Consider the following 72,089-nt stretch of genomic DNA (forward strand, 5'->3'; position numbering starts at 1 on the left):
TTTTATTTTCAAACCTTGGATATGAATTAGAAAAGGCAACCTCCATTTTCTTCTTATATGAATTGTGATTGTATAGAGGAGATAACTTTAATAAGCCATTTGACTTGCACAAAAATAATAACAAGGCAATATTTTTCTTTTGAACTAGATTAACCCTTTGATTTGATTTATGGCTCTATTGATTTGACTTTGCCTCCTTTTATTTAGCTTTTTTCTCCTTTTCTCTTGATGATTAAACAACAATAAAAACACCTTTTTTTTTATTATTTTTTGGCTTTATCCGAATTGTGCAATTTGCCGCCGACGGTGTCTTCATTTGAGACTTGTTTGAAGAATTGTGTGGTCTAAGTTGAGTATTAGACTAAACATTGATCTGCACTCAAGACTTAATAAGTGGATTATTCAAATAAAGAATGACTTGGCCTACTCAATAAAACATACTTTAAACTATTTTGGACTTTTAACCTAACCAAATATGTTTGTTAAATTATTATTTCCTAAACTTAATAGTATTATATAAAAAATTATAAATATTACTATTTTTCAATGTTTGGTCATTACCATAACAATAAATAAATTAATTTACAAATAAATTATATAAAATATCTTAAAATAGTACTTTCAAATCTTATGTGACTTAAAATTTTTAGGATAAAATATATTTTTTATCTTTAATGTTTGCAATATTTTTAAAAATATCCTTAACGTTTAGTTGTATTTCATTTTATCCATAACATTTTTTATTTGTGTCAAAATTACTCTTATACGTTAACTCTATATAAAATGTTAGGATAAAATTAAAATCTTTTAGGATAATTATTTTAACATAAATAAAAAACGTTAAAGACAAAAATGAATAAATTAAAAACATTAGTGACAAAATTAAATGAAATTAAACGTTAGAATATTTTTAAAAAAATAATAAACATTAAAGACAAAAAAGTATATTTTACCTAAATTTTTAGTAGTTAAATTAGAACAAAATTTTTTAGTATTTTTTTCTAATATAAATAACAAATTATCTATAAAGAAGTACTCTTTCATTTTATTCTTTAAAAAACTAATAAAACATAAAATAACATTAAAAGAACTAATTATATTGTAGATTATGAGCTTGTTTGGGTGAGCTTTTAAGAAAAGATCTTTTTTTGAGTTATCTTTTTTTAAAAGATCTTATAGAGAAGTAAAAGTAATTTTATGTTTGGATATCTCATGTAAAAATGTCTTTTTATCTATCAATTATGTTTGGGTATAAACAATATAAAAGTACTTTTTTGTTTATTTATTACATGAAAAACATCTTTTTTTAAGGAAAAAAGATCTTTTAAAAAAAGATGTAAATTACAGCTTCTCAAAAAAGATCTTTTTTTTTATTTTACTAGTGCTTTTATTTTTACTACTAATTTGCCAAATACGTTAAAAAAATCTTTTTTCATTAAAAAAAAAGATCTTTTTTTAACAAAATAATAACACCCAAACATGCACTATATTAATAAGTCCTTTTCAAATTAGCTCAATATAGTCCATCATGTTAAATTTGAAAATTAAGTATTGAGTGAATTATATTATAATGATTATGATGATGAGCCTTTTCAATTAATCCAATAAGAATTGAGCGAATAAAATGAGTTGAAGACAACACACTTGAATTGGTTACATAAGACTTTATCCAAATGAACTAATCACGTCATATGAAGTATTGTTATTATTAAATATTTTATAAAATATTTGAAGGTCATAGTCTCCCATTGTCCAACAGTACAAACATAAGAGGAATAACTTTTGTTTTTTGATCGCCTCCAACCACTTGTTTATTAGATGGTAGCTAATCCGAGGTATGTTGTTGCTTTTTTTGCTAACCTATCTAGTGATATTGATGAGTTCGGTCTTTTTCACAATTTCGAGTTTTTAAGATATCTATGCAACATATCACAATTTGCAGGTGGTCAAAGTCACATTACAAAAAGGCCTGCCACATCGCCATTAACCGGTGTCAGAAAGCACAGGCTAATAGTGAGCTTGGTTAAGGCGAGGCTAAGGCTAAAACTCACCTTAAATTAGCCCCTTGAATCAATGACTTGAGATTAAATTTTTCACTATCTTGTTTTGGGTCAGAGCTCCAGGCTCCTTTTTTTTGTTTGGTGATAGATATGCAGAATCAGCTAGGGATACCCACTGACCAAATATAGTAAGGATATGTAAATTCAGGCAAAAACTGGTAACGACTAAGGATACACAAACTCAGTATTGGACTATTTATCTAGTTTAGACCACCCACACTTCAGTCTCATTTCATTATGATATAGCACTTATTACTAACGTAAGTTTGGCACAGATAGATAAGGATTTGTGTCCTTTAACCATCACTCCCGGATTCGTACTCACTGAAAAATAGGAATGGAACTTGTTTATTTGGAAGGATCACCCACTTTACCTCTGCAGTTCCGGCACGATGAATTCCTGGTGCAAACAAAAAAAAATGATATGGTACTTATTTTACTTTTGTGACCAAGCAAATCCATGAAATTCCGCAAAATGTGTGACAGGTGTCTAAGGTTAGTGCCATCATCTTGTCACATGATTTGAGTTACAAAATGACAATTTTGCCACACCTTTTTGCTTCCTTTCAGTTTGGACTCCAGGGTCCGTAGGCTGTAGCAGCAAGAGGACCCCAAAAACCTTGGGTTTTGTAAGGAATTTTGTTCACTCTCACTTGTCTACCACTACTGGTATTGGATTGCAGCTAATTCAAATTCAGATTTCACACATTATTGTTGTCATTAGGGTTCTTTCTTTTCATGTAGAATTAGAATTACAAGTACAACCTTGTAAAAGAGAGAGAGAAGTAGCCAGGTAACTGCAGAGGTTTCTAGATTTCAAAGAAGGTAGGTCAACTGCAACGTTGACATTTTCTCAAGCATGTTTCGTTCCATGCTGTTGCCACAGTCATAGGACCCCATAGAAAAAATAGAGTCAAGTTGATTTCTTTTTCTCTCTCTCTATCTTTTGCTTTGTTTTTGGTCCTTTCCTCTTTACTTTTCCTTGTTAGTATGCCTAAAGCTTGCTTTTCTTTCACAATTGGTGACTTGGGCTTTGTCCCAAAACAAGAAAAGATGATAAATTTGTTCAAATTTTGAAATTGCAAGCTCAAAATTTTAGTTTAGAACTTTGTATTATTCTCAGTTCTGTAATGCCATTACCATATTCTAAAATGTATAGGCTTCACTCTCAAATCCACCAGAGCAATGGTGCTCCTATTCTTTCTCCATATTCTCCTTCTTCTTCTTCTTTTTCTTCTTATAGTTCTTCTAATTCAGCTTCTTCATCCTCAGATTCTTCATCTGGGAATAGTAGAATAAGCCCTGCAATTATTTTCATCATAGTAATTTTATCTGTTGTGTTCTTCATCTTGGGCACCCTCCACCTGCTTGTTAGATTTCTCATGAGACAAAGATCTTCTTCTTCCTCATCAATTTCTCAATCCAATAGGTATCCTGAAATGTCTGAATCTGATGCATACCAGAGACAGTTGCAGCAACTATTCCACCTCCATGACTCAGGTTTAGATCAGGCTTTCATTGATGCACTCCCTGTGTTTCTCTACAAGGAGATAATTGGCTTGAAGGAGCCATTTGATTGTGCTGTTTGCCTTTGTGAGTTCTTGGAACAAGACAAGTTGAGGTTGCTGCCAAATTGCAACCATGCTTTTCACATTGACTGCATTGACACATGGTTGCTTTCAAATTCAACTTGTCCCCTTTGTAGAGGGACACTTTATGCACCAGGGTTTTCATTTGAGACCCCATTTTTTGACTTTGAAGGTCCATGTTATGAGGACGAAGATGGTGTTTCAGTTTCAGGATTTGGTGTCAGTGGTGCTGGTTCTTCTAACAAGCCTGCTGAGAATCACATAAGGAATGGGAAGAGGGTTTTTTCTGTGAGGCTTGGAAAATTCAGAAGCTCAAATAATAATGGAGTAGATGGTGTTGAAAAATGTGAAGGAGAGAGTAGTAATAGTAGTATTAGTTTTAGTAATAGTCATGGTAATTTAGATGCAAGGAGATGCTACTCAATGGGGTCTTACCAATATGTTGTTGCTGATTCTGATTTGAGGGTGGCTTTGTGTCCAAGCATCAGTGGCAGTATGAGACAATTGATTAAGGGAAGAATAGCTACAACAAATGGGAACAATTTTTCTTCAACTGATGTTGATGTTGTTGAGGGAAAAAAGATCAGCAATGCAAGAAAAGGTGAGAGCTTTTCTGTTTCCAAGATATGGCAATGGTCTAGGAAGGATAACAGTAAGTTAAGAAGTTCATCAGAGGCTCGAATTCCATAATAATTCTATTTGTCACTGCAATTTTATTGCCATGGATGAACAACAATGTCAGAGGTACATGAACTGTTCAGTTTTTGAATTTTGTATTCCAAGTTTCTAACCAATTTCATCTTCTTAGTGGTTCTTTGTTGAGATCCTTGTTCGTCTCATGCTTTGATTTAACCATTTTGTTTTTCTTTTTGTTGTAAATCATCCCATAAAAGCACTTTAGCAATCAGTGTTCTTTTAATTGAAATGATTCTCGACTCTTGAATCTTGGATTGTTGGATGAAAATTAGTCCTTTAATTCAAAAATCTATTGAAGGGGTTACATGTTTTAGGCCTTAAGAATATTATTACAATTAATTATAGTGGTTGCAGTTTTGTTTCTAGCACAGTTCTTGGAAAGCTATATCTAGCAGAGATTTTTTGGAAAAAGAAAAGAATTAAAAAAACCGGGAAGTTTCAGAACATTTTTCTTTAGTTGTGGGACCCTAATTACATGTGATTCTTTTATCTAAGTGACAAAAGTGGTCTTTATTATTAGCAATTTCTTGCAACAAGTGAGATGAGATAAAAGTGAGGTCAAATTAGGGTTGCTTTTTGGATGCCCTTGCTTTTGAAAAAAAAAAAAGGTTGTTACTTGCATTAAATAATTAGATAATTTAATTAAATATATTAAATTATCTAATAATTTAAAGAGTTATGTTACTTATATACTAAAATTAATTATTAGTATAAAATATAAGTTAAAATATAAATATATATTGAAAATAAATTAAATTACACATTTATTTATATACAAATATATTAGTGACTGATTTTAATGAGTGATTTTAGTGTATAAATAGTATTTTTATAATTTAAAATATCTTTTCATAAATACACTTTTTATGGAAGTAGCCACCTAATAACAATTGGTTCATCCCACTGCCATTCGCACCGCTACCTGGTTCTTTTTTGCTATTTTGTATGGACCGGTTCAGTTCAGATTGAACCTTGCAAGTTGTAACTCTATCCGAGTCAGCCGAACCATCCCTAAACCATTTTTCTTAGGTTGGGTGGATCACCAGTTGCGGACTTGTAGTGGTGATGCTAATAAAGTAATAATAGATAGAATATAGTGAGAATAATAGCAATCAAACATTCAAATATCATATGTGGTGGGCCCGCACTAAATAGAAAAAAAATTTACATGCGGTGTTGGGCAAGGCAGGCCGTTTCTGGTACAGGTTTGTTACTCTGTTTGATATGGATAGAAATAGGTCTTGAAGCGTGGTGGTGGTGGAAGTGGGAGATGTGATCGATTCACAAACTAGCAAATATGTCTTCTCTGATAGGTAAAGTAAGTTTGATGGACTTCGTTTGATGGATTTTTTTTCATTCATTTGATGATTGTGTTTTTGAATTACAGATGAGTTGAAGGAGCAGCTTTTGGAGGTGGAGAATGGCGAAGGACACTCGAAAATGGAGGTACGCGATCTTCGGAGAGTGTCGGATGCAGGGATCCCAATACTGAAGGGCATCAGTCTGGAAATCCCAAAGGGTGTCATAGTGGGAGTCATAGGCCCCAGTGGCAGCGGAAAGTCAACGCTCCTCAGGGCACTCAACCGCCTCTGGGAGCCTCCCTCCGCCTCCGTCTTCCTCGACTCCCGGGACATCTGCCAGCTCGACGTGCTCTCCCTCCGCCGCAAAGTCGGCATGCTGTTCCAGCTGCCCGCCCTTTTCGAAGGCACTGTAGCCGACAACGTGAGGTACGGCCCCAACCTCAGCGGGAAGAAGCTTTCAGATGTTGAGGTATGTAAGCTGTTGATGCTGGCGGACCTGGACGCTTCCTTCCTTCAGAAGTCGGCGGCGGAGTTGTCAGTGGGTCAAGCACAGAGGGTTGCGCTGGCCAGAACTCTTGCTAATTCCCCTGAGGTTTTGCTGCTTGATGAGCCAACGAGTGCTTTAGATCCTATTTCCACGGAGAATATAGAGGCTGCACTGTTGAAGCTCAACAAGAATAGTGGCATGACCATGATTATGGTGTCTCACAGCATCAAACAAATCCAGAGAATTGCTGACGTCGTCTGCCTCCTCGTTGATGGTGAGATTGTTGAGATTCTCAACCCTAACCAACTCTCCCAAGCCAACCATCCCATGGCTCAGAGGTTTCTTCAACTCACCACTTAAAATCATGTTTAATATCAAATTTTCTATCCATTCATAATAAAGTACTCATCGGTGTTCATCTTTCTAATTATTTTCCTGCAAGGTCCCTCTGATTTAGGCCACGTTGTTTGAATCCTATATCTAATTATCTAAATGAATTGTATTACTGAAACCATTGGCATTTAGATATTTATTATTTGCATTTCTTGTAACAATTTGACCGAGTAAGGTAACTCAGGGTTGCTTTTTGGATACTTTGGTTTGGTTTTCTACAGAAGCTTGTTTTTTTTTTTTTTTTTTTTCTTTCATCTTTTTGGATTAAAAAGAAGAAAAGAAACAAGGAAAAGATTCGATTCCTTCTTGTGTCTCAGCCAAGCTTGTGTATAACACTACTTTAAGTACAAAGTATGGAATTCTGATATTGTTTCAATTTCAATTAATTATTTATTTTGATTAAATTTGTGAGTGACAAGTTTTTATGGTATCATAGTTGGTAGCTAGACAAGCATAATGTGGTTTCTCTATTGTTATAAGATGAATTGTCTTATAATTGAAAGGAGATAGAAATAGAAATAAATAAATAAATAAATAAAGTATAAAGATGAAGTTAGTGAAATGAATTGGTTTATGAGGGAAAAAAAAAGATATACATTATAAATATTGAAATTTGAGTAAAATCACGTGTGACATATTATGTATTCCATTTTTTTAAATAAATAAAAAAAATTATTTATATTTACATGTATTTTTAAAATTATTTATATTTTTATATTATTTTGTTATCACCGCAAACAAAATAAATATATTCATATTTTGTTTATAATGTAAAGAAATAATATTTACTTAGCCGTCAAATCTACCTAATCAAATTCACTTCAAGACAATTTTCTTTAACTTCCATTAAATTAAGGTTGCGTTTGTTTCTAACAACATGATAAGATAAGATAGAATAAGACATAAAGGACAGAGACATAAAATTTTATGATTTTGTATCATATTTTGTTATAAACTAGAACAAATTATGAAAATTTAATTTATTCTCATTTTTTTATTCAAAAAATTTGAGACAAAAAATATTATTATAAAAAATTAACAAGAATAATGAAAGAAAAAATGAAAAATAAATTGTGTTTCTTGTTAGTGTTTCCATGTCCTTCCTGTCATGATGGACACAAAATACACTAATTCAGTGTTCTTGGACACATTGTTTCTGTCTATGTCTCCTCTTTCAAATACAATTTTGTGTCTATGTGTCTCTGTCTCAGTGTCCTGTCTCTGTAAACAAACGCAGCCTAAATGTGTTGTGACCATCAACCCTTGTTAATCACTTATTAGGTTTTTTTACTTAAATAAATTAAATAGGATCCAAAATTACTTAAATCTCCAAAAGCAATTTTTGAAACGTGGATATTCTAATCCTAATGATATATAAATCGTGCTAGAGGAATGTGGTTTATATAATATGTTAGCCACTACATCCGAGATGATTTATGCATGAATGACTTTTGAGGAATAACACATAAATCGTCCTAAGGTGGCCAACTTTACCAATTGTATGTGAATCGTCCCAGGCTAAGAGAATTTACGTGGTTTCAGACAAAAACACAAGACCCTGTAAAGATTTATACGATGTGAATTTTGCATGAGAAATGAGTACTCAATTAAGCTCCTGTCTGTCTCAAAGTGGGGTTTATAACGCTGAAACTCCGAATAGTTTTGGCATCGCACTATCCTTTGAATCTGAGGATTGTCACTGTCATTTGGAATTAGAATCCGGAAAATACTATGAATTTTTTGGCCTTTTTACTTTGGATTAATCCTTGAACACAACATTTTTCTTTCATTTTCTATTATTTGATACTTTGTACCTTGAGCCTAACCATGACTTTAAATGTTTTGTCTCAAACTTTACTTGACACAAAAACACCACAAGCACTTGACTGTGCAACTCTCTTTTAGTTTAGATTCTTCATTCAGTTACTCCCAGACAGTGGTGCTCAAAGCCTTTGGCATACTCTGTTAAATGCACTTGATCTCGACTCTTAGTGCTCTGTCTCAAGGGTTACTTGACACATTTACACCACAAGCATATGACTAGGAAAATAACTCTTTGAGATTTTAATCATATTTGACCTTCCTAGCCATTGATGCTCAAAACCTTGGATCTTGCTTTTCTTTATTTTCTTTTTACTGTTTCTTTTGCTTCAAAGATTAAGCTTTTGTTTAAGGGAAAAAGACAAATAGGTCCCTGACTTTTCAAATTTTTGACAAATATATCCTTGACAAAATTTAAATACAAAAAGGTCCCTGACTTTAACAAACGGAGGATAATTTAGTCCTTCCGTCTATTTGCCTCTCATACACCAAACGGAGCTGGCTGAGGTGGCTGAAACGGTGTCCAGGTGTCCGTTACGGTGCCACGCTAGAAAGGGAATAAAGTTCGAAGGATAAATAAGTCCTTGACGTCATTTTGCAAATAAAGTTCGAAGGACAAATAGGTCCTTGAGAATTTAGTTCAAAATACACGCATAATTTTATAAACTAAATTCTCATAATAGAAGCATAGTGAACTAAATTCTCAAGGACTTATTTGTCCTTCGAACTTTATTTGCAAAATGACGTCAATGACTTATTTGTCCTTCGAACTTTATTCCCCTTCCAGCGTGGCACCGTAACGGACACCTGGACACCGTTTCAGCCACCTCAGCCAGCTCCGTTTGGTGTATGAGAGGCAAATAGACGGAAGGACTAAATTGTCCTCCGTTTGTTAAAGTCAGGGACTTTTTTGTATTTAAATTTTGTCAGGGATGTATTTGTCAAAAATTTGAAAAATCAGGGACCTATATGTCTTTTTCCCTTTGTTTAATTCAGAGAATTCATAGTAGTTCTCTAAATTCCTATTCCTTATGCACCAATATCCTTTGATTCAAATTCAACTATGCACTGTTCATATCATACATTCAGAATCACAAATATTACCACCACAATTAAGTAAATAAGACTACTCTTAAATATAAACTCAATTTCTCATGCAATACATCACTTCTTTTCTTTTCTTTTTAGATTCAAGTTCAGTGAGTGGTACATGAGATAAATTTTTTTAAACTAAAAGCAAATAATAGAGTGAAACTAAATCTAAGAACTGAAAGTACTAAAGATCATGCAGGCAATCAAAATAACAGAAAATAGAAGACAACAAAATAAGAACAGAAGGAAAAATAGAATGAAAAGAACTCAACCACCTTAGTTATGCTGGTGGCCATCTCATTCCTCTGGCTATGCTCCTTCATGAAGAACATTCATCTCCCCATGGTGCACATATGATAAGGTAAACAGAGAGCACACTCTACAACACCAAATTTAAAAGTTTGCTTGTCTCCAAGTAAAGAAAAACTCCAGGGTGTCAAAATTTATGTTTTATTTGCTTCTCTTCCTGTTCTAATCATTCTGCATGACTAAAACACATGTAAAACAAGAAAAATTCTAAAAAAGTTGAGATAAAGTAATTTAAAACTAGAACTAAAATAACTATAATACTAAAATTAAAATGACTATAAAATTAAAATCAAAGTGACTGCAAAATCAAGGATACTAGTAGTTGGGTTGCCTCCCAACAAGCGCTTCTTTAACATCACTAGCTTGACGGTTGATTGTTGCTTTTTCTTCCTCTTCTTTCAGTTAGTTAAGAGAAATGACTTTAGTGGACATGAGAAAAAAAATGATACCCAAAAAAATAACTCCCATACAACTCTCTGATTCATTAGTACTAAGAAAAGCATATTCAAGTGTTGGAGGAGAAGATTTTAATTCAAATGTGGGCGGTGCATTCAGATTTTTCTTCTCAGGAGCTTGCATGGATAGAATTAAAGAGACTTGTATGGCTTCTTCCGAAATTATTGGAATGTGCAAGCATGGATTGTGCATGGCTTCCTCCTTTGTTTGTGTATCTTCCTCCTTTTTTGTGCATCTTTCTGATTTGTTTTTGCATCTTTCTCTTCTTCCATGTGTTAGGGTGGAGAGTTCTCTAATTCATTGGAGTATGAACTCCTTTGATTGATTTCCTCACTTTCTTCTATAGGATCTTGCATTGTATCTTTTGGGAAGAAATTTGCTTGTTCCTCTTCCTGGGGCTTGATAATCAACTCCACATATTTCTCTATATTTTTGAAACTTATCCTTATGTCATGTATGCATTCTTTCATGACAAGTTCAAGAGCTGATGACTCTTGATATGAATAAAAAGAAGATGATGGTTCTTTATATGAGTAGAAAGATGATGGTTCTTGATATGGATAGAGAGGTGGTGGTTCTTGGTATGAATATGGAGATGGTGATTCTTGATAGATGAAACATGGAACACTGAAGTTTCTTTGGTCTTGATTTTTCCAACCAAAATTCAGGTAGTTCTTCCATCCACAATAATATGAATAACTCATTGGGTGTGAGTAGTAACTCATGTGATCTCTCTCCATTATTTTTTCTTAGCACAAAACACTAAACAGAATTAAACGCACCATGTAGTAAATAGAAAAACAAAGAGAAAAGAACAAAAATAATTTTATTTTCATTTTAAAAAAAAATATTATATATATATATATATATATATTCAAAAGAAATAAAACAAAGACAAATAAAATAAAAAAATAAAAATAAAATGATGATTTTATAATTTTTTGTAACCTTGAAGATGATTTTAATAACAAAAAAAGGTTATGGACGAATTTGATTTTCACCCAAAATCTTAGGGATGAAAAAAAATACTTAACCCTAATTTTTATTATTCTGACAATTTAATAATTTCAATTATTTAAATTTCAATTCTCAAAAATTGGGTTAGAAATTAATTATAACTTAATAATCGATTATATATATACATATATATATATATATAATATAATATAAAAGTACGCAAATAATAATATCTAATGTATAATTTATTTATTTTTTTGAAATGATTAATGTATAATTTATTGTGGATTGATTTATTATCCAACTTTTTTTATAAACATTGTAGTATGTGAAAATAGTGATTTTTTATTATTATTTGAAAAATTATTCATAAACTTAATTAATAATCTTTATTATTATTTTTATACCAAAAAAATAATATTTAAACTATTTATATATTTTTCTAATACAAATAAATAAATAGGTATTTATACTATTATACTTATTGTCTTAGATAATATTTAAATTTATTAAATTTATCTATATTAAGAGGAGAAAAATTATGTAATAAATCATATGTTATAAAAATTAGTTGATTTATACATAAATTAACTTTATTAAAAATAAAAAAATAATTTATCATATATAATAATCCTTGATATATGTAATATCATGTATATATTAGAATGATCTATTTTAATTATGTGAATTATTATTATTATTATTGTTGTTGTTGTTGTTCACATTTTCATTACATTAGTAAACAATATTTAAGATTAAAAAATAAAAAATATAATTATATATTTTTTAGTTTGATTAAAAAATCTCTTGTAAGTATATCCAACTTTTATATATACTAAATGTATTAATATTTAATAATATAATATTTGTTACAACAATGACTAAAAATATTAACTCAAGTGAGTAAGATTAACTTAGGTCCATTACTCGAATTCAAAATTCGAATTAGGTTCCTTATCTTAGGATTCAATATAAATGAAATTTATGCGTTTCATCTCAAATTGGCTCAAATTGAATTTCTGTTGTTAGTTAGAGATAGTAATGTATATTCATGTGAGTGCGGCGAATTTTCTTTTCCATCCTTTATTCCTGTGTTAAAAAAAATCCTCTACCCTTCTCTATCCTTATTGCAAGTCCCTATTTAATTATCTTCTTAGGAAATGCATATACCATAGTTATCTATAGATATTCTTTGATTTTTTTTTAAATTAACAAAAATCATCATAATATAATAATTATAAAATAATCAATTCAATATAATTCAACACAATTCATAATATATTTATTATGAAAAATAATATTTTAAAATTAAAGACATGAGGAATATTAATAGCAAATGAGAACTTAAAATTATATGTAGGCAAATTAAAATAATGTATTTAATGTGATTTGTAAGAAAAAATTATCTTATTCAAGTATAATACACGTTTTATTATTTTGTACATAACAATATTAGTGTTAATTTATATATTATTATTATTATTATTGAATATTAAAAATAAACAGTATTTGTATTATTAGTATTTTTCTGACCTTCCTCAACTCTATATTTGTGATTAGGTCTAAAAGCTCTTTCACCTCATTAGAAACAAATATAATCTAATAAATTTCTATCTGATAGTGTTATACATTGAGATCATTATAGGAGAATTAATTTTAGCGAGTTAATGGTACAGTGTATAATCATCACAGGAGTGTTTTTACATAAAATTATCAATGAATTATGTATGACTTCTGATGAAAATAATATATTCAACATGAATGTTGTTTATTAGGTAAAAGATAACAAATTGACAAAGAAAATTTATTACAATGGGTATATTTATTTTAACAAATATTCTTCTATCAAATATTATAAAAAATACATTGGTTACCCTAATTTCTACAGATCTAACTTCCATTGGCAGTAGGATGCTTAAATTGAGTCATTTCTAGGCTATGGTATTCGTCAAATAAATAATCAATGAAATATTTATCTATACCTTCTCAATTTGAGTACATTTATACATAAAAGAAATTATATATAAAGAAAATAAGAGAAAAAAAAAGTTAAAATAACAAGAACAATAAAAATGATGATTCTTAGAGCAGCTCCAATGAGATCAAATTTTAGGTATCAACAAGTGTAATTACCCGTGCCATGCACGTTATAAGATTGAATTATAATTTTAAATTATTTTTTAAAATTAATTTAAATTATAATAATTTGATTAATAAAAAATTAATATGTTATGGATTGTTTGTTTTTTTTTTAAATTTAGTATTAATTGGATTAACTCTAAAATAGTCATTAATCGATTTTAATAATCTACTTTCTTCAATAAATCAGACATATATATTGAATGTGATCATAAATAATATAGTAATAGTTAAATCTACCCACAAATATATTGGCTATTATCACACTCTAAAACAAATTAAATATAAAAGCTATTAGCACGCACTTATAAATCTATAAAATCGCACTATCTTTAATTCGTGCAAGGGTTTATTTATCAAATAAACTTAAAATATAAACAAAAAATATTTATAAAATGGACCTAGCATCACTTGAAAGAATCATGGAAAATAATCAACTTACCTTATCATCTATAAGAACCATTTCTATGTAAGTCGTGTTGTTCTTGTCAAATTTGGATGAGACTTTTCATAACCTTATAATTCTTGCCTTTATTTTTCAAACTTTTTCATTACATAATCTATCATAGCTAATACTGTTGATAGAATCATAGTTAGTATCTTTTAGGTATGAAAAATAATAAACAGAAGAAGTTCCATGTCTGAGATACGAATTTTCTAGATGATAAATAATTATAACAATTTACTATTAATCCTTATATATATATACACACACTAATTATACACGGTAATAGTTAACAAATATTTTCAATGGAGACACTTACTCAATATATATGTTATCGACATTAATTATATGCCAATATTTTTAAGAAAGAGCTAAAAGAGGAGATATATAAATATATATAATATTATTGCTATATAGAAAGCATACATAAATTGCTACATTTTTTTATTATGTTATACAACTTAAAATTATACTATCATGTTATTATTAATCCTAGATACTTGCTATAATTATATCAAATTTAATTATGAATCTAAATAAATAAAATAGATAACATTCAATATTATTTTTTTCTTTTTTACATTCAATATTATTGTAAATATAAAAAGTAAAATAATTAATAAAAAAATATGAGCAGAAAATAAAACATATTAATTAAAATTCAATTTGTTATCTAATTAATCTTGTGTCCATACGATATAACTTTACAAAAATGTTATGAATCATAACCTTTTTTATTCTACAAAAAAGAAAAACACTATATGTAGTCTTTAGTAGTACAAAAAATAATTATAAAAATTAATTATTGATATTGATATTAATCATAATTGATTATTAATACTATAATTTTTTAAAATATATTTTACCTTTTTAAAATATAATGCATGTACCGTGTAGACTTTATTATTATCCACTAATTGATATCAAATTAAATGGGTCACTATTAATGTGTGCATCAATTATCTCCTAATAAAATTATTGCACTTGGATGAGAATTAGAACTATATCAATTGATATAATTAGAATGATTAAAAATATCGATGATTTATAAGTAGTTTAATAACGCATTAAATATTAATTTGATATAATTATAATAAAGATATTTTCTTAAATTAATATAATCATGCATTATTTATGAGCTAATTGTAATATAATTAAAATAAATTTATTTGAGAAAAAAAATTCATGTATAATTTTCAGAAATTATAATAATTTTTTTATTTATATATACATATATATTAATTTTGTTAAATAATTCTATATATATATATATATAATTATATACATATACATAAATAAAAAAATATATGAATTATATTTTGTTAAACTCCATATTACCAGCTATTAAAAATATTTAAATCACATGTATTAATTTTTTTGTTATAATTATTTCGTTTTATATATATGATTATTTTTTATTCTACAATCGTGCAATAATATTTTTTATAATATTATTGCTATATATGAAGCAGCTTTATATTACTATAATTATATCAAATTTAATTATGATGGTAAATAAATAAAATAGGAAACAATCAAAACTAATTTTTTTTATAGTCAAAATTTACTGTAAATATAAAAAATAAAATCATTAATGATTAAAAATTTGAGTAGAAATAAAAATCTATAAGCTAAATTCAATTTGTTAACTAATTAATTTTATGTTCATATAATATTATTATTGTTATATATTGATTAAAACTGCGAATACATACTAATAAAATTATTACATACAAATGAGAATTAGAACTATATCAATTATATTAATTATATAAATTCGAAATTATTATTATTATTATTATTATTATTATTATTATTATTATTATTATTGAGAAATGATGATAATTCACGTGATAATGAATATTACCTATAAAACATCTAAAATTAAATAATATTCAAGTATAATTATGTGACAATTATAATTAAAAAATTACTGTATATGAAGTCACGTGAATTATTATTATAATTGATATAATAATTGCTATAATTGCTACATATTCTCAATCTTATTGGTTGTATCAATTTAACTATATCAATTATATTCAAATTAGTAGTCAATTATTTTTATAAATTTTTTTACTATAATTAGATTATACTTATGAGATTATCTTGTATTAATTGTTATAATTAATTTAATAAAGATATTTATTAAGTATATATGTTATCTATATTAATTATATGCCAATATTTGTAAGAATGAGTTTAAAAAAGTGATATATAATATATATAATATTATTGTTATATAAAAAATAGATTTAAATAATATATTAAATATTAATTTAATATAATTATAATAAAAATATTTTTCTAAAATAATATAGCCATACATTATTCATGAGCTAATTATAATGCAATTAATTAAATGTATAATATTATTTTATATTATTTATTTACCGTCATGATTTGATTTGATTATTTTCTAGTTTATTTATTTACATAAATGATTAAAATATATAACATAACTATCGTAATTATTATAATTTTATGATATAATTATAATTAACATATTTTATTGTAATTAAATATTGATTTGATATAATTATAATGAAAAAAGTTTCCTAAAATAATATAATCATACATTATTTATGAGCTAATTATAATACAATTAAAGATATTATTATATCATAATGTCTACTTACTATATTAATATAATATTAAAAGATACATGTTTCATTATTTTTATAAATAAAATCGATTTTTATTGGCAACTAAATTGTATTTAGGTCAACGAAAACTATATGTTTAGGTAAAGATTTTTTGTCAAATATAATGAAAATACAAATAAAGAAATAAAGGATAAAAATAAACTTAAATAATATATCTGGCACCACTTCATTTTATTAATTATTAAATTATTTAAAAATTAAAATAGTACATCCAAGAAAAATACTCATAATATATAAATTGAGACAATAATTTAAAATTTTCTAATTATAATTTAATCAAATACTAATATTAAAACCAAATTACTTAAACAATATTGAATCTATTATAGTTCTTAGTCACGTATAATATAGAGTCATTCTCGTAACGATAACCAACTGAAATAACATCGTAAATATCAATATTTAGAATTCGTGCAAATTCAAACCATCCTCTTGTTAAATAAGCTTCATCATCCGCTATTCATGCAATGCGGCAAGGTATAGAATTGCCACATCGAGAAACCAAACTAACCCTTATTCCTCTCAATGGCATTGCATGCATGCAAAAGAAAGCCGGTAATTTCTGAAAAAAATCACAATATGTTATAAAATTATTCTAATAATAAACAACTTAAAATAAGAAAATTTAAATATATTACCAATCGTTGAAATTGCATATCCGAGTTTGTCACGAATTTAGCATAATTGAACTTAAACCGAGAGAATTCAATCTCATTATGTGCTCCACTTTGAAGATTTTCGGGCAGACGTAAAAAGTATGGAGGGGATGGAACTTGAACTTGCCTTATAAAATTCCGTGGATGCAATTCCTCAATCAAAAATTGAGCTCCTCCCAAGAAAGCTAACTTTAACCACATTCCATTAGGTTGGTCATCATAGGTGAGTAGATCCAACCATCTTTCGGTAAAGTAGAGATTATTGTCCCTTCTTTGAACGCTTACATCCATGTAGTTTGAACCTGAATCAGTGAAGACAACTCGATGAGGTATTTCATGGATGTGATGCATTGTAAACGATTGTGGTAAAAGACAATCGAACTGGAACATTAGACGATAAGAATAACTAAAAGTAACAACAATTAATAAATTATTAAAAGAATAATATAATAGAATGAGTATATGAAAAATATTATAAAAAATTATAAATTGTACCTTAAAAGGATCAACTTCAATAAAAAACGAAGAATACATTCTTATTCTATGAAGTAGTAAAAAAAAATACTAAATATAAAATTATGAGCTGACTCTCAAATTTAGATTCATGTACCACAGAAAAACGCTATTTATAGACCTTAGTAAAACAAAAATAAATATGTAAATTACTTATTATTAAGGCAATTTTTTATTATATACTGTAATTACGCATTATAATTAATAAGTAGTTTAATAGTGCATTAAATATTGATTTGATATAATTATAATGAAGATATGTTCCTAAATTAGTATAATTATATATTATTCATTAAATATTAATTATAATATAATAATATAATTATAATAAAGGTATTTTTTATAAAATAATTTAGAATAGATGAAAAATTTCATTTGTTTTGGAGGGAAAATGGACTCACGAGAGATTGACACGTCACCCTTATTAGCTGGGGGAAAACCCAATTTTAGTATATTTAGTAGATTTTGATCTTACAGTAAATGATTTAACATAATTTTTTAAATTATTTATAAAATTCTAATTTTTCTATAATCTAAATATGGTAATTTAGGGGTGTTCATGGATCGGATCTGATCCGCATATTCGCGGTGTTTATCCGAATTCGACCCGGAAAATGCGGATATGGATCCGATCCGCAAGACTATTGGATCGGATTGCAGATTTTGTATAGATATTCGCATATCCGATTTACATATTTGCGTATCCGCAAAAATAAAGAAATAAATAAATAAATATTCTTTTTATGTTTTATTTCAACTAATAATTATCATATATGTTGTATTATTTTAATTTATTATTTAAGAAAAGTATGTTTACTAATATTTTAAGAGTAAACATATTTAAAAGAATAGAAAAATAAATTTTATTGATATTTTTAATAAAAATAAGCTTTTAAAAATATTTTTGTGTTTTGCGGATATATCCGATCTGATCCGCACATGAATCGGATCCGAACTTAAAAACTGCGAATATTGGATCCGATCCGATGATTTTAGTGCAGATCGAATAGAAATTTTGGCCATAACCGATGCGCGTTCACCGCTATATGGTATATAATTATTAACTTTGTAATTTTATATTTTTATTTTATTTAAATTTTCACAATTTAATTAAATTTATTTAAAATAATAAAAAATAATTTAAAATTTAGATTGAAATAAAACCAAGCATTGGAGTGACAAATTTTACATTAAGTTTCAAATCAAATCTTATGATATATAATCCACAAATAAAATAAAATTAATATCAAGCATTAGAGATGTTCTTATAAACTTGTTTGACCATCTATATATAAAAAATCATTAGATCATGATTATCTAATAAAATTAATTTGTATTTATTATATTTAATTTGAATAAGTAAAAAATCATCTTATTTTAGTTTGGTCCTTAATATAATGAATTTGACTGAATAGATATGATTTGATCTAATTTGATATGATCATTAATTGAAAATATCTCAATTGCCTATTTTATTCATAAATTATTAGTTTAATGACTAATAAATTAATCAAATTAATTAATTAATACACATAATTATTATAATTAATTTGGTTTAATAAATTAAAAGAAATAAATTAAAAAATACTACGAGAATATAAAAAATACTACCAAAATAAATTAATATAAATTATAATAAATTGTGTGATATTTAAATATCTAATTAAATTAATTAGTTGATATAATTAATTTATCGTAATAAATTATATTTAATGAATTAAAAAAATAAATTGAAAAATATTTTCAAAAGTATGTCACATCAATTTTATCATTAAGTATAAAAATTCAATTTTTATATAATAAAATAGATAAAAAAATAGAATAAATAGATAAATTTATTAATTACTTACTGTATCTTTAATTAAAAATTAAAATATTTTATTAACTCAAATATTTTTATCGCAATAAAGACCTAATTAAAAGAATTAAAATGATTCAAGAAGATAATTAAAAAAAAAGGTATAATAAAGTCTCGTTGTAAATTTGGTAAACATAAATAAAAACCCTAAACTAGTCAACAAAAAAAAAAACCCTAAACCTCACTAACAAGGGTTCTGACTGCAGGTATTGAAAAATAAATAAATGAAAAAATTAAATATAAAATAAAAAATAAAAAATAAAATCCATAAACCCCAACACACACCCTATGCTATGCTCTCTAATCCAGCTCCGCCGCTACGCTACTAGCTCCTCTTCCCCACTCTCTCCCCTCCACAATCTCGGTTACTTCTTTTACTCCACCGTAACCGCCATGGTGCCCCACCCCAAGGACGATGAGTACCTGAACGCCGCCATTCCGAAGCGTATCAAGATGTTCGAGTCCATCCAGGCCGAGCAGAAAACCCAGCGCCTCTCACTGTCGCCGGATCCAATCAAGGTCACACTTCCCGATGGCACGGTCAAGGACGCCGCCAAGTGGCAAACGACACCGTTCGATGTGGCGAAAGAGATTTCCAAGAACCTCGCCAACAACGCACTCATCGCGAGGGTCAATGGTGTGCTATGGGACATGGCCAGGCCTCTCGAGCAGGATTGCGAACTCAGGATCTACAAGTTCGAAGATGACGAAGGCCGCGATACGTTCTGGCATTCTAGCGCTCACATTCTTGGCCAGGTAGTTTTCTTCAATTCGGAACGTTTTTCGATTTTATTTCTTTATTATTCTGTTTGATTTTGGAGTTGATGGTGAAAATGACGGTGGTTTTCTCTTTGCAGTCGCTTGAGTTGGAGTACGGATGCAAGCTCTGCATTGGGCCTTGTACTACAAGAGGAGAGGTGAATTGTTTCTTTCTACTTGGATTTAACTTGGTTTAGGATTCGAAATATGTAGTTTTCTCGAGAGAAATTTCATTATTGCCAATCATGCTGTTTGTGTTGTTACACTGAGTAATGATATAGCATCGTCAAAAAACTCGGAAACATGTTCCTGCATACTAAATAGAGTAAAAAAGGTAGATACTTCCAATGCCTTGAAATCTTAAACAGCAATCATCTTCAACTTGCTCTATTTAGTAAGTAGATGCATACTTAGGAGGATAGATCATTTCTCTGGTTTTATTATTTTGTTGCAAGATAAATAGTATGGATGAGAATGTGGATGTTGTTGTAGGGTTTCTATTATGATGCGTTTTATGGTGACTTGGGATTGAATGATGATCATTTCAAGCAAATTGAGGCCGGGGCGTTGAAGGCAGCTGGGGTATTTCTCATCCTTCTTTTCTCTGTGTGTTTATGTGTGCATATTTATAGAGTTGTTTCTTGTTACTGTGTGTGTTTGTAACCAATAGCCAATAGTTGTTAGATTGTTATCTATTAGCTTGACAATTTTTGTAATAATGTACTGAATGGTATCTCAAAATTTCTGTGGCTTTGAGAATATTTGTACTTTGCCAGTCTGGTATTCACAAAAGATTTTAGATTTCAACCCTGTGAATGAGAATTCTTCATCTGGTTGTTAGTTGGCTATTCCTTTTTATGCTAAATTGCTAATGCAAAGTTTTTGGATTTTTTTGAGTGTTATTGCTCAGTATGATAAGTTTGTAGTTCCCTTAATATACATGATGGTTGATGAGCATTATGCTTACAGGAGAAACAACCTTTTGAGCGCATTGAAGTAACACGTGATCAAGCACTTGAGATGTTTTCAGATAATATGTTCAAGGCAAGCATAGTATCTTTTGCACCACATTACCATATTGATCTGAACAACACATTGCTTATTTTGTTTCTTCTGTAGCCTATGATATCACAATCTGTTGCTTATGCTATGTTCTTGCTATTGTCATCAGGTTGAAATTATCAATGATTTGCCTGCTGATAAAACTATCACAGTATATAGATGTGGTCCACTAGTAGATCTGTGTCGTGGACCACATATACCCAATACTTCATTTGTTAAGGCAATTGCCTGTTTGAAGGTATTTATTTAAATTTTGTTTATGGATATGTGTTTGACAAAGTTTGATTTATTTGGAGACATGTGTTTAATCACAAGTAGTTTTGTTATTGGTGGTTTTGCAATTCTAGGCTTCTTCAGCATATTGGAGGGGGAACAAAGATCGGGAGACTTTACAAAGAGTTTATGGCATATCTTATCCTGATCAGAAGAGTTTAAAGGTGATCTTCATTTCTTTACTAATTTCTTTGGAATAGAATATCCAGCTGTAAACTAAGCTGTGGCAGTTGAATGATCAGTTTCCATACCTTGTGAAATATTACTGAATAACCAACTAATAGCTGCTAATGGCCTGGTATTCTAGATGCTCATTTGATGTTTGAAATTATGTGTACTGCTACAGAAATAGTAAAATATTGCCTGCCAGTAATCCGACGAATAAAAAAGAATATAGATTATCTATTACCAATCTTGATGTTATGATTTTATATCTTGAAATTATAATTCTGTTCCAGGAATATTTGCTTAGGCTGGAGGAGGCTAAAAAGTATGATCACAGGATTTTGGGAGTGAAACAGGAGCTTATTTTTCATCATGAATGGAGGTATAAAAGGGTGTACTTACTGTCTTTTTGCAGCTCTTAGTAAGCTTCGTTTTCTGATGCATCACAATTCATCTTTTTTTATGCCAGCCCAGGAAGCTGGTTTTTCCTTCCACATGGTGCACTGGTATACAAAAAATTGATAGGTTTCATAGAGAGTCAATACAGAGTCAGGGGCTATCAAGAGGTTAAACATTGGCGTAAAGTTTCTTGATATGGAGAAAAGTGATTTTTTATTCAAACACTTAATACTTTCAATCATCAGGTCATATCTCCGAATGTATTTAACATGGATCTCTGGAAGCAATCTGGTCATGCTGACAATTATAGAGAGAACATGTTTATCTTGGAGGTATATTTTTATGTGTGCAAGACTGTGTGTTGGAGGACTGGTCTGTCTGCCTATGATATATATTTTTTTTTTGCTTTGATGTATCTGGTTACTCATTTCTCAGCTGCTTATTTTATTTTACTTTTTAAATTATTGTTGATCTGTAGGTATGAAACTAATAAATGAGTTTACATAGTATCTTTTTAGTATTATTGGTATTCACAGTACCTTCTGTGCTTTGAATCATGCATGTATTTTTGAAAGCAATCAAGCTATCTATCCAAACTATATCATGTTTGATCTGTTCTAGATTGAAAAGCACGAATTTGGGCTGAAACCAATGAATTGCCCAGGGCACTGCTTGGTCTTCAAGCATAGAGTTCGCTCGTACAGGGGTAAGTAACAATTATTTTGACATTTATGTCCTTAGGTAGCATCTCCTATATATGCTTACTTGGTGTGGCTAGGGTATTCAAGATTTTAACATTGAATTTAGGATAATAAAGAAAGTATGTTTTTGTGGTCTGATATATAATAGACAAATTGGTACATGGTTGAGTCTACAATGTTCAAAGTGGACATAATGAAGAACTAAGTTAAAATCTTATATGTGTAATTTCATCTCACAATTATTTAATGGTTCTGCAGAACTTCCCCTTCGCATGGCTGATTTTGGGGTCTTGCATAGAAATGAGGCTAGTGGTGCTTTGAGTGGATTGACGCGTGTTAGGAGATTTCAGCAGGTATCTTCTTCCCCTAGCTGCTAAAACCAAACAGAGACATTAAATGCAAAGTTGATACAAGGGATTTAACTCACTCTTTTAAAACATTGCTTTATTTATTTTTGTATTTCAAACTTAGTTATTTCCAAATAAAGTTTAGTTGCTGCCTTTCTTTTCTTTCTATTCCAAATAATGTCGAGGTAGGCATAGATTCTTGTGATTCACAGAAGATCCTTTCAATTTATAGGCATATGCACTGCAAATTCCAAGTATGGAAATTCCTTACAAGAGATTTGAAGTACATGTTTGAGTTGCAATTTTTATTTTTGTTTTTTATTTTATATTTTAATTTACATTTAGTGAGAAGCATAGTAAGGTCCCTTGAAATGGAGACATTAGCTTTCTGAAACAAACCAGTTATTAGGGGTTTTGAAATTCCCTTCAGACACTTGGACTCATATTAATGTTCATATAGTCATAGTTGTAAAAACATCATAAAAATTTGTTGCAGCAAGGCAGCTGATGGTTTTTGTTCATTTTTCCAATTATGAAATAATTGCAGCTCTAGTAACATTGCAAATTAGTTATCTAGATCAAATACAGTGTTTTTAGTTCTGATTTCTGCTCTGTTTGAGGTCCTATGTTGTTAACAGCATTTCCTTAAAATATTGCACAGGATGATGCACATATTTTTTGCAGGGAGTCTCAGGTGAGTTGATCTTCAAATTTGTGAACAAGAAAATTTTTCTCTTTCGAGTTGAGGGTGGAATTATTAATATGATTCAATTTACAGATAAAGGATGAAGTTAGAGAAGCCTTGAAGTTCATCGATTATGTCTATGAAATATTTGGTTTCACATACGATCTCAAGCTTTCAACGGTGTGCTCTTTATTGTTCTTAATGTGCTTACATGCCTCTTTTGATGTTTTCAAAAAACCTATTTAGGCTGTTGATAGTATCTTATCTGCATTTTCCTATACACCAGTAGGTTTGGTTTATAGAACTCCATTAATTCTGGCAAGATAAAATTGTAATTTTAAATTTTAATGGTGATTCTTCTTCTTTCGTTCTTTCTTGTTGATAAGTTTTATGTAATCAATATTAAAAATATACAAAATCTCAGATGAACGACCTCCATATTTCCTGATAGTGTTAAAGCTTCATTGGAAACATCATTAGGTTCAAACCCCATGTATTTTTCTACCTTGATGGCATGTTTTCTACCTGCCAAAGATGCTTTATCTATGTTGCACTTTTCCGGTCAATAGTTGGGTTTCTGGATGTGATTCCAAATTTCCAATTGAATGTTATATGGGATTTTATAAAACCAATGAAGTTGGCAATTTGCTAGTAACTTTATGTTGGGCTTCATGATTAAATTCCTTGCAGCACTGGTTCTTATGTGAATTCCTTTTACAAACTTTGTTTTCCTTTCTTAGTTTTCTTGTTCTCATCCAAGCAAAGAAGTTTTGTTAATCTGTACTGTTGTTGTTCTTTCTGCACATGGTAACACCTATCTTATTATTTGTCTGTTTATCATCCTCTGCGTGTGTTGAAAACTTGAGTAGAGGCCAGAGAAATCCATAGGAGAAACAGCAACATGGGAGAAAGCTGAAAGTGCCCTTAAGGAAGCTCTGGATGAATTTGGGAAGCCTTGGCAGGTAATTATATCATCATTTTTATGATTTCAAGAAGTCTTTAATTTCTATTATTAAGTTCATAATGTTGCTTTGATCATATTGGCTATAATTCTGATTACAATTGATTCAGAATGGGCAATCAGCAGTCCCTATTGTATAAAAGTTGATGAATATGATTGTGATTACATGTTTACCTGCTACATTTTATTTTTCTTGACTATAGAATGTGTCATTCACTTGTAAACTGTGATCTTTGTGCTTATTTCTCAATAATTCCTTGCAGCTGAATGAAGGGGATGGTGCATTCTATGGACCAAAGATTGATATCGATGTATCTGATGCATTGAATAGGAAATTTCAGTGCGCAACTTTGCAGGTTTATACCGTAACTTGATTTACATTCTCACCTGAGTAAGCTTTGGATAACTTAACTGGTAGTTTGCTGTGTTTGCTTGCAGCTTGATTTCCAACTACCTGATCGTTTTAAGTTGGAATACTCGGCTGAGGATGAAGCCAAGATTGAGAGGCCTGTCATGATACACAGGGCCATTCTAGGATCTGTTGAGCGCATGTTTGCCATACTTTTAGAGCACTACAAGGGTAAATGGCCCTTCTGGCTAAGTCCTCGTCAAGCAATTGTTTGCCCTGTGTCGGAGAAATCACAAGCTTATGCAGAGAAGGTACATTACTTCTAGGTTCTATTTGTTGTAAATTTATCACATAAAATGAGTAGGGTGATGTGTACTGGATGTATCATGGGATAACACTATTGGGAATTATAATTCTGTGGCATCCTATGTTAGTAATATATAAAGCTATTACAACATTGATGATCTTCATGTTTTCTTAAATACTGCGAGTTTCTCTGCATATGGTTAAAATTGAATCAATTAGTTAGCTTTGCATTATTCTTTTCTTACTTTTTATTGGGACACTTGTAATTTATGGCTTGTAAAATAAGTTGTTAATTTATTAGATAACATTTTCTCGTGCTGCAATTTGATAGGTGAAAGATGAAATCTACAGCAAAGGGTTTCATGTTGATGCTGATTTATCAGATAGGAAGATTCAAAAGAAGGTGACGAAATCATCCTGAATTGATACTTTGGCTATAGTTCAATGTTTCATTCATTTGATATGACAATAATGCTAACATTGTTTTGATCTACTGCGCGATGAAATGTTTACAGCCAAGTTTTATTGTGTTCAACATGAATTCCTTTTATAAAAATTATTGTGTACAACATATTGAGAAACCAAGTTTTCAATTCTTAGTACTTGGTATTAATTTTTCCCCATTGACCTGAAAGCTTAGCCAAATAAATCTATATGTAAGCTGGGTGTATTTAATGTTATTGGTATCTTTGTGTGGTATGTTTACACTTCTTTAATCTTGCAAATACATCTATATGTTCTGAATTTTTAATCGGAGGCCAATCGTATTAAATGAAAAGTAAACTTTTACTTCTATTTAATTTGTTCTGACTTTGTTATGACTAATCTCTTAGCCAAATAAATGTCTTAATTGAAAGTTATGCCAAGCTGCAGGTGCGAGAGGCTCAGCTAGCACAGTACAACTACATCTTGGTTGTTGGAGAGCAGGAAGCAGAAACTGGACAGGTGCTTCTTATTTACGCTTTGTGATAAATAAATTGCTAGTCTAATTCAAGTTTTACTCTTAGCCAATCTTCTAGCTACGTTCCCAGAACCCGACTAAGGTGTCTTCATATGCATTTCATTGTGTTTTTACCCAATGCTGTTGTTGAGCCTAATTTTAGCTGAAGTCTTTACTTACAAATTGGCTAATTGTAGCGAGACAATGATCAAAATATAGATCCTCCTATTAATGCTTCTAATTGCGAGAAATTATTGCATGCTCCCTGAGAACATATATTTTGTGCTTCAGGAACATGCACCACTAATTTTAGATTTATATATACAACTTTTAAAATATTATAAATTGAAATTAGTGATTATGCATGTTCTTGGAGGTGAATTAATGTGTCCCGGTAGTATGTTATCCAAAGAAAATGTTCAATCTTGTATAAAAGGGATAAAAGGGTCCCTAACCATTCATTGCATGGACACATATTTTTTAACCAAAATTAAATACTTATATATAGTTTTTTTGTTTTTGGAACACAGGGTACTTCTATTAGTCAATAGAACACTTATGTCACTCTTTTTTCAGTGGTCAAAGCCCTATAAGTACTTAATTTTGCTTAGAAATTTATGTCTTCACAAAAACATGGTCAGGGATTAATATCTTTAGAATATACAGACCATTTAATAGTTTCCTTGATTAGCATTAGGGAGGAAGGTAAGGAAGGGATGCTTTAGGACGTGCCAGATAACGGTCGAGCCTGAATGGTTAGACGTTTAGTTTGGCCAATTGTTGGATACTTAAGTCATGCAAAAGTACATGACATGCTTGTGCTAGACTTCAATTTTGTTGGATTACTCTTTCAGTTAAGGGTTTTCTATCAAAAAGCAATTTTCCTTAGGGTAGGTTTGCAGGGCGGTAAAAATGGGGTGAAAAATTTCGTGTATGAACTCGCTTAAATTCGATCCCTGAACTTTCTTACTATATTTTTTTCTCCCAAACCTTACCTTATTTCTTTCAATTTTTTTTTGGTTTATATAAAATAGGCTCCTGATTGTGTGTTGCTATCTTTCCTTCAATCTATTAACTTCCTTGTGGAAAACCTAAATCCTTACTTTTCCAGGTGAGCGTGCGGGTAAGAGATAAGGCGGACCTTACCACTATGAGTATCGAGGGCCTGCTCGAACGGTTCAGTGAAGATGCAAAAAATTTCCGTTAAAACTTTTGTGAAAGCTGTTGATGAAATTTCCTAATTGTTATCACCACTAACATCGTGAATTTTGTTTATACCTGTAACGCGCTGATAGATCCTTGTATTGACTGCTATAGAGTCTAGACTACATGCCAGACCTGATTTGGTATTTGGTTTTGGGGGAACAATCATTTTTATTATTTTATTTTATTTTTTTCTCGTTTAAATTTTTTTCATCGTAAACTGATTTTTAAGTCAATACAATAGTATAATCTGATCACGCATATGTTATTGGGAATGGATCCTCTTAATTGTTAACAAAAATTAAGAAAGTAAAGTATGATTTTTAATTTTTAATTGTTTTTTGTATGGTTTTTTTTTTTTGTCTCACTTATAAAATTAATGTTATTTTTTTGGTTATTAAAAAAAATTAAGAGGATCATTTTCATACGTTATCCACTTCGTGCTTGATGGATCAGCATTCAAATCTATATAGGTTACTTATACCTAGGTATATATTTTCTGTTTATTGGTTTGCAAAGTTTTGAAACTATCTAATATTTAATTCGAGTTTATTATATTTTTAACTTTTTTTATAGTTAATAGTTGGTCTATTTTTTTGTTTTTTTAAGGGTTTATCTAGGAATATGTTAAGATTATAAATTGAAAAAGTTTTTATTAAAATTATAAAAAAAATTATTTTTTTAATAAATATGTTTTGTATCTATCTTGTGTTCTAAAGGGCACATGTTAGTTAAATTTTTTTTAAAAATTTTATTCCTCTATGGATTATCCCAATTCCCAACCCTAAAAATCTGTACCACCACTTCTGTCCATCCTCTTCTTGTCAAAAACCAACCACCATCATTCTCATCCACTGCCACCATCCTTTCCATCTCCATAACCACCCTAAACCCTTGACGCCAACTACTGGTCACAACTCTTCCCCCGGAACACTACCACCTGTTGCACCCATCGCCCACTGCACCACCTCACCTACCACCGCTAATGCTCCCAGATTTGGCAGCGGTTCCATTGTTGTTGCCAAGCCCATATAGATGGAGAGAAAGACAATAGGTGGAAGGAAGAAAATCAAGGAGAGAGGAAAGGGACAACAATGGTGAGAGGTGGAAAGACAAAAGTGAGGGAAATTAATTACTATTCATATTTTAAAGATGGCTAATTCTATGGTGTCTATAATTTAGTGCCTAAATTTTGCTTAACTTTTTTTTAAATAAGTTTTGAATTTTTAAAAATTATTTATTTTTATATTTTTTAAATTAAATATTGATTTTTATTTTTTTTAATAAATAAACACCACATTTTAGGTACTATAGCATTCGCATTCAAAGATATGCATTCCAAATTTCCAATGAGGATAATGTTAGTTTTGGTCCCCAATCTCATACGAGAAAGTCAATCTCATTAGTGTGCATTTAATGTCATATTAACAAGTTAACATGGTAAGATAAGCAATTCTATATATAAATGGCCTTTTATTATTGTTTACTCGGAATGATCGATTTCAAGAACTTTTTTCCCGTATTTTAAATATTTTTCTGCATTACTTGTATTTAATTCTCTAATACCTAGCAGGAGTAATATTTAATGGATCGAGTACCCAATATAGAGGTCATGATTAATGAGAGTAAACATGGAGATAATTAGAGTTTATTGAGATAATTTTGATCAGGATAAAGATATTTCAATATTATTTTTTCGAAATTTCTATTTTCCAAAATGATCATTTCCTAGTTGAAAAATGTCTAAAAATGACGTTTTAAGATTATATTAATAACATCAATGTGGGTTGGTCTGAGTAGTAAGTGGCTCACTATGGCTTAAACATTCTCATGTGAGTTGAAAACTTATGAATATAGTTATTCCTGTTGAGAGATTTTCTCTTGGGACTCATGTACTATATAGTATCCCAAATTCTGTTAGGTGTAGATGACAAGAAGCTACCAGTAAAATCTAACATTATTAGAAACTTAAAACTTTTGTTATATATATCTTCGGTGTAGGTACTAAAATCAAAATTTAGAACATGCATGCGATGTTCCAAAGATGTTCCAACGATAATGATATTAAATCTCTTATTTAGCATTTTCATGTCACACACTCATAATTAGTTACTTTAAAACTGATGGAATAAATATTTTTCAAGCTTCAAACTTTAACCTACTATATGAAAAGTGGTTTCTGGATTTTGCACATTATTTTTCACATGGATTAAATGGATATCACTAAACTAAGAATTAAAAATATGTTACTTCAACTTACACGTTTTAAAGTTCATAAATTTTGTTATATTGCTTGAGAAGGAAAAATTCAATCTCGTTTGGTACTCTCATGTTTGAAAGGTGATATAGGAAACTTAATAGTGCAAATTCATACACATTATGTGTGGCTTGACATTATTTAGCACAAAATCTCATATCAAAATTTTAAAACAATAATATTTGGGAGGCAAAAAAGAATGAATCAAAACAGTTCAAATTTATTATATTTAGTATTTATTAATTATCATTATAATTAATTATTAAATAAAATAAATTTAGACTGTTTTTTTGTCTTTTTAGTATTATAATTTTTAAAATAAGTTTAATTTTCTGCCTTTGTCATGCAAAGTTTGAAGAAAAATAATGAATGGAAGCTAAAAATCCGGCCCGGTAATTATCGAATTTAAAATTAATTGAAGTGACTAATTATATAGGTATGTATACATGTAATGTTTTAGTAATACGAAAATTTAAAAAACGAGGGGGAAAAAAAATACACGCATGCTGCTATTTTCGATGAGAGTTCTTATATTATATTATATTATATTATAATATAATGACTATGTGTGAATACATCTTTGATAAAAAGGTGTAAAAATGAATAAACTTCAGAATAAAACTATATATAGACACACACACATTTGCCCTCATTAAAATTAAAATTAATTTTTTAGAAAAAGGCCACATAAATATTTAGAGTACAATGATGAATCCAACATTGACAGTTTTGGGTAAAATCTGTACGAATTACAGCAACACAAGTGAACCCAATTTTACTCTCTTAATTTGGACAAAACGTTGAATGCATGCAGCTCCTGTCGTGCCTGCACACTGCTGCTATTGTAATCCATTTGTAAATATATTATTGCTCCTTCAAGTAATTTTTATTTTTCATTTTCATTGTTATTTTTTTAAAATATTTATTTTTAAACTAATATAAAATTTATTTGGATATAATTTTTACATCCAAATTCCAAATACATGAATTTAGAATATTAAAAAAAATGATAATCACAGATAAAAAAATGATTGAAAGCATATTTAGTGTGTAATAATAAAACGGCAAATAAAATTAGCTAGCTACTACGTACATCCCTTGTCCTCGCCAACCACATTATTTTCAGCCCACTGTAACATTTTCACCTGTACAACAATAGCATAAATAGTTTTCACTATATAGTGTATATATATACACACAGTACCAAAAAAAGTGTTACATGTACTATATTTTAATTTTTAATATTAAAAATAATTCATAAAAAAGTGAAAAAATTAAAAATTTAATATTATATACACAAAATTATGTAAATATTATTTTTTATATGAGTAATGTCAGAAATTACAATTTTCAATTAACATTAGTTAACTTTGGCAAATTATTTTGTATATCTTAATTTTTAGATTCTAAATTATAAATTCTTAAATCTAAATTTTAATTTTTAAAAAATATTTAAAATAAAAGAATTATTAATATTAACTAATTAAAAATTAATTTTTATATTTTTATGTATATATTTGATAGGCATGCATCAATAATATTTGAAAAACAATAAAAAATCAGTCTAAAAAATTTAAATTTGTTTTATTTAATATTTATTAATTATTGTTAGAATAATTATATAATTTTAAATATAATAAATATATAATTATAGATATTATATATATATAAAATTATAAATATCATATTTTTTTTTTTAAGTTAGGAATGAGATTCAAATCCAAAACCTCTAGAAGAATATAAAAAAACTATATTATTTGAATTATAATTTATTGGCTATGAATATTATTATGTTATATATGATAATTTTTGTCTTTTTAATATTACCTGCAGTGCATATATGAGTACATATATGTATAGTACTGATACATGATACAGCTATGCAATAGTTTTACAAGAGAATCTTTCTTCCTCCTTCATCCTCTCTTAGTTAGCTACCGTTATATATATATATGATATATCCCTAAATCAACATATGCTAAATCCTCAGCCATATACATTGATATATAACTACAATAACTAATAAAGGAGTTAGAGCATGCATGTTATCTTCCTGTTTTGATGGACTTAAATTAATTAATTAAGCACGTTGACATATATATCATATATATAATTAATTAGTCACCTTGTTGTGACGCTTAATTACATCCTTTTAGGCGTTGATCTCTCAAGGCACATTAATTAATTGGTTGCAAGATTCGGTGTGTGACTAAATGCTATTATCCCTCGCACACACGCACAGATATACTGACATCATAATGAGAGCAGGTTCAGAATGAAGTGCACACGCATGCATGAAAAATGAAATGAAATGAGAGTTTCTTCTTAGTACTTCAATCATATACATATTAATGTAGAAGCATCTAGAACACTCAGTAATCTAATAATCATTATTTATTATTATTATTATTACCATCATCATCAACAATAACAAAACCTAGTAACACTTGAGCTAATTAAAAACTCATCATCATATATCATACTCTCACTACATTATATTTTAGGTTAGGACTAGTATTTTTCATATTCCACTAGCTAATAACACTCATCACCATATATATTATATCAGAATGCATTATTATTATTATTATTGGCTCCACTACTAGTTACATTATTATTATTATTATTATTATTATTATTATTATTGTTATTATTATGATGATGGAAATGGTGTTGTTGTTGATGATGATGATGATAGGCTTGATGCATGGAACTGCTACTCTCACCAACATCAAGCTCAGGCCTATAAACTTCATCATTATCAAGCTCCTCTTTTGCTACAACTTTCTGAATCCCCATCAACTCCAACGCCCTTTGTTCTTGTTGTGATTGTGGGGGAACCACTGAAGGAAGCTTAGAGAGAAGTGCCTCAAGGCTACTCATTGATGGGGTAATCTTCAATGCCATGGTGCTGTTGCCATTGTTGAAATGATGATCATAGAAGAGTTCAGCTGTTGTTGGTGGTGTTGGTGGAGGGATAACTGTTCCTTGGAAATGATGATGCCAATGATGATGATGATGATTAACATGTTCTGGGATGTTACCATATCCTACTACTCCTTCAACTTTGTAAGGGTATGCAGAAGATGAAGGGTGTGGTAGAAGAACTCCTGGTATGCTTTCTATGTAGCTGAATTTCTTCCTCAGTAGAACCACATAGCTCAAGTCCTCAATCACCTTAATTCATTAATCATTAATTAACTACAATTACACACTCTTAATTATTTCAAATCATATTTATAGAGTAGAGACACAACCTTGTGAACTGCTCCCAATTGAACAACACCTTCTCTTACAGCAATCAGAGCTATGGTCTGCATCAACAAACAATGAAGATCCTATGATGTAGACACATGATGAATATCAATGTTTATTATTTTCTTATCATAATCATCATATATAATACTAAGCTACCTTTATTCCAGATTGGAACTGTGCTTCCCAAGTCCTAGGATGCTGTAATTAACAATATAATCAAGCATGAAATCATGAATTAAGGGTAAGATTATTGATGAATTAATAATTAATGAGTAGTAGTATTAACTGAATCAGCTGAATTATGCCACGCTGACAAGAAGTTGATTTCTTGTTCATTAGGCTCTTTGTATATCCATTTGTGACTGTGATCTGCAGCAACTTTCCCTATCAACCTGCACTTATTCAATTCCACCCATCACAATAATAATTAATAATTAATAATTTTATTAATGATAATCACATAACATAACACATACATACCCTTCACCATAGTTATAGATCTCATGTGACATCTTGAAGAACAGCTCTGGTTGCAGGCCTTGGTAGGGTTGGAACTCACAGTTACCATAAACAGAAGAAGAAGAAGAAGAACCATTATTATTATTATTATTATTATTAGGACAATCACCAGAGTTTATTTCAGGTGCTGCTGCTGACGCTGCAAAGTTGCAGAATCCATCTTCCCACACCAATATCCTAATAATAATATATCATAATAATAATTATTATGATTATTTTTAATAATCAGGAATTATATTCAACCAAATACATATATGTAAACCTTAATTTACCAGTTCCTTCTGTTTCCTCTTGATCTATCATAAGCCCCTTGACCCTCCCACCTATACAACAAATTAAGTAAAATAATAATTAATTAAAAACAGAATAAAAAGTAAAATCTGTGATCCTCTTACTTTGGTGGAGGGTAGTTTCTGGGGAGGATCCTCCAGAAAACAGCATAGACCCATTGAGAATTGTCATGGATGCACAAGCTTCTAAGAGTGTGTTGAAGAAGATGTGTAACCGCCAATGGAGTTAGATGTTCTTCCATCATATATCAAATTAAATCAAATAAAATCAAATCTCTTAATCAATAGTAGTAGTAGTAGTAATGGGGGGAACTACTACATACATACATCTTCTTTATATAATAAGCTTAGCCCACCAACATGGAAAAGTGAAAAATCTCACATTTATTTATTCATATATATATATATAATTAAGTGAAGGGAGGGAGGTGAATTGAATGAACCATATAGTTCTCAATTTATTTACCCTAAATTTGTATTGTTGGGGGGCCCCCCTATACCAACTCCTTTTCCCTACTCATTTTTATTATTTTTCAATATTTGAAAACAACCAAACCTTACCCAAATTCATGAATCATCTATCACCACCAAATGCCAAAACTAGAAAAAGCTTTTCTCAATTTTTAATAATATATATAATTAACAAAACTTTTAAATATCTTATTATATATACTTGATGCAATCGCAAAACATCATATAATTTATTTTATCTATCCTATTATGTATATATAAAAAATTAACTATTAAATTAATTATTAATATAAAATATATATAAAAACAAAAATATTATTTATATATTAAAATTAATTATTAAAAATAATTATCAATATATTTATTTATAATATATGTGAGATTTAATTTATTTTTAATATATATTTATATTTTAATATATATTTTATATTAATAATTAATTTAATAATTAATTTTGATATACACATAATATAATTTATATTAAAATAATATATAATAAATAATTTAATAATTAACTTTTTTATGCATAAATAATATTATTTTATTTTATTTATAGAGTTACGTAGCTCCATGTCTTTGCTGATATATGATTTATATCTTCCTAGATTTTTCCTGAACCCCAATGCTCCTACAGCACCACCATCTTATTATTATACTAATTAATACAACATCTCTTGTTAAAATTATTTAATTATTTGATTTCTTTTTCCCATTATTGCTTACCGTTCTGTGTTTTTTTTTTCTGACAAGCTTCATAGGTATTAAGCTATATCCAGTACCATGAGATGATGGTGAGAACTTCTTAAACCACAACCATTTATTCAGCCTCAACCAGAACACACACTATAACACAACATCTCATAAATTTTGTCACCTTATAATTAACTTAGCTTTCACTAGCTAGTACACATAAATAATATACAAGAGTTCTTCTTTCTTCTTTTTTTTTTTAAATTTTCTTTTAATGCTATTTTAATTTTGTTTGGTTATTATTATATTCTAGATGAGAAACAAGATATAATGGAGTGGTACCAGCATATCCTTGAGGTGAAAGCGAAATATCATCATATGACTGTTTGAATATACTGTTCCAACACAGTAGCCAGTGGCGACTAGCATCTTTATACATTAATTAATTTGAGTTGTGATAGCTAGTAGTTTAATTAATATGGTAGCTAAACTAATTAACAATACTTAAATAGTGAAAATAAATTTTGTTGTACAATTTTATTTTTGTGTTAAAATTAGTGGCATTGGTGATGCCACAAGGTGTGTAAAATTTTGTCACATACAGCACTGAAAGTTGATGGGAATTTTTGTTGATATTAGGTAGGGAAATTGAATTTGTGACCATACTTGTTATAAGAAGTGTCATATATATAGATATAGTTTATTTTTTGCACATGCTGCAAGGTGTCAGAATATACATTAGTATTCTTAATTATAATCTTTATATATTATTATCCAAACTTATTCACTTAAATTAAAATGTTGGATGATTTTAAAGAGACCTTGCAGGAAGGTATAAAGCTATACAGTTCCTCCCTCCTTAAGCCTTGTTGCTGCATTGCTAAAGAAGACACTACTGATCATTCTCTTTCTTTTTCTTTTTCTTTTTCTTTTCTTTAATTTGTCCCCTTTGTTTTTTTCTGCTATATAATATTATTAGTGTATATTTGTGTTTTCATAAATTAAATTGAATTTAGGGCAATAAAGACACATCAAATTTCCATTTTATGATATGTATTAAAAATCAAAATATTAAGTATATACTAAAATCAGTTATTAAATTCAGTTATCAAAATAAAATACACATTAAAAATAAATTAAATTATATATATTTATATATAAATATATTAAAACTGATATTTTTAACTAAAAATAATCGTATTTTTTGTATACTAAAATTAACAGTCAAATTCATCGTACATATAAAATATATGTTAAAATATAAAATATAAATAAAAAATAAATTAAATAATACATATATTTTTATAATACTGATTTTTAATTGATGTTTAGTATATATTAGTATTGCAAATTAGTTTCACTTATATATATTTGAGAACATTAACATGTATTGTAATAATTAGGCAAATAAGCGACTGAAGAACATTATTATATATTCCAAAACAACTGAAATAATGATGATGAGGATGAATATGTGCAGAAAAGGAAAAATTCAACGACACAATCTAGAAACTTAAAAAAAAATTTGAAGATATATATAGACATAGACATAGAGATAGAAAATCTCTATCTCTATCTCTACCTGCATTGCATTGCAGCCACTTGCATATTGATATAATAAATCTCTGCACTCAAAACATGCATCTGCAAGTTTACATAATGACCAAAAGGAGGGAACTCAATTACCTTTCATTTTCATTTCCCCTCTGACACACACCACAAAAAGCTTCACATACCACCATCCTTTGACCACCACCACCATCCACATTTATATATTAATATTAATTAATTAATTGATTAGTTTCACTCACTCACTAACTATATTATTATGACATCATCATTTGCCATAATAGGCAGTCCTGATGTCATCATGGTAGTTCTCTCAACAATTTAAATTACAAAAAAGAGATATATAAATAGTTATATTTTTAATATTTATTTTATAATTTTTTTTTGAATTTTTATAAATTTTATTTTTAAGTTTAATAAGAATTAAATTCTAAATATTTTAGTAATAGAAATTCTGATATAATATTATGATTTAATTCTCTCAAAATTAAATCTATTAAAAAAAATTAGATACATTAAGTAAAATTAGATAGATGAGGTAATAAGAAAAGAGAAGTATTAAATTTTTATTTTATTTGTTATTTTTTTAAAAATAAAATTTATTATATTTATCTTTTTTTAAATTAGTTATACTTATTTTCTTCTAATAGAATCATCTAAAAATTCTAGTTGTTTTAGCTTATTTTAAAATTTAAAATTAATTTAATAATTAATATACATAACTAACATTATTTTTTCATACCAGAGCAACAAAAATTCTTTCATAGTTTTATTAAGAAGGAAGCATTTGTATGAGAGTGACACGTAGGCAGTGGTATATGTGGATGATGATTTGATTTCCTAAACGGATTGTTCCTGTACAACAGAAGAGTAGTATGTAGTGGTATGTATGGATGTGTGTCTCCGAAATTAAATTAAAGAAGTGGGGTTATGTGATTATAGATAGAGTTAAGAAGTGTCCTGTAATAATAATAATGCATGATGAAGATGTACGATATGGCAGGAAGAGGGTTAATCTTGGGGACAGTGTCTGAAAAAGAGTGATGTAAGCAAAAGGGAAAGTGTTGTATATACAAAAACCAATTTATTTTTAGAAATAAAAAATAATATGAAGAATGGGAACGGAGAAATGATGGTATTGAGTGGTCAAGGAACAGGTGTTGAATAAACTGAAAGGATGCCCCATCCCTTTCTTCAATTAAAGGAAGTGGAATCTCTGCTCTCCCATCCTTCCCAATGTCCATCTATGTCCCCATTTCATATTCCTAAATTATTTCTTTTACAAAATTACATTTTTAACAAATAAAATAAAATAAACAAAGGGGGAGAAAGTGAAAGCAATAGTAATAGTAGTAATTAATGAAGGTATTAGAAGCATTAAGTTATTAATTAGGAGACAACAAAAGACATGGTATCTAGTAATGCATAGTTATAAGCAGGCAAAGATCTTTCCACCACCTCAAACTAAATGCACCACCAATGTGTTATGGAGAAAGAAAATCACTAGGGATGGGAGAAAAAGATGAGCATGTAATTAGAATATTGTTTTGGAATGTTTGGTACATAATATTAAAGGTTATAGTTATTAGTTAATGGCTAGGGTTAGATTCCATGCCGGACCCCTCCTAGTTTTGTCTTGGAAGAAGCAGACACAAAAACCTCACTCTCCTCAGTTTTCTTCGCTTCCTATCTAGGATACCCTAATTGCCTATCCGTGATGATGTTATGTTATGTGTGTTTATTATTTATCTAAATTTCAGCGTTTTCTTGAACTCTTCAATTTAACTAACTCCATCTTTATATTCTTTCAAAATATACTATTAACTTTCTCACATTTCCCAACATTATCATTGCTTTCTTTCTTTCAGTAAAATTATTTTTACTAGTATTTTATATTTGTTTTCCCTTAAAAATATTATATTTACTCGTTATTCTTAAATGCTCGTTATAAAATAAAAAAGCGTTATATTCTTTATTAATTAGACAAATTATAATTCTTTATTTTATTATTTTTATATACATAATTTATATTTAAAAAGATAATCTGTTAGTTAAGTTAACCATGTTTTGTTAAAAAAAATTCAAATGAGCTAAATATTGTTTAAACAAACAAAAATTAAAAATCATAATTATATATATAGAAAAAAGATTGGCGTTACCTGCTGCATCCTACATACATCACATCTTGGCTTCAAATAATATGTTATTTTTATTGATGTTTATACTCGCTATACCTATTTATTTTTTCTTCATTCTAAATCTCAAATAATTTTTGCTGTTTTTCTTCAATTTGAAGCCTACATTAAAAAACTCACTAATCATAAACATCAAGGAGTTTCACTCGAACAATGATGGTGAGTATATTTCCAATACTTTTACTCAGTTTCTTGCTCAACAAGGTATTGTGTAGAGATTCACTAGTAGTAACCCCACAGAGATTAAGAATATGATAAATAAACTTGACAAATATTTTTACTTTAAAAAGATTTGGGGTCTCTATCATATTTTTTAGGAATTGAAGTCTTAAGACACAAGTATATATGGACAACTTCACCTCTCTCAAACTAAATATATTACATATTTACCTTATAAACTTGGCATGAAAGAAGCTAGTGTCATGCTTACGCCTATGATATTTTCTTTCTAGTTTTTCTTCATTGGCTTAGAAAGATTTAAAGATCCAAAGCTTTTTAGGTCTATAGTAGGAACTTTGTAGTATGTCATTATAACCAGACTTGATTTGAGTTTTGCAATTCAAAAGTTAGTCAATTCATACACAATCTTTTATTAGCACATTGAAAAGCTGTAAAAATAATATTAAGGTATTTACAAGGTATAAAAGGTCATGAATTAGTGTTGCATAAATATAAAGACTTTAGATTTTATGCATTTTCTTATTCTGACTAGGCTGTTGATTTAGAGGATAGGAAATTTGTTTTTGAATATTGTGTATATTTGGACACTAATATTATTTCATGGTCTTGTATTGAAGATAAAACTAACTTTCAATAATTAAAAAGAAAATAAAAAGTAGTTGGTTATTAGTCGTGCTTGGTTCAAGTCTGTTTAGTTAGAGTCTGTTGTGTATATATGGAGCTCAATGTGTAGTCTTCTAATTACATTCAATTCATGTATTCACATTCCATAATATGCATATTCTCTAAAGATCATTCCAGTTTGATTCTATCTCTTCCTTCTCGCTGTGTTCTGTTCTTCTTGTTGCTTCTATTCTGGTTTGGGTTCTTCACTATGCTATAACTTCTTGTTCAAGTAGCTGAGCTAAGATCTTTTTACAAATTACATTACTTATTATATAGTAGTTTAATTTTGTTAAACTCTATTAACAATGATAACCATGGATTAAAGAGTATATAGTAATCAAAAATACATTCTCTTCAATCAACTTGAGTTGATCGTATAGTTAACTCATTCGTTTGCTTAAACAAATGTAAAAGATTTCTTAACCTATTGAATTAAAAGATTACATAAAAAAGATACAACCTCTTTATTTTTCAATAGTTGTTGGCTTGTTGCTATAAATTAATAGCATTTTTCTTTAAATTATACAAAAAAAAAATCAAAGTTAAACTCCACTTTAACCTATATCTATGAAATTTGCAAATTATACTGATTTAATTCCTAAGATTCTAATGGCTATAATTTAGTCATTTAACTTTTAAAAAATGCACCACATTAGTTCCTCTTAAATTTTCCATCATCGGAGCTCAATGCCGTTAGTGACATGATTTAACCAAATCCTTATTATTCTGAATATGTTAATGGCTAACTGATCTGGATAAAAAGTTTAATAGTACTAATTTGATCTTTTTCTATTTTATAATCCAAACCAAAAGATTTTCCTTTTATAACATAAACCAAAGAACATTGTTTCCAATATGATCTTTTTATCTTTCTAAAATTTTTCTCCATGATGGAATATTATGTCCATCAATACCTCCATTTGTGTCATTCAAAGTTTGTATGTACCATTAGCATAACATATTAATTAACCCAGAAACCTTCACACACATAATTTCTAGTATATTCATAATAATTTCAGAATCATAAACAGACAATGCAAAAAAAAAAAAAAAATCTACCTATCATTAGACCAACCATAGACTTCCTATAAAATATCCCATTCATCAAGTATAAAAAACAGAGCATAAATAGAAAATTCAAGATAAAAAAAAATTAGAATCAAAGTGAACAAAGCAAACAAGGATTATCCACTAACATATATATATTGTCAAAAAAATTACGAAAAAAAATTTCCTTCGTCACTAACCTCTATGAGCAACTGGAGAATCCTTAAACCCGTTCTCAACCTCCATGCACGCGTATGTATAGTTCGTATAAGTAAAACGTGATCACAAAGACTCAATATCCATCAATCCTTACTTCATTTGATTCATAAAAGAGAAAATTTTTTTTATTTGAATGAAGTGATAAAAAAACTAAATGGATGTAACGTTTTTGTATGGTAAAATCCTCAAACGATATCGTTTCAATTTTTTTTTAACACCAAAATACGTACAACGTTGTTTTGGCTATCTCTAGTGTGGTAAAAGTTAAGTCACGTCACTAATAATATTAATAATATTGATCTTTGTTGATGAAAAATTCACGAGAAACTATGTGATGCACTTTTTTAAATTTGAATGACCAAATTATACCAATTAAAATCTCAAAAATTAAATCAATATAATTTACAAATTTCAAAGATCAAAATAGAACTTAATTCCAAAAATTCAGAAAAGTATAATAAGATAATTAGTTCAAGCATATGAGTCTTTTATTTAATGTCATAACTACTAAAGAGTTATATGTTTAACCTTTACTCTGATAATTTTTTTTATTAAAAAGAAAAACCTTTTATTTAGTTCCTAATTTATGTCATCTTCATCTCCTAAAAGTAACTTCTTCTTTTTCTTTTTTAACCCCACATAAAGAAAAAAGTTCATTGCATTGTGTTCTCCCACACTTTGATTCACCGATACATCCTTATCCTTTCATATTAGCTTATTTTTTCTCATGCCCAATCCTTTTTAACAAGTATAAACTTTTAAAAAATACACAAGTCAAATTATAATTCACAGAGAAACAAGAAGACATTTATTAGAGAATATTTAAAATTATCAGGACATAGAAGATTAATTAAAAAAGAAAAAAAAGGGGTAAAGATGCCCATTTAAAAAAGTCATATATAGAAAAAAAAAGTAAGAATAAAACTTAGGTTATTATGAATACCAAAATAAATAAATATAAAATGAAACCTAAGTTATCAATTATCGTTAATAATTTTGGTGGTCTATAAAGTTATAAGAGTAGGCAGAGCAGCCAAGATAGTGAAGCCAAACTATTGAATCGTTAATTATTAACAAGAAACAATAAAAGCATTAGGAAGGAATAATAGAGTTAGTGAAGAAAGAGAAAGATAATGAAATTAGTGATGATAATAAGGAAAGTTAACGAAAAAAACAAGCACTATACTATTGAAAAGAAAATGGAAAATGTTGCAATGCTTTTTCAGAAATGAAGAAAGGCTTTCACTTATTGATTTTTGTGGCTCAAGTGTTTGTCTCCCTTAAACGGTATAAATTGACCCTTTGTTACTATTTATCTGAAAACCGTGAGTTCCTTTCTGAACTGCTCATGCAAAAAACAGAAGAGTAGCTCATCACTCTCTTTACATTAAAAGTAGTGGAAAGCACTTCAAAACTATATAAAGCGGAATATAAAAGATTTGGGCTGCCTCTCGGAAAAGATTGATGGGAGGAGCATAAAACATAAATAAAATGGTAAATGTTATGGTGTTTAAGTCATGCCGTTTAACTTACTAAAAAAGATAAAAAAATAATATTTAATAAATTTTAAATATTTTATTTTTATTTTATATATTTTATTTTTTATTTATAAAAGTAAGTTAGACAATTTAAACACAACAATAAAAGACACCATAAAATCTACCAAATAAAATATAGATATAAATATCAACAATAATAATAGTTTCAGCTAGACATGTTAAATCGTTACCTACTTACTTATTACACACCAAAAAAAATGTACCTATACATTTTGTTTAGAATAATTATTTATATATCTCATTTCAAACTATACGTTCAATTTTTTTTTTTGGACTAAAAATGGAAGATAGAAAAAAAGAGAGAAAAGAAACGAAAGAAAAAATAATTTAATTGGTTGCATATCTAAATAAACTAATAAAAAATAACAAAATTCATTCTAAAACCGAAATTATTTCACATATTGTACTACTTTCGAGATAACTATTTTGACCGTATAATCAACAACAAAGTTAGAATTTCTCTTATTCAACTTATTCTCATCCAAATTACAAATAACACATCCAAAACTCACAATACTATTCAGCCTAAGTACCATTTACATATACAATGATGATGATGATGATAATGATGATGATGATGATGTGAGTTAGATAATACAATCTAGATATATACCTATAAATTCAAATGATCTAGTAGAAAGTAAAATCTGATCAATACAATTCTTGTATATCACTTTAAGAAATTTGTTTAGTATCATCAGATTTATTGGTAAAATAACCAATAAAATTCACCGATAAATTTATTACCATTAAATATTATCTGACAGTAACCTCCTCGTCGATAATTATTTATTGTCGAATTTTTTCTTTCAACGATAATTTACGAAATTAGCAGTAAATTTTAATATAAAAGTGACGAAAATCTTTTAATAATTACCATTGGATAATTTTCGTCGGAAACTTTGGCACCACATGTTATGATTTTGCGCCATATTATTGTTCGATTTATCGACGATAGCTAGCATTTTTTATTAAATTGAATAAATGTTATTACTGTCGGATTTCTTCTATAGTAAATTTTATGATAGCATTAATTTTTTATTTTTTTTATTTTTTTCTAAACCTAATAGATCACAATATTCAACAATTAATAGTCAAATTCCAATTAGTAAAAATTAAGTAATAATTTATCTAAAAACAATTATGTATATATAATGTGAAATATCAAGTATATGGAATAAAAATACAAAGGAATAAAATGTTGTCAAACAAATCAAAATAAAGCCCTAATAATTACGGATCCCGATAGTCATCGTTGTTGTCATCCCCTAGTCCTGCTGAGGCGGCGGTCTAGGTGGTAGTTTCTGTGCCTGTCCTATCTCATGTGTAGAGAAAGAGGAGCCCCCTCCAGCAGCGTTGCTGTCACAGGCACACATTTGCTCATAGTATACCATTTCGGCATCCACTAAATATGCTCCAGCTCCAAGCTGAAATCCTCCTTTAGGGACTTTCACAAACCAGCAACTAAATACTAAGCAACAAGTTATTGGAATTTTTTTTAAGAAGGTAGCTTATTCATTGTGGTTTCTTTTGTACTGTTTAATTCATTTTTATTTTAAACTTGATTATTATTAATTTGTATTTGTTATATTTTTTTTCTCCCATCTGTGTGTTAGAATATTAGGATGTTGGTGATCCTATACATGTTTGTGTATTTTGTAATGCTCAAATGTGGGATAGAGAGAGGCTATTCCGTAGGGATGGTCATGCAGTTTCACACTTTGGTCTTTGTTGCATCGATGGCAAGGTTGAGCTACATTTTAAAAAAAAAAAGCGTCACAAACTCTACAAGACTCGCACTTTTCGGATGATGATAAATCACAATACTTTAGAAAAATATCCGATAATTTAATTGAATGTTTTCGTTCACTTCAACGGCTGGAAGAATAAACAACAATATCAACAGTGGTTCTACACCACAACATTTCTTCTTAGTGGTCAGAATTATCATTCAATCGGTAGTTTACTTTCTGGTATCAACCATCGGGCCCATATATATATATATATATATATATATATATATATATATATATATATATATATATATGACACAGATAACAAGGTTGATAATCGCATTAACGCTGTGAGGTATTGTGTGTTTCTGTCATGTCTATGGTACCTTATAATAATATCTATAACATATGAACAAATCATCTTTATATATGGTACATTTTTTTACTATATATATTAACTTTTTTATGCAGATAAGTGGAATCAAGTTTCCCTCTTGAGAAAGAAATTGTAGATAAATTAAAAAATATACTTGACAATCACAATCCCTTGGCCAGAATGTTTCGTTATGCTAGAGATCGATTTATGGATATGAATCATCCTAATATAAGATTAAAGTTAATCAAAAGAAAATATATTGATGGTAGAAGGTATAACTTACCGACAACATCTAAAGTCGCTGTCATTATAGTTGGTGATACTGATGAGTCCGTTCTTGATTGGGATATAATCATCAAGTCACGGTCCAATCAGCTAAAAAGGATTGATGTTATTCATCCTCAATATTTTGCACTTCAGTATCCTTTACTATTTTTGTATGTTGAGGATAGATACAAAATTGGTATACAAACTTCTTTACAATATGATTTTTATAGGACCAAGAAGAGGAAGACCATCGACATGAGGGAATTTTTTTCGTATTGCTTGCAGATTAGATCCAATAAATCTCCTATTTTGCTACATTCTGGTAGGTTGTTCCAACAGTTCTTAGTGAATACTTACACTATGTTTGAGGCTGAACATTTGAGTTATTATAGATTTAACCAGCCAAAGTTAAGGGTTGAAAAGTACAAGGTACTCCATGAGACCTTTGTTAGTGGAGAAGCTGTTGTTGTTGCTACTGGACATCGTATTATTTTGCCGAGCACATTTACTGGCGGTCCAGCATACATGTTCAATAATTGCAAGGATGTATTTGCTATATGCAGTTATGCTGGATATCCTTGCTTCTTTATTACGATTACTTCCAATCCTGAATGGGACAAGGTTAAAAGGTTATTACATGGTGCGGGGTTGTCACCACAGAATCATCCTGATATAATAACCAAAATTTTCGAACTAAAGCTTAACAATTTAATAAGTGATTTTAAGATGGATAGGCCATTTGGCAGAATTGTTAGATGTAAGTTTCTATACTCCCTTTTAACGTATTTTTAATAAATAATAACTATCAAATAAAAAATTTCTTGACTCTACAGTTGTTTGTACCGTGGAATTTCAAAAGAGAGGACTATCTAATGCTCACATATTGTTATTCATGGACCCCTTGGATAAACCCAAATCCCTATCCGATTTAGAGAAGTTTATATCTGCTGAAATACCTGACATGTTTCGAAATCCAAAATTATTTTCAGTAGTTGAAATGTTCATGGTGTATGATCCTTGCGGTAGATAGAACAAAAATAGTACGTGCATGATAAATGGTCGTCGTTCAAAGTTCTTTCCTAAACCCCTTAAATGAAGGACTGTGATAGACGAAGCTAGTTTCCCAAAATACAAGAGGCCTGACAATAGTTGCACGATAATGAAGAGAAATGTTGTTATTGATAATTCATTCATTGTTCTGTATAATCCTTATTTGCTACTACAATATGGTTGTCATATTAATGTGGAGCATACATGCCAAACTTCTGCAATAAAATATCTTTTTAAATATGTTCATAAGAGGAATGATAGAGTAACTACTTCTTTTTATCAGGTTTCTGATGAGGGTAATGAACAACAAGTAGTTGATGATATTCAAAACTACTATGATTATCAGCATACATTTGCATGTGAGTCAGCTTGGAAACTATTTGGATATGACCTTCAAGTTAAGGAACCTTCAGTCATCAGGTTACTATTTCACCTACCTAAGGAGCACCCCATTATATTTAGAGATGATGAAACAATCGAGGATGTTGTTAATTGATCTTAATGTAAGTTGAGCAAACTTTTAGCATGGTTTCTGACGAATAAGTCATATTCATTTGCAAGGTCATTGACTTACAGTGAGTTTCCTAACAAATTTGTATGGAAGGATGATGTGTCGATGTGGCTTCCACGCTTACAGTTATTTTCCATTGGTTTGTTAACTCACGTCCCTCAAGAAAATGGAGAAGATTATTACTTAAGGCTATTACTTAACATACAGATAGGTTGTATGAGTTTTGTTGACCTACAGATGGTTGAAGGTGTTGTGTACGATACTTTCAAGGATGCATATTATGCTCTGGATCTTTTGCAAGATAATAAGGAATTCATTGATGCTATTATGGAAGCAAGCACTTGGGCATCCGGTAACTATGTTCGTAATCTTTTTGTCAGTTTACTTATCTCTAACAATCTTTTCCGCCCTGAGGTGGTATGGCAATCATGTTATGAACAATTATCCAAAGATATTCTATACATATAGAGAAGGATTCACTGCTCTGAAGGTAGTTATTTACAATTTTTGTTATTACTTAGTAGGCCATTTAGTTGCTTTATATTCTGACTTTTAGATAAGTACTTTATTTTTTTACTAATTTCAATTTATGTTTTACCATTTATAGATTTGCAACTGTCTGATGATAAATTTGAGAATTAACTTTGATTAAGATAGAGCAAAAGTTACAAGGTAATGGTAGATCTCTCAATGAATTTTGCACCCTTCCGTATCCTTCATTGGAAACCATAAATAGTATGGATGATCATTTGATAATGGATGAGTTAAATTTTGATACTGCCTTATTACACCATGAACTAAACCATGGTATACATTCTATGCCACATGAACAAAGAGATGCATATGATAGAATTCTCTATGCAATAAACATGCAGTTGGGGTGGGGGGTTTCTTCATTTATGGTTACGGTAGTATCGGCAAAACTTTTTTATGGCAGACATTATCTGCCTCTTTGTGTTGTGAAGGCAAAATTGTGTTGAACGTTGTATCGAGTGGTATTGTGTCACTATTACTACCAAATGGTCGTACTGCACACTCTAGATTTAAGATCTCACTCAACATTAATCAAAACTCTATATGCAACATAAAACAAGGTTCTTATCTTGCTATGTTGGTTTCTAGAACCAAGCTGATCATATGGGATGAGGCTCCAATGTTGAATAAGTACGACTATGAAGTTCTTGATAAAGCATTGAAGGATATTCTTAGATTTGATCTGTCATACAAGCCTGATATGCCTTTTGGAGAAAAGGTAGTTGTGTTGTGTTACAGGTGACATTAGAAAAATTCTTCCAGTTATATCCATGGTTTCACGCCAAGATATAGTTCAATCATCAATTAACTCATCATACCTATGGCAATATTGTAACATTCTGAAGCTCACTAGGAACATGCGTCTATCTTCCATTGAGGGTTGTTGTGACATCAATGAAACTAAGTTGTTTGCGGAGTAGCTTATTCAAATTGGCGATGGGTTAGCTGGTGATAATACAGATGTTGAGTTAGAAGTTTTAATCCCTAATGATTTGCTAATTGATGACACAGAGAATGCTTTTGATGAGTTGGTACAATTTGTATACTCCAACTTCCATACAAATTTAAACAAAAAGGATTACTTTGTAGAGCGCTCAATACTTGCTCTAACATTGGAGGCTGCGAATGAAGCCAATAATAGTATAATGTGTCAGATAATTGGTGATCAGAAAGTATATTTTAGTTTTGATTCGTTGTGCGTTGAGGAGGGTAACATGGAGGCCTAGTTAGACACTTTATCACCCGATATATTGAATGCTATTAATTGTTTGGGATTACTGCCCCACCAGTTAATTCTGAAGAAAGGTGTCTCTATTATGTTATTGAGGAATATTGACCAGTCAGTTGGCTTATGTAATGGAATTAGATTACAGGTTCTTCGACTAGGAATACATGTTATTGAGTGTATTACATTGACCGGGGACAAAGATGGTAAAGTGGTCCTTATTCTATGGATGAATATGATTCCCAATAATGACCCTCCCTTTTAGATTCCAAAGGAAGCAGTTTCGAGTGATCGTGTCTTTTGTTATAACTATTAATAAATCACAAGGACAAACTTTGAGTTTAATGGGATTGTTTTTGTCGAAGTTGGTTTTTACTCATAGTCACTTTACGTTGCTCTATCAAGAGTCAAATCAAGGAAAGGATTTAGAGTATTAATTCAGAACAACGGAAAAATGCCATGCAGTAGTACTATAAATATTATTTTTTGGGAAGTATTTAATAATGTTTCTTGAAGAGCGACTAATCATAGGTTAGTGTATGGTCTATTACCATTTAAGTTGTTTTGATTTTAATGAAATTGATGGGGTTTGATGTTTTTTCATGAATATGATGCTATGGAGGTATTCCTTCTTTTTCGTATGGAGTAGAAGATATCTATTTTTAATATTTGTGTTAATGTATAGTTATATTTTTTGTACAGAAATAAGTTAATTTTTTTCTTTAAATTATGTAATCATTCTCGTGCAATGCACTAATCCATTCATTAGTTCTTTGTATTTTGAATCTTGTGATCAACAGCTAATGAAGATTATTATTAAAAAAAATCATAAATTAAGTACTATTTTATATTAAGATAATAAGGTGTCAATATAAATTATATGAAATAAATAAAGTATCAACAACTATAAATCTTAAAGACGAAAGAGATTATGGGATAATGTAATTGTTTACATCATCCTCCCAAGTCTTGCCCATTCTACTGGGAGAAAATTTGGAGGTTAAAGGCTAGAAAATAAAACTTAAAGAAAACTTGGAACAAAAGAGGGAGTAAATGGGAGATATATTATTGGTGAAGACAGAGGAAGGAGGCCACATAGTGGTGGGGAAGGATGCATGCAATTGGTTACACGACAATGGAGGACGAGGGGATGAATTGGGAGTAAGAAGACAAGGCAGGTGCCCAATGTAACACTCTTACTATCAGAATGTCACGCTTTTGGGTGCGCCACTCTGATGGTGGGGTATTATGACGACTCTCATATATTAAATAATAAGGTATAAGCCTTTACGCGTTAATCTATCGATGGTTTTACTAAAAACTTAAAACTTTTTCAACAAGAACAAACAACACATATTCACATACTTAATATTAATAATACATTATAGTATTACATACAAAACCAATTATAAAACCTACCCCTTTGAATAAAACTTTAACTAACAAGGCGAGAGAAAAATAAATTCTAACAACAACTCAACTCGCAAAAAAATTCTTCTATTCTTCTGCAGCTTCACGATAAGCCTTCGTACCTGTAGCTGAAAGGGGGTGGAAATTGGGGATGAGAACTGGGGAGTTTTTAGTAGGGTTGGGCGTTAGAAGTTAAGTTTATTTTATTCTTAATCATACTTAGCTAACAGCAACAAACTCTAAATTACAAACAACTTTTAACAAACCAAAGATATAGGGAGAAATAAATCAGAAAGCACACATGCACAGTCATAACAACCTACAGAATATAGAGAAATCATAAGTCAAGAAGCACACACACACAATCACAGAAAAGTATGCGCAAACACGTACGATACATGTCTGTCCTATGCAGGCCATGAGCTCATGTTAAACTAACTTTACTTTTGAACACATTAGGGAAAAAGCAAAAAGTTTTGGCACCCAACGCCTGCTAATTGGCACCTAACGCCCAATAGAATTCGACACTTGACGCCCAACATCAACTGGCGCTTGGCGCTCAACGTCAAATGTTGTTATTTCTGTTACAAGAGAGAAAAAGTCAATTGCTAGGTAGTTACATGTTAATGTATATATATAGACGTAGTGTCCTTTATAATGACAGACAAATGTTAGCATACTACTGTTAGAGTTTTTTGAGATGAGAAACACAATAAGATTCTCTCAATTTCATTCATCTTCTTCCTAATTATCTTCTGTTCATCTTTTCCATCATTTATTCTGTCATAAACATAATGTGGTATCTAGAGTCTAGGTTGATCTATGGCTGAAATCATTCTTGTCTCTACCACTGCATCAACTAACAAACCTTTTCACTCTTTACCCATTCTTGACAAACTTGACAAGAAATCCTATCGAACATAGCAACAATTGGCCCTTCATATAATTGGTGTAAATTCTCTTGAAGATCATCTGGTATAAGAAAAAGTTCCTCCAAGATTTAGTACAGAAGTAGAAAAGAAAGTAAATACAGAATCTTCAATATATAAAGAATGAGAGATCAAAGATCATTACTTAATGACATGGTTATTTTCATCTATGGATGTTTCAGTCAAAGATTAGATGCTGAGATGCAAGTTTGCGTCCCAAGTTTGGCAAAAAATTCAAAAATTTTTCTCACAACCCTCCAAAATTCAAATCAAAAGCTCAAATCCAAGCTGAAGACTATCAAAAAGTAGGATACTCAGCTACTAAATATTTTAAGCAAATTCAATATGTGGTATATTTTTTGGCCGCATTAGGTCATGTGCTGACAGTGGAAGAACACATTGATGCAATTTCAGAAAGTTTAACAGAAATGTATTCATTGTTTTTGTCATCTGTATTGTCAACATCTGATTATCTTACACTCTTAGAAATTGAATCTCTTCTTCTTGATCATAAAGGCATGATAGAGATATTTAAAAGAATAGAACATGGTTTAATCTAGTCAAATTTCACACAAGCAAATATTGAAAGAGGCTTTGCTAGAGGTCTTTAAGGTAAAAGAGGTAGAGGGGCTAGAAGAGGATTTGCCCGAGGTGGAAGGTTTGGAAATTCTTTTGGTTCCAGTCCTCAATGTCAGGTTTGTGGAAGATTTGGACACATTGCAATCACATGCTTCCACAAATTTGATCAACAATTTCCAACTCAATCCAACTCTTCTACAAATTTCGTTAGTTCTTCATCTATCCACCAGCATCCCACTTTCATAATCTAAGATCATACATGGCCACTACTCCTAGTATCTCTGAAAATTCTTGGTTCCCTGATATAAGAGCATCCCATCACATCACTCCTGACCAATCACATTTCATCACACACATTTATCTATTTCTATTATTAGTCCTCCTCCTTCCATTACTAATCATGTCCCTACTATTATTATTGACTATCCTTCAGTTTCTTTAGATACTACTCTACTACAACTCCAGATACCTCATCAACTACACAATCTTCTCTCTTTGCTGTTTCACCTCCATCTTCCATTGGCTCCCAGCACCCTCCATCAACCTCCATTCTTATTTTAGGAATTGAGATTCAGTTACCCCTTTCACAACCCACATCAACAACTAATAATACTCATCCTATGATTACCAGATCCAAGTCTAGTTCATCTAAACCCAGAACTTTTTACTCTTCCATTACCTCTATTCCTGATCCATATTTTCTTCAAACCATTCATTCTTCTATTAAAAAAGTCATTCAATTACCTCATTAGAAAGATGCTATGATTGCTGAATAGAGACATTACACAAAATATAGACATGGAGCTTAGCTCATCCTCCACTAAATAACATTATTCTTGGCTCAAAGTATGTGTATGCTATCAAGAGATCTCCATCTAGTAAGGTAAAAAGGTATAAGGCCAGGTTGGTAGTATTAGGTAATCATCAGGTAGAAGGGATAGATTTCATTGAGTTATTCAGACCAGTGATCAAATTTTCTACAATTTGAGTTATTTTGACCCATTGCAATCTCTTTAAATTGACAAATTCAACAATTTGACTTTATCAATACATTTTTAAATGGAAAATTAAATGAAACTATTTACATAACTTAACCTCTAGGATTTATTTCTAATGACTCTTCGCAGGTTTGCAAATTGCACAAAGTAATTTATGGCTTCAAACAGGTTCTTCGAGCTTGGTATGTCACTTTAGCATCTACCCTCTCTCAATTTGGGTTTAAAAGCACTAGGTCTGATTCCTTCTTTTTTTTTTTCTTTCTAAAAACTACACATTATTCTATCTATATTTTAATGTATGTTGATGACATTCTTGTTATAGGGAGTGATTCTTTTGCTATACAATCTTTAATGTCTCAATTACATAGCATTTTTATTCTAAAATATTTTGGTACTTTTAATTATTTCTTAGGTATAGAGGCTTTTGAATTCAATTCTTGAGTTTATCATCTTTGCTAAACAAAATACATTAAACATCTTCTTTTCAAGCTGGTATGCAAGAGGCACAACCAGTTCTCACTGCCATGATCTCCACTAAGAAACTATCTTAATATAGTGCTGAATCTTTTCATGATCCTACTTACTATAGATCAATTGTTGGTACTTACAGTATTGTACACTCACCCAACCATAAATTTGTTTTGTTGTTGACAAAGTTAGTCAATTTATGCATAATCCCTTGGTTTTCCATTTGAAGTCTGTGAAATGAATACTTCGATACCTTGTAGGTACTATAAATCAAGGAATTATTTTTCATCCTACTACTGACTTTAGAATTTTTGCTTTTGCGGATTAGGATTGGAGGTCAAATGTAGATTATAAGCGTTCTATATCAGGTTTCTATGTGTATTTTGGAAGCAATTTGGTTGGCTAGTCTAGTAGAAAATAGCATTCTGTTAGCCGTTCAAATGCAGAAGCAGAATTTTAAAGCATAGATGATGCATCTTCTGAAATTATATGGCTTGAAAATTTTCTTCATGAGCTTCAAATTCCTCTTGCTGTAACTCTGGTTATTTACTGTGATAATGCTAGTGCAGTCCAGATTTCTGCCAATCTAATCATGCATCATCGCAATCTTTATTTTGTGAGGGACAGAATTATTCAAAAGAAACTTCATATTATGCATATTTCGGGACAAGATCAGGTGGCAGATATCTATCCCAAACCTCTGTCTTCTATGGCATTTGATAGATTCAAACACAAACTCAAGGGAAGGTCACTCCAAGAGCTCCCTTGAGTTTGAGGGGGGCTGAGAAGACAAGGCAGGCATCCAACGCCTACGAACCGGCACCTAGCGCCCAACAAAATCCGGAGCCCAATGACTAATATAAACTAGGGCTTAACGCCCAGAGTCAAATTATGTTATTTCTGTTATAAGAGAGGGAAAATCAGTTAGTAGGTAGTTACTTGTTAATATATATAGCAGTAGTGTCCTTCACAATGACACATATGTGTTAGCATACTACTGTTAGAATTTTTTGAGATGAGAAACACAATGTTATTCTCTCAATTTCATTCATCTTCTTAATTCTCTTCTGTTCATCGCTTCCATCATTCATTTTGTCATAAACTTAATAGAAAGAGTGTTAGGACATGTTTGAATGGGCAGCGACAGTGCTTCATAATAGGGGCAGAGCTAGAATGAGAGGGGCTAGAATGGAGGGCGGTTAAAGAGAAGAGAATAGTTTCAATTGGGTACATATTTGGGGAGAGGGAGGAAGACGAACTTGAATTTAAGAGGTCAACGTTATTGAAAGATTTGTCATTAGATTTTTCTAATAATAAGGTGACCTCTTTTAAATGAAATATACAGTACGTTTCAAATAAACGTATTACCATTAATTTTTTAACAATAAATCTAGCGTCATTTAAATGTATCATAATATACTTTTGCATCATTTTTATTGTCAAAAAATATATTTAATAGTAATAAATTGCCAAAAATAAATTTTATTGGTTACCATCGGATAATGTCACACTAAATCTGATGATAACTAGCATGTTTCTAATAGTAAAAGAATACTTGAAAAAGAGAATAAAAAAGAAAAAATAAGAAAAGAAAAAATGATACTGGAAGAAGGAGATCAAAATGAAAGTGACAAGAACACTTGAAAAAAAAAAACAATAATAAAAAAAGAGAGACTTATCCTTTTTTGGAATTTTGTTATTACTTATTTGATCATATAACATTACTCGATTATTATGATATGCTTTAAAAAATAATATATAATATATTTAAATACATTAACTTTTAATATCTTATAAATAAAATGTAAGTGACAATTAAATTAAAATAGATGGAATACATAACTAGCAACTGTGGTTTTACCCTCAAACCTACCTAATTTCTATATCAAATTTTCAATGGTATATATATGTATATAAACCATGATTTATGAATTTAAGAATGGTCAACCCTAAAAGAAATAAAAGTAGAAACACAAAATACAAAATTAAGTGTGCATGTGTGTAATTGTTTTTATATATAAGGGGACAATCCATCTAAAAATATTATCTTACGTAAGATGATATTTATAGCCGCTAAATATGTATAAAGTATATTAAACTAAATAAAAAGGGAAAAAAAAGCCGCTATAAAAAAAATAAAAAAAACCCTTACAATATTATATTCTTAGGCTTTGAAATTTATATTTCTCTTAATGTGTTAAGGGATACGTTTGATTAATTAGGTTTTGATTATTATATATATCTAAAAAGGTCGAAAACACTTAATTTCCATCTCTATGTAGGCTGAAAAAAAAATTCAATTTGAGTGTTCTTCTGTTCATCAATATAATTCCATGTCCCTATGCTCGTGCGATTTAATTTCATTTTCCAAGGGGATATATTCACTATTGATGTTGTAGCTTAAAAGTTGAACCTATCAATTATTTTGGTGTTAGGTGGAGTATGAATGTTAGAACTAAGAACATAAATAATGCATGCTTACTTTTATTTTTGTCTTAGTTTTATTTGTTGCAGTTAGTTAGTAGAGCAAGCAAATAATAATGTTGGTGGTGGAAAGCTGTAAACATGAAGTGGAAAGCATCGCAATTGTGAAGCTGGATGCCACGAATTTCAATGGATCACAATATGCAAAGTCTTAAGTGTAGGGCACCTTCACTCATAAAAGCCATTGTTATTTTTTTTTTATTGGTTACATTAATTTCATTGTTTACATTTACATACACTTGAAAATTAAACATATATTACTATTAGTCAATTATTCAAACAAATGCTTATTGTATGTATGTATTATATAGGCACGTTTTTTAAATGAATTGAATGATAGGTTTATATAGATGATGATGCCCTTTTTTTTTTACTAGGTTTATTATTCTAAGAATTTAATTTAAACACGATACCAATATAAAAAGTATATAAATCTGTAATTATATATTGCCACGTTTAATATAATTATTTGATTCAATCATTTTTATCATTTTTTTTAAAATTGCATGCAAATAATATATAACCACTTTTCTGAATTATTTCCATTTATATTAATTCTAATGTGTAAAAGTTAAACTCATATTCTATAAATAGTTATATATATGGCTTTTAAATTTCCATTTATACATTATAACAAATACGTAACACACATAATCATAAAATACAGTTTGAATCATTTAAGATTTTAGGATTTAGGATATTTTTTGGATTTAGTTTTGATATTTTTTTTGTGATTTGGGATTTTTTTGGATTATAATTTTAATTTTTTAAATTTAATTTTAAACATATTAATTTTTAGGATTTTTTAATTTATATTTTAAATATTGAAAAGAAAATGTATTAAATCTATATATGTGTTTGTTGCAATTATCTTTTGAATTTATGTAATAAAAAAGGCAAAAAAATTGTTGATTTTAATAGATATTCTGTAGCATAATATGTGAGAATTTGAAAATAAAATTGAATTTAAAATAAAATACAAAAAGTTGTTAGGAAGCTTCTAGTCTTGTACAGTTAATGAGTTTGTTATAATTTGTTAGAGAATTCGCTGAGAATTAGTGATTTATCTCCTTCCTTTGTACAGATATATAAAATATATATCTATAGTGTAAATTATGATGCTTCATTCTTCAATATACAGAGAATGTTTATCATTTAAATTTCTCTTTGACCTCTTCAAATCCTTTTCACTGTCCTCTTCAATTTTAATCTGCTGAAACTTTATCATTAGCTTTAGCTTTCACTTCTCTTCTCTTCTTTTGATAGCTTGCTGCATTGCATTGCTTGTTGTATCATACTGGTACCATTTTACATGGTATCAGAGCTTGCGATCTTTCAATGGCAACTGAGAAAGGCTATTGATGCAGAACTTACTACTCTTGAGCAAAACAAAACCTAGACCATTACCTCCTTACCACCTGGCAAGAATGCAGTTGGTTGTAAGTGGATCTTTCGCACTAAGTTCAACCCGGATGGAACTGTTGAACGGCACAAGGCTCGACTAGTTGCTCAAGGTTTTACCCAAATTCTAGGGGTTGATTATATTGATACTTTCAGCTCAGTGGTCAAAATGAGCACTGTTCGAGTCCTTCTGGTCATTGCTGCAGCAAAGGACTGGCATATTCATCAACTTGATGTTAACACCGCCTTTCTTCATGGTGACCTTCATGAAAATGTATACATGAAGCTTCTGAAAGGATTAAAATGTTCTGATCCCAAGATGGTTTGCAAGTTAGACAGGTCTCTTTACGGCTTGAAGCAAGCGAGTCGTCAATGGAATCTCAAGCTCTCTGCTGCGTTAACTAAATTGGGGTTCACTCAGTCTGAAAGTGATCACTCTTTGTTCACTAAATCTACTACACATGGGTTTACCGCAATTTTGGTGTATGTAGATGATCTTGTTCTAGCTGGTAATAATTTGAATGAAATTCAACATGTCAAGCACTTTCTGGATAGCAAGTTTCAAATTAAAGATCTTGGCATTCTTAAGTTTTTTATTGGAATGGAAGTAGTTCGGAGCAAAGCTGAAATTTCTCTTTACCAAAGAAAATATGCTTTGGATTTGGTCAATGACTGTGGCTTGCTTGGAGCCATGCCAGTGACAACACCTATGAAGTATTCAACCTCTTTGTCCAAAGAATTAGGAATTGTGCTTTCTGATGCTTCACTCTATTGTAGATTGATTGGAAGGATTCTTTATCTTACCAATACCAGGCCAGATTTGAGCTACTCTGTGGGTTGTCTCTCTCAATTCATGGACTCACCCACTGATGTTCATTTGCAAGCTGCTTACAGGATTCTTCGATACTTGAAACAATCTCCAACTTCTGGTCTCTTCTTCTCTGCCACAAACTCGTTTAAGCTCTCTGGTTATACTGATTCAGATTAGGGTGCTTGCAAGGATATTAGGAAGTCCATCACTGGTTATTGCTTCTTTCTTGATCACACACTCATCTCTTGGAAGAGTAAGAAACAAACAACTGTGTCCAGATCTTCCTCTGAAGCAGAGTATCGAGCGCTGACTAATGGGATGTGTGAACTCATTTGGTTGCTGAAATTGTTAAAGGAGTTTGACATCCATCCTCCTCTCCCAGTTGATATTTTTTGTGATAACAAATCTGCTATCTACATTGCTTCTAATCCAGTATTTCATGAGCGAACCAAGCATGTGGAGATTGATTGTCATATTACTCGAAACAAGTACAAGGAAGGTATTTTAAATTTGAGACATATTGCCTCTGCTGACCAACCTGCTGACATCTTTACAAAGCCCCTTGTTCCAGGGCCCTTCTCCTCTCTATTGTCCATGCTGAGATTACTTGATTTGCACAAACCAAGCAATACCAGCTTGCGAGGGGATGTAACATAATATGTGAGAGTCTGAAAATAAAATTGAATTTAAAATAAAATACAAAAAGTTGTTAGAAAACTTCTAGTCTTGTACAGCTAATGAGTTTGTTACAATTTTTTAGTTTGTTATAATTTGTTAGAAAATTAGCTGAGAATTAGTGATTTATCTCCTTCCTTTGTATAGATATATAAAGTGTATATCTACGGTGTAAATTATGATGCTTCATTCATTCAATATATAAAGAATGTTCATCATCCAAATTTTTCTCTAACCTCTTCAAATCTTTTTTATTGTCCTCTTCAATTTTAATCTGCTGAAACTTTATCATCAGCTTTAACTTTCACTTATCTTCTCTTCTTTTGACAACTTGCTGCATCGCACTGCTTGTTGCATCACACTAGTACCATTTTACATATCCAGTTAAATTGTTCGTGGTTAAATCTTTAGATCAATTTAGTTTTTAAGCTTTTGAAATTGGGTAAGGTCTTCAATATACACATAATTTTCTTTTTAATTTTTAATTCGAGTCAATTGATCAATTGAATTTTATATATAGATAATTTTTTAATTTTAATATGAAAATTTTTTAACTGATTACCAGACATGAACACAAAATACATGTGAATGATAAAACACAATATATTTGATTGTATTGATGAGATAAAAAAAATTATGATAGAACTAAAATACATAATTTCATTATGCATCTCAAAAGAAAAAAAACACTGATATTTTTTTTTCCAGTATCTTTGTGCTGGTTTCTTGTCTCATTATGTTTTCATTCCAAATACAACCAAAGTATTGGAAGAATTTGGAGAGGATGTGGTCTAATTCAATAGAATAACTAGCATAAAATCTATTTAAACTTTATTTTGATAATAGAAAATTAAGAGTAATAATAGTGCATGATATAACATTAATTACAACAAAGTACCTAAAGGAATAAATTGGCAAAATCCAATGAGTCTAATGAGGAGGGGGGAAAATACTACTAATAATAAGATGGTCAAATGCAATGAAAAGGTCTGCGACAATGGTATATTTTTTTCCAATGATGAAAACATACAAAGAATCACGTGAAGCATCGGATTGCAAGTCACAATCTTGGTGAAGAAAAGCTTATATACCTACCCACTATAGTAAAAAGGGGTAAGTGTAAGACCCCAATACCTATATACATAGCCACTTCATTAATCCCTTCATGTTACTATCACTGTTATCAATTTCCCAAACTTTTCGACCTTGTAGAAACACTTATCATCATGGCTCTCTTTGTTAAAAGAGTAAAAAAAAGAAAGAGGGGGGGGGGGGGTGGGGGGAATAAAAGAAAAAAAAAGAAGAAAAAAAGAAGCAATAATTATGTAGTTGCCACCTAAATAGTACATATTATATACGCGTATGTCCAATATGGAGGGTTTATGCTTCAACATGGGACTTCAGTTCTATAACTTGTCATTCTAATATAGTATATTAGAGATATAACTATTAATGTATCTCTTTTTATCAGTTTTTATCTTTTAATAAGAAAAGATACACATTTTGATGAAGCATATATATACATATAGGCTAAATTAGACAAAGCTAAATATAGATCATGATGATAAAAAAAAGTCCTGCTAGATATATGCTCAAGATAACGAGGATAAAATATATAATAGTAATAGTAAAATATGATAGATATGTTTTAAAGTAATATATATGATCAAACATAAAATCTACCTTGCTTGTTTTGATTGAATTTGAGAGGTGTAATTAAGAAAAGAGTTGATAATATAATGGTAAGCATAGAGAAGGAGTTTGTAAGAGGCATGATTGTCGGAATTGTTGGACAACTAAGAGAGAAGGAGTTGGATTATAAGTAGGGCAGGTCCACTTCTAGGCTGTAATTTTAACCTTTAACTAAAACACGTTTAGCTGCTCCATCCTCATGAAACATATGCTGCCACCTAGTCTTCTTTCAAATAATTCACTACTTCTCAACCATAATTGTCTTCTGTCTCTTCCCTCACAAGATTTTTTTCTTCTTATATAATAATAATAATAATAATAATAATAATAATAATAATGTGGAAGCATGACTATTTAGGTTTGAGGTTTGATAAAAAAAGCATGCTCAAGATATAGAGGTTTAAGTACCATCTCATGTTAATTAATAAATTCTTCTCTTTTTTTAAGTTGTCATATGATATTTTTTTTATTGAATTGATTGATTGCTCATGATATACATTTTTCAATTTAGCAAGTCAAAAATTAATGCACTGTGTATATAAATTCTATTTAAAAATTTGTTATTGAAAAAATTCGAATTTGAACACTTGTTTAAGTAGTTAAGTAAATAAATCACTCAATTAATTTAAATTGATTGTTAATTTAAGATTTGTGGTTGCCTCTTGAGCTAATAATTTTTTTTATAAAGTTTGAATTAAAAAAAAAGGCTAATTTGATGATAATAAATAATAAACAGCATGAAGGTCACTAAGTTAAAGTAGCAGAAATTAAAGGTAATTAGTAATTGAGGTGGCAATAATTGGTGATATGAAGCAAAGTTGAGAACTAGTTTATATGTTATTAATGATTTGATAGTGATGAAGTCCAAGTAAAAAGGAATATGATTGAAAGTGTTTAATTTGAAGGGATTGTGGGGTTGGGGGGGATGATGATAGCTTCTTTATCAAACAGGGAACTGAAAATGACTTACAATGATAGAGAGATGGAATAGGCATCTAGGTGATGCCTTTGGTTGAGGACAACATACATGACTGAGATATGTGGGGGCACCTAAGAGATTGGGACATTTGATATATATATATAAATAAAGTGCCACCTTTTATTTATTTATTTGTATAAAAAGGACCTACTACTCTTCTTTCTTCTCTAACTACGAGGGTGCATGGTGCTTCTGTGTATTCAAATTGAGAGTGATAGTTACACATATTTCCATGTAAATATTATAAGCTTGCCTGGTTAGTCATGATGCCTGTAATTTTTATCCACTCTTCAGTGTTCAATCACGTATTGTTATGATTCATTATCTAAAAGAAAATTATCTTTTGTCTAAATAACAGCATATATCTCATCTTTTATACTACTATGGATATATGTAAGGATTAATATTTACCTTAAGAAGCTAAGAGGTATTGGAATCTCATTTTTATGTACTCAATTTTAATTAACTTTTTTATTATTAATTTTTTTTAGGATTTAGAATTTCTAATTTAAAATTTATATTTAGAGTTTAAGATTTAAAATTTTAGATTTAGTATTTAAGATTCAAAAAAATTTAGGTGTTGTTGCTCGAGAAAAATTAACTCCCTAGTTGAACTTTTAATTTAATTATTGTGAAACTCGAAACTCTCAATTTAAAAATTTTCAGAATTTTGTAAGTAACGGTTTATGAGTAGTATATGATAGCGTTTTGTGTTGAGGTATTAAGATAGAGACTGAGAATCTGAAACTTAGTATTATATTGTTGGTTTAAAGATTAGTACTAATATTTCAGTTTTTGTCTCTAAAATTTTAATATTTCAATACTTTTAAAAAGTAGGGATACAGGAGATTGAAATTTTTTAAGACAGAGACAGAAACTTTAATAACATTTTATACTTAAAATATTTTCATTTCAATTAATTAATTTTAATTTTATCTTTTGTGTAAATTAAATTAGAATTTCATTTTTATTTCAATCTCTATCTTCCACTTTACACTAAACATAATATTGAGACTTATTTCAATTTTTATCTCTCAATCTCAATCTCTCAGTTTTTATCTCTCTTCCAAAGGCTACCTATTAGTCTAGTATATGTATATGTGCACATGTAAACTTCATTACTCATTACTACAAAATATTAGTTAAATCAAAGACCATCTATTAGAGATTTAAATACACTAACAAAAATATATGAAACCTGGCCTCCTAATAATTACAAATTATATAATTTTCTTTGGATGGGTGAAAAAGTACCATATTTGTATGAAAGGTATATATGTTCTATTTTGTAAATGAACATCATAATAATATTGTTTTCACATAAAAGGGTATAGAAGATGATGTCATTTCATGTCAAACAATAGCACTTATTACATCTTGTTTTTGCTTTTAACCAAATAAATTAAACAAGGATAAAAAAAAAAAAAAAACTTTACAGGATGGATGGCACATGGGGGTATGGCCATAAACAACATATATAATATAAAGTAACCGAGGATTTTGAATATAGGGTGGATATTATTTATTAACATGATTTCCTCCTGAAAAAAAAAAAGAAAAGAAAAAGAAAAACCTTGTTCCTCCGTATAGTTAAATATATACAAAAATGCATCAGGTCCATCAATGAATAATAATGTATGATGATGATGATGTTGATGATGATGATGGGGACTTGTGTTGACATTTACGTGATAAAACATGGTACATGTCTCAAAATCCTACGGGGTTTTTATAATTGTGTGTACACCCTTCAGAATAGAGAATTTTGAGATGCATATGTAATTGGGCTACAAAGTAGGTGGGCCAGGGCCCAAAACCAAATGTGGGCCCACAGCTTCCCCTGACAATAATCCCCCAATAATGGGGCCCCCTTTGGGAAACTATAATGCATTGGTAGGTGAACATCAGTACTCAGTAGTGTTACAAAAATTTGTGCAAACCACCACATTATTTAAAAGAAAAATAATAATAGCATGAAATAAATGAAACCTCGTGCAAGACATCACTACATTATTCCATGGCTATAGAACATGGATCCAATTTTTTATCTTTGATTTTTAATTTCTTTATTAAAAAAATTTTCAAAAATTTTATGTCATGTAACTATTTTTTTAAAATTTTAAACCGACAGAAGGTTTAAAAAATAGAAAAAAAAAGACATACAAAAAATTTATGAGATAGGATTTATTTTATGTCATATACATAACATCTTTTGAGTTTGTGTAATTTTTTTATAAAATTTTTTTATTCTCTTTTTAATTTAAATTTTGAAAAAAATAGTTACATGACATAAAAGTTTTGAATTTTTTTTAATAAAATTCAAATTCTAAAATATAATTTTAAATTATAAAATTTTGATACTATATTATGATATTATTTTTTTTAAAAATTTAGATAAATAAAAAAAGACACATAAATAATTTTATGTCGAAGCCCCTTATTAAGTTATTTAAAATAGATGTACATGTATGGAGTAATTTTTTTTAACCCTAAATTATTCGACTTTAAGGTTTTGGATGAGATTGAGTTCTGGTATTGTGCAGTAGTAGGGTTATGGACAGCAGTATTGTTGTATTGATCAGTTGGCAAACAAAAAGAGATATAAAAGAAAAGTAACATCATCCATCTCTATCGATATCTATTCTCTTCAATTATTGGAAACTCGAATAATGCAACTTGCTTAGTGAGGTCGCTACACCTCTATTACACGTACAGACTGTACAACACAAAATTTCAAGCAACAACAGATCATAATAATAATGGAAATTAAAATTTTTAAGTATACCGATATATCAGTGTTTCAGTAATTTTTAATCGTTGATTTTAATTATATATATTATATGTATTTTTTATAATTAAGATTAATAGTTAAAAATTACTAAAATACGGGTATACCGGTATACTTAAAAATTTTTTAATAATAATAATAATAATTTGCATTCAGCAAATTATTGTAACGATTTGAGGATATATAGTACCCTTCTAAACCATCCACCAATATAGAAGGACAGTTAGAATGAAAAGCTAGCAGAATCAAAATTAAGTTCTACTCAATTGAGAGAATGGAACTGACAATACATCACCAAATTATAATATATATTAAGCTTAACAACTTCAATCTCCATCACTATATCATGGGTTTGTATTTAATTAAAAACATAATTCTTCTGAATAATAATAATAATAATAATAATAATAATGTAGGTGTCATTGACAACTACTAAGTATGAAATAATAATTAATATACTATTGTTATAATATTATTTATTTCAAAAATTTAAATTAATATATTAAAAAATATAAATAATTATATCTGAACGATTGACTACTACATGATAATAATAACAGAAAGTTTTGGATGCCAGAAGATTTTAATAATTTTGATTCGCAATTAGTTAATATAAATATTAATTAAATTGTCTTCAATAAATAAAATTTATTTATTATATGTATAAATAATTTTAATAAATATAGATGCAAACTATATTAATTTATATGAAAAAATTTTAGTAAATATAAGTATAAATTATGTGTTTTATATGTATAAATTTTTATAAATATAAGTATAAATTATTATTGATTAAATATTAATTTAAAATAATAATATTTATTGACGTGTAGAATTGGTGTGAAAAAAAAAATTATATACTAGATAGAGTTGAAAATGAAGGTAATTGATAGTAAATATGGTGGTATCGAGGGATGGGAACACAACATTAGGCCACCATCAAAGATGAGATGTCCCTTATTGTACTATTCCTTTTCTTTCCTTTTTCTTCTCTCATCTTATTTCATATGTCTCATTTTATTATTTGATATGATAAATGCGACTTATTAGAAATCCGGTGGAATTAACTTATCTCAAAAACTAATTTTAAAAGATAATTAGGGATTGTGTTATTTTTATAAAAGCTATTCAATTTTTAGTTTTATACAATGTAAGACTAGATAGTGTTTAAAATTAGATATATAAGAAGTCGGAATGTGAAATTGAATAACTAGGTGTGGTATTATATTAAAAATTAAGTAGACCTAATTTATTCTAAAAATGAATATGTTATATAGTGCAGCAGTGATTGAAGTTGAAGGTGCAAAAAGAAAGAGAGGCCATGAAGGGTCACTGTCCTCTCTCTAAGCCCTCCCAGTTTTTAGTCGTTAATTAAATCATATTATTGAAAATTCTAGATTATTAACGTGAAGGTGAGATGAGTGAGTACTTGGTAGCAATAGAAAGAGAGAGTGGAAGTGTGAAGAAATTAAGAAGATGTAATATTGTGATGTACTTTGATTGTTTTGTTTTCTGAAAGAAAGAAAGAAAGTAGTACGAGTGGCAGCAGTAATTGAGAAAGAAAGTGTCCCGGGGGTGAGGGGCCCACTCTGGCATGTGAGTTGCACGTGGTGTTATGAACACGTGTCACGTGCCATAATGCAATTGGCAAGGCAGAATACGCACAGCCCTGCAGCCTATCCACCAAATTCGGGTTTGTGTTGAGTGTTTTTGTTCCACCAACAATTCCACTGCTTTACCTAAACCTAATCATCACAAATAATTCTTACTCCTAATCATTCTCAATTATTACAACTTACAATTCTCCTCAAAAAATTAATAAGTATAATCCATTTCTCAACGCATCCTATCAGTTAGTTTTTAAACTTTGACTTAAGTCCGTTTAATTTTGATTTTAATATGATATTAAAATAAAAAATATTATTTATACATTAAAATTAATTATTAATATATTTATATATAAATATATATATGGTTTAATTTATTTATTTTTAATTTATATTTTATATTTTAATATATATTTTTAAATTAATGGCTAATTTTAATATACATATAATATGATTGTATCAAAATTTATACAATTCAATTTATACTATCTATCTATAAAAATAAAAATATTATTTATACATTAAAATTAGTCACTATATATTTATATATATAATTAAATTCATTTTAATGCATATTTTATATTCTAATATATATTCTATCTAATGGCTAATTTTGGTATATGTACAACTAACATAGTTGATCTATAAAATTTTCATGCTTCACATGATTATTCTTGGACGTAAGAAAATATATTATTGCAAGTTCTCTAAAAGATAAAATTTTTAAAGAATTTATAAATGTGAAGTACTGTTTCCTTTATGATGACAAACTAATTTTTGAGGCTGAATTAAGTTGATTCAATCTGAATTCTAATATGAATAATTAAAAGCAGTAATATATTTTTGAAGAAAATAATGAAATTGTGATAGATAAAGTGAATAGTGTAATAATAGAAAGAATGATTTAGAGAAAGATGTTGAAGCAAATTAAGATGGCGCGCATATTCCAAAGTAGTGGATCTGATGTTAGATATATGTGAGGTGAGTTTGAATGATGATGATGATGATGTCCATTTTCTTTTGCTTTGTTGGGGCAGACAAAGAACAGTGCAAAGAGCAGATTTTTTGGCAATCTGGTTTGAGAGGAGGCCATAGACATTGAGATCTTAAATTCAATTCACTCACACTATTACAGTACTACCCTGCTCTGCTCTATATATTTTCCTATTCCATTTCTTTCAACTGTTCATACACCGGGGGGACCAACTATAAAAGCACCACTTCTCTTCAATTCTCTCGTCTTCTTCTGTATGTACCATTCCTTCCTAGTTTATGTACCATCAAATTATGTATATGGCCCTATCTACCTACGTACATTTATACTACTCTATCTCTCAACTATACCTTTCCATTCCACAGTCTTATAATTATAACAACTACTCACTAGCTTAGCTACCTACCTACCTAGCTACCACTTCATAATCATCAATCATTCATCACAACATCCATATCTATATCTCTACTGCTGTCTCATACTTTAAACTATCTTCCACTTTACTACACTCATTTAACATTATTTCAAATATTTCAATTATACTTAAAACTTGCATCATATTTTTAGTACTTTTGTATTTTATTTTTATAAGTCAGACATAAAAAATGTTATTAAAAGATAAAATATATATCATATTCAGAGCGAGATTAATCAGATATACATAGACAAAATACCCAATATAAATTTTGAGTGATAAATAAAAAAAAATTATGTGAATAATTTTTTTTTATTTTTGTCTTATTTTTAAATTAACACTAATCATTCTCTCTCTTACTCTTTTTTTTACGCTAAAAGTGTAATTTCCTAACATTCTTCTAAATAAAATACCTGTCCGGTACTTTCTATTTTCATTCCTGAACATTTAGGGTGTGTGTGGTTCAAGTATTATTTTGTTACGAAGATTTCATTCCCATAGAAATCAAAGATACCCAAGAAGAAGGTGGGAATTGAAATGATGGTATTCTCATTTCCTGGAATCAAACTTGCTTAGGAATAACTTTTCAAACTTTGAACCAAATAAGAGAATATGATATTCCCATCTTAAAATTCCTAGAAATCATTTATAATTTCTCCAACCACACACACCCTTCTTGATGTCAAGGAAGTGAAGGTTTAATTGTAGTATGTAGTAGCCTTCTTGCAATAGGAACATCCATATAACATAGGGTTGCACCTTAGTTTAATTGGAAAAAAAAAACTTGGTTGACATGTAGTTAATTAACAAACTCAACACTCTTGGTTCACATCTAACTGGACTTCTCTGAAGATGCTGCTATAGCTATGGCCTATATAGCTATAGGGTTGACCACATACATTTACAGCTGTTATTATAAGTACTCAACCATGAAAGTGATTGTCGTTCTTCAAAAAATAAAATAAAATCCATAAATCTAAGATTATAAAATTGAGGGTTTTATTTACATTTTCTACATCACAGCACAACCGTAATTGAAAATCCTGGATCTTTTTTTAATTTCAACTGATGAATTTTAATCATGTTTTGGCCACACCTTTCATCAACGGTTTAGAAAAATAGGTAGAAATTTTAATGCATGTATGGACTTTTTTATTACTTATAGCTCTGAAACTATGGTTTAGATGATGATGCATGCGAATGCGTACTATATAGCAATAATATCACGTAAATAGTTCTTTCCAATCGTTCTGAAAGAGGCTAGAAGACTATATATAATATAATAATTATTTAGTTTTTGAACTAAGAGGGGAAAAAGTGTGCACCGATTTAGAGACTCAGAATATAATAATAATACCCTGCATGTGTTATTTTGTTTGTTTATTAGTACATCGTAATTAAAACATCTTAGAGACATAATCGTCTATATATATTTTTTTTGAGAAAAATAATGAAAAAATATATAAAAATAGCAAAACAGATTCTGCTAATAGTAGTTAGATATTTTTTCTCATTTAGCATTCTGTTATAGTTAGTTGCTATGAGAGAGAGTGTGAGAGGTTATCTAAATACATAGCTAGCTCAAAACTTTTTCATTAAAAAAGGGAGAATTACATATTAGTTAATAATATACACATCTTCAATCACTTCAATAATAATCTCTTCTCTCATTTTTAATTCTCAAGAACTCTTGCTATTGGAATTTTAATGTAGCACCATGAGTTAAGACTGGATCCATGACATATATCATTCCTATTTCGACCAGCAGCGCCACCACCAACAAAAAATCTTTTTTTTCTCCAATAATTCTTGACAAGCTTGACAAAAAATAATTTTCGTACATGGCAAAACTTGACACTGCACATCATTGGGACCAACGGTTTAGAAGATCATCAAATTCCAGAAAAAATTTTTCCACAATTCTTAACTGAAGCAGAGAGAGCACCTGGTACAAAATGAGGGAAATTCAAAGAATGAAAGCTAAAATACCAATCGTTGATGACATGGTTGCTCACATTCATGGAACTTTCTTTTCAAAACAAAATGCTAGACTGTGTTTTTGCATACCAGGTACGGGATCGGATACAAGAACACTTTGCAAAGCTTCAAAGATTCAGATTAAACAACTTAGGACTTAATTGAAGTCAATCAAGAAAGAAGGGCTATCTTCAGAAGATTATCTTAAGAAAATTCAAAAGATATACAACAAAAAAAACATTGAATATCGTCAGATTTATCATTAGAAAAAGAATAAAATTCAACAGTAGTTTAATTACTGTCGGAAATAATCGGACGGTATAAACTTTGCCGATATTTATCTTTGGAATTTTTTCGTCCGACGGTAATTACCGTCGAATGTTTTGCGACGGATTATTGACTCGGAAAACCAATTGGTTATCGGTGGATTCTTTTGACGGTATTGTTGGCGCAAAAAATGTTGTTTCCCGCATTATTATCATCGAATTATTCCTACGGTAATTTTGACGATAGTGTCAAATTTTTAATTTTTTTTTAAATTTAAAATAAATGTCAATTATAATTTTAAAATTAAATTTTTTTCACACCATTGGTGGTCCATTCATAAATAATAAAAATTTTTTATTTAAAATAAATAATACAATATTTAAATAAATTAATATCAAGTACATTAAATAAATACAATAAAACAGTAAAACGAAAAATTAATAACTATAGATCCAGGTAGTCGTCGTCGGTCTCGTGGCCCTAATTCGTCGGTCCAGAATGCGGTGATGTCCGTATGCCACCAGCAAGACCGCTGCCACAAGCAGTGGTACTGCCACTAGTAAGGTTGATGCCAAGAGTGCGCATTTGGGCCTGGTACACCTCCATCTGAGCCTCCATACGTTGTATCCGCTCTAGCGACTTCCTCCACTCTAGCCTGGACTCATCTGTAGATGTCATGCAATTGAGGATCTCCTGATACATCTCTTGATAATTGTTAAGCTCCTGAGCTTGCTACTGAAGGCTGCGTTGGAGCTCCTGCACTTGAAGCCTCAAATTCATGCCTTCCTCAGGCTCGGCGGCTCGACTGATGGCGGAGCTTGACGACGACCTCAACGTGGAGGTGCGGAAGCTGCTGGCGAAAAATAATCTCATCCCGTAGACGCGGTTCTTGTACGGTACTGAGGTAGTCTCGCGCCAAACTGCACGGGATCGACGACTAAAGCTGCAGAGCCATCGGCGGCGTCCTCCCCACCTTGCTGAGACTGCTGAGTCGTGGCCTCTAGTCTTTGTGTGTAAGACTCCTGTGTAATTGACACAAGTTATTATAATTAATATGACATATATACAGTTAATTTCTAATAATTTTATAACAGAAGATAATCAGATGCATGACTCACATAATGCTCCTGAGATCGCTGATCAGCAAATGTCTCTTTGTTCTCCTTCAACGTGTGGGTGTATTTGAATGTCTCTACCAACGTTGCCTCACAATCCAACGACTTCGACTAGACGAGAATCAATTTTCAAGAACTTTCAGCAACGACCATAATCATTGAAACATGAAACACTAAATAGGCAACCAAATCAACTTAAATACATTAAACAGGAATTAATTTTCAGGAATTTTCAGCAACAACCATAATCATGGAAACAAGAAACACTAAACCGGCAACCAAATCAACCTAAATCCACTAGACAAATCAATTAGCAAGAACTTTTAGCAGCAAAATTAATGATAATCATTGAAACTTAAAAACACTAACTAGGAAACCAAATCAACCTAAATCTACTAAATAGGAATCAATTTTCAAGAACTTTTAGCAACAACCATAATAATTGAAACAGGAAACACTAAACGGGCAACCAAATCAACCATAATTCACTAGACATGAATCAATTATCAGAAACTTTCGGCAACAAAGTTAATCATAATCATTAAAACTTTAAAACACTAACCAGGCAACTAAATCAACCTAAGTCCACTAAACAGGAATTAATTTTCAGGAACTTTCAGCAACAACCATAATTATTGAAACTGGAAACACTAAAACAACAACCAAATCAACCTAAATCTACTAGATAGGAATCAATTATCAGAAACTTTTAGCAACAAATTTAATCATAATCATTGAAGCTTAAAAACACTAACCAGGAAACCAAATTAACCTAAATCCACTAAACAGGAATCAATTTTTAGGAACTTTTAGCAACAACCATAATTATTGAAACAAGAAACACTAAACCGGCAACCAAATCAACCTAAATTTACTATACAGGAATCAATTATCAGGAACTTTCAGCAACAAAGTTAATTATAATCATTGAAATTTAAAAACACTAACCAGCATTCAAACCTAAATCCGCTAAACTAGAATTAATTTTCAGGAACTTTCAACGACAACCATAAATAGAAAATATATGAGACTTGATGAGCGGATAATTTGTACGCTTTTTGGCATTGTTTTTAGTATGTTTTTAGTATATTTTAGTTAGTTTTTAGTATATTTTTATTAGTTTTTAGTTAAAATTCACTTTTCTGGACTTTACTATGAGTTTGTGTGTTTTTCTATGATTTCAGGTATTTTCTGGCTGAAATTGAGGGACTTGAGCAAAAATCTGATTCAGAGACTAAAAGGACTGCAGATGCTGTTGGGTTCTGACCTCCCTGCACTCGAAGTAGATTTTCTGGAGCTACAGAAGCCCAATTGGCGCGCTCTCAACGGCATTGGAAAGTAGACATCCTGGGCTTTCCAGCAATATATGATAGTCCATACTTTGCCCAAGATTTGATGGCCCAAACCGGCGTTCAAAGTCACCTTCAGAATTCCCAGCGTTAAACGCCGGAACTGGCACCAAAGTGGGAGTTAAACGCCCAAACTGGCACAAAAGCTGGCGTTTAACTCCAAGAAGAGTCTCTACACGAAAATGCTTCAATGCTCAGCCCAAGCACACACCAAGTGGGCCCGGAAGTAGATTTTTATGTCATTTACTCATCTTTGTAATTTTTAAGCTACTAGTTCCCTATAAATAGGACATTTTACTATTGTATTTGATATCTTGAGATCTTTGAGTCTTTTGATCATTGGGAGGCTGGCCTCACGGCCATGCCTAGACCTTGTTCTTATGTATTTTCAACGGTGGAGTTTCTACACACCATAGATTAAGGTGTGGAGCTCTGCTGTACCTCGAGTATTAATGCAATTACTATTGTTCTTCTATTCAATTCAGCTTGTTCTTATTCCAAGATATTCATTCGCACTCAAGAACTTGATGAATGTGATGATTATGTGACGCTCATCATCATTCTCACTCATGAACAAGTGACTGACAACCACTTCTGTTCTACAAGCAAACAAGGCTCTAATGTTTATCTCTTGGGTTCTTTAATCGGAATCTTCGTGGTATAAGCTAGAATTGATGGCGGCATTCAAGAGAATCCGGAAGGTCTAAACCTTGTCTGTGGTATTCTGAGTAGGATTCAATGATTGAATGACTGTGACGAGCTTCAAACTCGCGATTGTGGGGCGTTAGTGACAGACGCAAAAGAATCACTGGATTCTATTCCGACATGATCGAGAACCGACAGCTGGATAGCCGTGCCGTGACAGGGTGCGTTGAACATTTCCACTGAGAGGACGAGACTGTAGCCATTGACAACGGTGATGCCCAACATACAGCTTGCCATGGAAA

General features: G+C 29.8%; 4 protein-coding genes across 5 annotated transcripts; 3 read left to right on the forward strand and 1 right to left on the reverse strand.

The window, feature by feature from the left end:
* The first annotated feature begins 1,821 nt into the window (after positions 1-1,821).
* Positions 1,822-5,197, forward strand: LOC130981908 (RING-H2 finger protein ATL47-like). Its single transcript, XM_057905664.1, has 2 exons — positions 1,822-1,835; positions 1,943-5,197. Exon 2 carries the CDS (start codon positions 3,191-3,193, stop codon positions 4,337-4,339), a length of 1,149 nt encoding a protein of 382 aa, XP_057761647.1. The 5' UTR covers positions 1,822-1,835; positions 1,943-3,190; the 3' UTR covers positions 4,340-5,197.
* A 222-nt stretch (positions 5,198-5,419) lies between these two features.
* On the forward strand, positions 5,420-6,726 carry LOC130981909 (ABC transporter I family member 17-like). Its single transcript, XM_057905665.1, has 2 exons — positions 5,420-5,658; positions 5,733-6,726. Exons 1-2 carry the CDS (start codon positions 5,643-5,645, stop codon positions 6,491-6,493), a joined length of 777 nt encoding a protein of 258 aa, XP_057761648.1. The 5' UTR covers positions 5,420-5,642; the 3' UTR covers positions 6,494-6,726.
* A 12,983-nt stretch (positions 6,727-19,709) lies between these two features.
* On the forward strand, positions 19,710-27,775 carry LOC130981943 (threonine--tRNA ligase, mitochondrial 1-like). Its single transcript, XM_057905711.1, has 19 exons — positions 19,710-20,194; positions 20,296-20,355; positions 20,690-20,779; positions 21,167-21,241; positions 21,369-21,497; positions 21,607-21,696; positions 21,991-22,079; positions 22,167-22,263; positions 22,342-22,428; positions 22,718-22,802; positions 23,056-23,150; positions 23,806-23,838; positions 23,923-24,009; positions 24,699-24,791; positions 25,054-25,146; positions 25,229-25,450; positions 25,777-25,848; positions 26,319-26,390; positions 27,497-27,775. Exons 1-19 carry the CDS (start codon positions 19,727-19,729, stop codon positions 27,590-27,592), a joined length of 2,133 nt encoding a protein of 710 aa, XP_057761694.1. The 5' UTR covers positions 19,710-19,726; the 3' UTR covers positions 27,593-27,775.
* A 4,488-nt stretch (positions 27,776-32,263) lies between these two features.
* LOC130982413 (protein RICE SALT SENSITIVE 3) lies at positions 32,264-34,254 on the reverse strand. 2 transcript variants are annotated; one of them, XM_057906415.1, is made up of 8 exons: positions 34,018-34,254; positions 33,895-33,945; positions 33,732-33,799; positions 33,584-33,641; positions 33,390-33,495; positions 33,260-33,301; positions 33,103-33,159; positions 32,264-33,022 (listed from the first exon to the last, which is right to left on the reverse strand). In XM_057906415.1, the coding sequence occupies exons 1-8, from the start codon at positions 34,155-34,157 to the stop codon at positions 32,411-32,413; spliced, it is 1,134 nt and encodes a 377-aa protein (XP_057762398.1). In that variant the 5' UTR covers positions 34,158-34,254; the 3' UTR covers positions 32,264-32,410. The 2 variants fall into 2 exon arrangements, with proteins under 2 accessions (XP_057762398.1, XP_057762395.1); XM_057906412.1 differs by having other exon boundaries at positions 33,584-33,799.
* Between the last annotated feature and the right edge of the window lie 37,835 nt (positions 34,255-72,089).

The sequence above is a fragment of the Arachis stenosperma genome, chromosome 5, assembly GCF_014773155.1.
Source record: "Arachis stenosperma cultivar V10309 chromosome 5, arast.V10309.gnm1.PFL2, whole genome shotgun sequence".
Lineage (NCBI taxonomy): Eukaryota > Viridiplantae > Streptophyta > Magnoliopsida > Fabales > Fabaceae > Arachis > Arachis stenosperma.

Coding starts and splice junctions, on each gene's coding strand:
- LOC130981908 (XM_057905664.1), top strand. CDS start 3,191: ATGCCATTACCATATTCTAAAATGTATAGGCTTCACTCTCAAATCCAC.
- LOC130981943 (XM_057905711.1), top strand. CDS start 19,727: ATGCTATGCTCTCTAATCCAGCTCCGCCGCTACGCTACTAGCTCCTCT. Junction 24,010..24,698: donor ACGATCTCAAGCTTTCAACG/GTGTGCTCTTTA, acceptor AAACTTGAGTAG/AGGCCAGAGAAATCCATAGG. Junction 24,792..25,053: donor AATTTGGGAAGCCTTGGCAG/GTAATTATATCA, acceptor AATTCCTTGCAG/CTGAATGAAGGGGATGGTGC.
- LOC130982413 (XM_057906412.1), bottom strand. CDS start 34,157: ATGATGGAAGAACATCTAACTCCATTGGCGGTTACACATCTTCTTCAA. Junction 33,946..34,017: donor AGAAACTACCCTCCACCAAA/GTAAGAGGATCA, acceptor TTTGTTGTATAG/GTGGGAGGGTCAAGGGGCTT. Junction 33,800..33,894: donor AGAGGAAACAGAAGGAACTG/GTAAATTAAGGT, acceptor TATTATTATTAG/GATATTGGTGTGGGAAGATG.